Raw genomic sequence first — 72,089 nt, 5'->3', positions numbered from 1 at the left:
GAAAATGGTATAGATGGATAGATTGGCTTTTTCTAATCATTTTTCATATATAATTTATTTCATTTGGAGTTACGGTTGAATTTCTATGATTTTTAGAAGTTTTAGGTATTTTCGAAAAATAAATTAATCATTTCTGACTTATTTAAAATCCCAGAAGAATATATTGCGTCAGCAAGACGTCGGGGTGACGTCAGCAGGCCAAAGGCGTCGACCAGGTCAAACCTGACCAGTGGGACCCACTGGTCAGTGACCCAGTCAACTAACTAAGTTAGTTAGCCCTAACTAACTGGGCTGGGCCCACTGGTCAGCGACTAACCTAACTAACCTAAATAGGATTAGCCCTAACTAACTTAGTTAGCCGGGCGGGGCCTACATGTTAGTAGCTAAGCTAAATTAGCTAGGTTTAGTTAATCCTAATCTAGGTTAGTTAGCAGGGCGGCCCCACCTATCATTGAGCCAGGGGAGGTCAAACCCCTTGGTCAACTGGGGCTAACGCGCCGGCGTTTAGCCGCCGCCGGTAGCAGACGTGGCGGAGGGCGCGGTATTTGCACTCTGACGACCAGAATGACAGCGGAGGCCATCTACGTGAAGCTGGGGAGCTACCGCATCCAGTGGTGCAAGTTGCTGGACACGGGGACGCCGTAAACGACGCCGGCGAGCTCGACAGCGGTTGTCGGAGTTCGACTATGCACGGGAAAGCGGCTGCAGTGAGCAAACACGCGAACTAAACCGCGGGCAAGGCACTACGTGATGCAGCAGCGTCGTTTGGCACGTTGGCGTGACCAAAAGGGCATCGGAGCGGCGCCGGCGACGAGCCCGAGCGGCGTTGAGCTCGGTCAGCAAGGAGTCGGCGGTTTGAGCTTGAAATAATGGCGGGGAGGAGGGGGATTCGGAGCAGGAGCTCACTAGGGTCATGTAGAGCATCTCAGTGGGCTCGGGGACGGTTGGTGACGGTGTGCGGTCGCCGGCGATCTCAGCGGACCGAGGTTGAAGGAGATGGCGTGGCCGGTGTTTTAGGGCTTCTGGTGCGACACGGCTCGGTGAGGAGAAAGAGGGGGTCGGGGTGGAGCACGGGGACATGGCGGAGAGGCGCGGGGGAGGCGGTGGCTGCGTCTACGGAGAGCGGCGGCGACGGGCATACTCGGGTGTGTGCGAGAGAGAGAATAGAGGAGGGCGATGAGCTCGAGGGAGTGAGCGAGAGGGGCCAGGGGGTGTGTGGCGACGTCCTGGGCGTCGGGGCAGCGACGGGAAGCAGGACGTGGCCAGGCGCGTGGGCGGGCGCGTCGGGCACATGCCCTCCTACCTACTGGCAGGAGGTTGAAGACAGTGGCGGCTGTGGTGGTGGGCTGGGCTGACTTTGCCCAACTGGGCTGCTACAGTGGTGGGCCGGCCTCTCTGGTGTGCTACACAGGTGAGGCCAGGTCAACTCTCTCTGTCTTTTTATTTCTCTTACTGTTTTCTATTTTTATTCCTCTGTTTTGATTTAGTTTCTAAACCAAATCATTTTTGTAGCTTCTGAAAATTATCATGTGGCCTGATACAACATATTCAAAGCCACTCACAAGTTTTCAAAATTATTGGAGTTATAAAAGTATTTATAGGAATTTATATCTCCAATTCAAATAAGTATTGACTTAATTCAAAGACCCAAAAAAATTATTTCTGTGATTCCAAAAATATTGGTTTGAATTTTACCTCTTGCCAATATTTTCAGAAATGAACAGGAACATTTTCTTGGGTTTATTTGAAGCAATTTTTTAATGTAGATTATTTTTAGAAATGATTTCTGAGGCTTTCCACTTTCCCCAATTCAACTTTCATAATTTTAAACATGATGCAAGAAGATTGATGCAAGGACAAGTAGTGACTAGCTAGGGATGTGACATCTTTATAATTCGCAGATCTTGTGGGCACTTGGCAGATTACAACCTTGAGCAAATCAAACTTGGTATCATGTTGGCTACTGTAAGATTCTGAGTATTCTGTGCCGCGGTGCCAAAGCAGTGAGTGTTAATCGAAGGAAGGGGGATCAATCGCCGAGTGTAGACCTCCACGACCATCCAGCTGCCGCGACCGTCGACGAGCACCATCCAAGACGTGTTCATGCCGACCCAGTACATACCGTTAATGTAGTTGAGGCTGACGGGGATCAGATCGCAATCAAGGGGGTTGATGCTCGCCACCCTACGATCGTTATGTTGCGTGACATGCCGTTTCTGAAGATCAGGCGACATCAGCAAGCAAGGAGCTGGCTTAAAAAGCTCCGGCCTGAGGGTTTTGTTTAAACGGTACAACCCCGACGAGCACGCGGCGAGCGGCATGGTACTGAGATTGTCCACACGCGAAACAATGAGCTTGATTACCTCTGTGGGGAGCGAATTCCAGCCACTCTTTCGGAGGACGCTGCTCGGTTCTGCCATTGTTAGTGCTTGGGTTTCGGACGAGGGGGGAGGCGCCTTAGCTGGGATGGAAGATTGGACGAGATTATGTGCGGACAAAGATGGAGAAGCGAATATGTGCTGCGGGAAGTGGACAGGTGATGATGACTACAGCAGGCCGCTTGACTTACAAGACACATACCAGCAGCGTAGGGTCATGTCGATGCCAGGCAACTTGCTTGAGTGATCACGGTACTGGTACGCCCTACAATGCTATGCCCTAACTTGCTTGAGTAGAGTAGTAGAGTAGGACTCTGCTCTACTACTAGCACCGGAGGAGTAGTATATTCTAATCTAAAATAGTTGCAAACTTCAAAGCCCGAGCGTGGAACGACTATGAACCGTGCTCGAAGACCGTGTCTACGTGGTGTTTGGACATGGGCGACAACCTCAACGCCAACGGTGCAGCTCCCGTTGCACCGTATGTGTTTCTGTCCTTCCTATTCGAAATCATGGTAAAATTCATGTTTCTACTCTGTATCCTACTACTATGCTAGTCCACATGATTAGATGCGAACGACGACTTCTTCCCCGACCTCGGCAACCTCATCCTCGACGACATGGGCGACAGCGTCAACGCCGGCAACCAGTGAGATACATGGTGTAGGAAGCGGTTTGGGAATTTGCATGCCTTTCCAACCAGTGAGATACTCCGTACAAAGTACGACAGAGAAATAACCACAGAGAAGGAAGCTAAAAGTAAACAATCAAACGAGCATTTTTGCTTTTCTTTTGCATTGAATCGTTTCACAAGCTTGACTAGTGCTGTTTTTCTACTTTTACAAAAACCGCATCGTAATGTTAAAACGTGCATTTGCACGTACATAAGTAATAGTAGTACTCCCTCTGTCTAGGTGTATAAGTCTTCCCTCCTTCTTGGTCACGGTGCACAACCAAAGATGACTTATTGACCTGGACGGAGGGAGTAGCACAGTCTGCAAGGATATATCGAGAGAGACGTGTAGTGCGATAGTGGAAAAAAATTACTCGTATATGAGACCAGATCTCACGGTTAGCAGGTGAGACCCGTCCTGATGGATGACAAGTGGCTTTTAAGTGGGGGTGGGGGATGCTTTGTGATTTGTGAATGCCACGTGTCATCCATCAGGATCGGTCTCACGTGAGACCTGGTCTCATAGAATTCTTTTCCTGCGATAGTATATAGTAAAGTTTGTGCTATATGCACGCACTTGCAAAATGCGTATGAATACACAAGGTTTCCAAACTTTCCCTTTTACATACTTAATTAAGGACGCTAAAAATTCCTGAATGTTCGGGATTTATCATTTGAGTACCAAAACTAATGAGATCGCCTTACGAAACAAAAATTATACTCCTCCTAAAAGCCACGACGCTCGCAGGAGCGCTTGCGGCGCGCCACGAGTGCCCTGGTGCGCGGGAGCCGACGCGTCCTCCGGTGCGCGTGCTGGCGAGATTGGGAACGCCGACGCGTCCACCTCGACGCGTCATGGCGAGGAGCGGAACACCGATGCGTCCTCCTCGACTAGTGGCGGCGAGGAACAGAACGGCGACGCGTCGCATAGCGGCGAGGAGCGGAACACCGACGCGTCCTCCTCGACTAGTGGCGGCGAGGAACGGAACGGTGACGCGTGACCGTCCGCGCGGTGCAACAAGGGGCTCCTAGGGCTTGGGAGGGGCGATGCCATGGTGGTCGACGTGAGAGGGAGGGGGAGGAGATAGCGATGAACGTGAACGTGAGGGGGAGGATATAGCGATGTCGTGGGAGGCGCAGTATTTATAGAGAGAAATGGCACACCTACGTAAGATATGGACTGAGCTGCACTGACTTAACTGCCGCTCCAGTTGCATCACTGACATGAGGGCCAGACCCCTGTTGGGCCCATATGTCAGTGACCGAATGCACCTGCAGTTAAGTAACAACTATGTGGGCATATTTGTTTGAGTAAATTACAGGGGAGCGAAGGGGTGGAAATATTGCTAGTCACAACGGATTGGACGAGCGTGGGGGAGGAGAGTCATGCATTCAGATTTTTTAACATGGGGTGGAGTGGTGGGACCGCCGGAGGGAGAAGGAGAGTTTGGCAGGCATATTGTTTCACACATGGAGAGGAAAAAAATTGGAGACGAACGGGCTTCCTGCAGGTATGGGGAACGATGCATAATAAGTCATCTTGCATGTCAGGTGTAACACCCTCGATGCGACTATAGCTCCCACGTGTCGAGGCACGACTTAGAGACATAATAGCATTGAAGACATATGTCGCAAGTTAGGCAATCTTCACAACATCCCATGTAATATGATAATGAAAGGGAGAAAACATAGTTGGCTTACACTCGCCACGTCAATCAAGTACATAAATAACATTACATCATACAAACACTCATGGCCCGTCTAGGGCGCCAAAATAAAAGAGAACCCAACATGCGACACGGTCCCAATCACCCCCAACTGGGCACCACTACTGATCATCGGGAAAGGAAACATAGTATCATTGAGAGTCTTCGTCGAACTCCCACTTGAGCTCATACGCGTCTCCTAGAGCGGAATCATCAGGCCCTGCATCTGGTGTAATAGTAATCTGTGAGCCATAGGGACTCAGCAATCTCGCACCCTCGCGATCAAGACTATTTAAGCTTATAGGAATGGCAAGGTTAATATATGAGTGGAGCTGCAGCAAGCGACTAGCAAGTATGGTGGCTAACTTATTCGCAAAAGAGAGCGAGAAAAGGAGGCAAATCATGAGCGAGAAGCTAGAGAACAACCTGCGCAAACATTACTCCAGCACCGTGTCCACTTCCCGGACTCCGCCGAGAAGAGGCCATCACGGTAACACACACAGTTGATTCATTTTAATTAAGTTAAGGTTCAATTTATCTACAACCGGACATTAAAAAATTCCCATCTGCCCATAACCGTGAGCACGGCTTTCGAGAGTTCAAATCCCTGCAGGGGTGTCCCAACTTAGCCCATCACAAGCTCTCACGGTCAACAAAGGAATAGACCTCCTCCCGAGACATTCCGATCAGACTCGGTAGCCCGGTACTACAAGACATCCTCGACAATGGTAAAACACGTCCAGCAAGACCACCCGCTGTGCCGACAAATCCCGATAGGAGCTGCACATATCTCGTTCTCAGGGCACACCGGATAAGCTAAGCGTATAGGAGCCGACGTAACCCAAGTTGCCAAGGGATGGCCCTGCACGGTGCTCTGGGTTGGACCAACACTCAGAGGAGCACTGGCCCGAGGGTTTAAAATAAAGATGACCCTTGGGCTGGCCTAACCCAAGGGAAAAAGAGGCTAGGTGGAAAATGGTAAAACCAATGTTGGGCCTTGCTGGAGGAGTTTTATTCAAAGCGAACTGTCAAGGGGTTCCCATTATAACCCAACCGCGTAACGAACGCAAAATCCGGGAACATAACAGCGATATGACGGAAACTAGGACGGCAAGAGTGGAACAAAACACCAGGCATAAGGCCGAGCCTTCCACCCTTTACCAAGTATATAGATGCATTAAGATAACATGGCAATATAATGATATCCCAGCAAGTAAATAAATGTTCCAACTAGGAACGGCCTCCAATCTTCACCTGCAACTAGCAACGCTATAAGAGGGGCTGAGCAAAGCGGTAACATAGCCAATCAACGGTTTGCTAGGACAATGGTGGGTTAGAGGTTTGACATGGCAATTTGGGAGGCTTGCAAGCAAGTGGTAGGCATCATAGCAATGGCATAGCAAGAGAGCAAGCAAACTAGCATAGCAAAGATAGTAGTGATTTCGAGGGTATGATCATCTTGCCTGAGATCCCGCAAGGAAGAAGAACGAGTCCATGAAGAAGACAAACGGACATAGACGAACGGATCCTCACAAACGCGACGTTACCGAAACCAACCCGAAGAAGCAAACACCGGAAAAGAAGCACACAACATAGTAAACAAACCAACACATAAGCATGGCATGATGCACAAACATGTATGGTGCATGTCCGGTTTAATGAGGCATGGCATGGCAAAGTGCAACAAACAATACTACAAGTTAAGTGGAGCTCAATATGCAACTCCGTTGCATATTGACGAAACACCACGTGACTTATTTAGTTCGATCTTGTTTATGTACCCAACAATATTAAATGTTGTTAAACATGGCAAGAAGTGAAGCAAAGCAAAACTACCTATCTAGTCAAGTTTAAATGAGGCCGGAACAACAAAACAACAAGTCCGGAAAATCCTCATGTCCATATTTTAGATTTGGTACTTTTCTGTCCTAAAGCATATTTTAGAGTTGTTAAACATGCAAATTAAAACCACCATGTTAAACTAGGCATTTTCTACCCCATTTACATATAAAGTTTATTAAATTCCGAGTTACGGTTATTTAGTTGTGAATTAAATCATTGTAACATGGCATTGGAGCAAATTTAATCAAACAACATTTTAAACATTTTAAACATGGTTGAAAATGACATATTTTGAAACTATATGAAATTCTAAGCATTTTACATATTTAAAGTTTTTACATATGATGCACGGATTGAGAGTTACGATATGCATGGACTAGAGGGACTAAACTGAAAATCTGTTTTACTGGATTAATTAGCAAATTCCCATGCGCTAAAAAAACATACGCGGGCCGAAACAGGAACTGGCCCAACAGCAGGAAAGGAAAAGTGGGGCGCTGCGGGTGTGGCTTCACCTAGTGGGCCTTGGCCCAGTTCGGTGGGAGGAGGGCCCCAGGCAGGTGGGGATGGGCCCTAGAGGTCCACGCGCTGGTGGGCTCATCCCGCTCCTCGATCTCGCCTGGATCGAGCAAGGCAGGGGCGGCGCTGCGGCTCCAGCGGGGTAGGACGCCGGCGGACGGCGGGGACGAGGCGGATCCGGCAGGTGGGCGATGGGGCAACCGGATCCGGGGACGGCCGGCCCGTTTCCAGCGACGGCGAGGCCGGCCGGCGATGGGGAGGCGAGGTTGAGGAAGCTCCAAGTGACGGCGTCTCCCTGCTACGGCAAGTCACAGAGAGAGGTGTAAGGGGAAGAGAGAGAAAAGGCCGGAGAGAAGAGAGGTAGGGTGCGGGGACGCCTGGTGGTGCTTGCTCCGGCGAGCTCTGTCGCAGAGGCGGCGAGGTCCAGGTGGTTGAGGCTGCCGGCGATGAGCGAAAAGCAACTCTGCTCCAGATCCATCCTGGATCGAGGTACATGACGAGGGGATGGGGCGCTCAGGACTGCTGCTGATGCTCTGCGGCGCGCGAACGCGAGGCGCTGCTGGCGTTGAACGACTCCGGGAGCGTGAAGTCGAGGTGGACAGGGACTGCTGCTGCCGCGGCTTGCAGTTTGTTCGGCGAGGGGATCGAGGAACGAAGCGCGATGGTTGGTCGGACACGGAAAACAGAGAAGAGGCAGTGTGGTGGCGGCGGCTAGGAAGATCCCTAGGGATTAGGGATTGGTCTATATGTAGTAAGTGGATTTTTGGATAGGGGCATTTGGTCCCTCCGATCTTAATCGGATGGACGAAAAAATAGGCTCACGTGAGATGTTTGGGGATGATCCGGACACAACGGTGGCGACACCTCGGGTCGGGTCCGGGACAACTTTCGGACGGTCACGTGAGGGGTTCGATGCACTGTGCAGAGAGGGTTTCGGACCGTGCGGTCGCATCGGATAACTCCGAAAGCGAAGAGGGGAAGGAGGATGGACTAGGTGGGCTGTGGCGAGACTGCGAGGGGGAGAAGAGAGAGAGAGGGACCGGCATCTGTTTCTGGAGACCGAAAACGTCCGACGTTAGACCGACTATAATGTCGCTATAGTTATCCATTGGGGCATCAAACGTTCTCCGCATGCGATGAAACTTGACAGGCGGTCTATCTACACTATAATAAGACCACACGTCAACTCTCATCCCATTCCGAGAACATTTTCCGGCCACTTATAAAATAATATTTCAGACATGCCGCGGGCGCGTGCAAGTGTGTCTGGACTCAGAACGGACAACAGATGGAACGAGGAGGCCTGGACAGATGCAAGTTTTGAAAACATGATGATGCAATGCACATGATGACATGGCAAGATGCAACACGCAAGAAAAGACAAAGCAACAACAGCGAATAACTGGACGACACCTGGCACATCGGTCTTGGGGCGTTACATCAGGCTAGGTATATTCTCAAGTCATTAAAAACAAACACGCCCCACACATGTTCATATTTCAAGGTGCACTAAATTGTTGCATGCGATGATTAAGGCTGGCCATAATGGTGGTATCTTAGCTGGTATCATGCACACGGGAATAGCAAACATGCTGATGTGGCAAAGAATTAAAGAAGAGAGGGGGGTTAGAGTAACTAGAGTTCATGCATGCATTGGTAAACACATTTTTTGTGGAGAACGACAGCACTAGTTGAGTACTTTTGCAGACTTCAAAAACTATTCCACAATGTGTCAACATTCACAATGTCAAATCAATATTTTTTACACTCATTATAAAACGTAGTTCTTATACTAGTACTAGTTGATTACTCATTATAATCAGTACTCCCTCCGTCTAGGTGAGCAAGTCATCTTAGATTGTGCACTGTGACCAAGGAGGAGGGGAAAACGGGAAATCTTAATGTTTATAATCAGTACTCCCTCCATCTAGGTGAGCAAGTCATCTTAGATTGTGCACTGTGAGCAAGGAAGAGCGGAAAACGAGAGATCTTAATGTTTATTTGCTAATTAATAGCATTGCATGCAATGAACTAACCACTGCATGTCGTGTTTGGTAGTCTCAAGTCATTAAAAGCATGGACACCCACATCTCCTATTGGTTGATATGTCAAGAAACAAGAAACGGGGTAGAAGTTAATGCACCACGCCTAAGACTAGCCACAATGGATAGTAACATACACTAGTAACATATACATATCCCTAGACTATGTTACTACCTTCATAGTGGGTAGTAACTTAAGTGTGGTAACATGCAAAGATTCATTTATTAGGTTATAGACTCATATTGCATTGGGACATGTGATGTTACAGTAACTAGCTAAGTTACTACAATTACCTCTCTCTTCATTAACTCATTGCCACATAAGCAAACCTGCTAAGTTGGACTCGATGTTACAGCTGAAGTTACTCCCACTGTGGCTAGTCTAACTGTTTTGGGAGTATTGTAGATATTGATATTTTTAGTATAAATTTGGTCATGGGATTTCATTGATGCTTGTCAAAGCATTGACAGGTCTGCTATGCGTGACCTGAAGATGAAAGCGTTGAGCATCTCGAAGTAGATCAACAATCTTCAATTGTCAAAGATTAGCCGTTCGGCCAATAAGGTGGCACACTTAATCGCTAAGTATAGCTTTGACAATAGATTAGATGGTATTCTTGTAAATAATGTACCTCCCTGTGTGGTGAATATTGTATCGAATGAGTATGCTGGTGTGGCCGGTTAATTAATATAAGGTGGTGTTCAAAAAAAAGTATAAATTTGGTCAAACACTTTGCAAATGGTTGACAGGAGTAAAAAGGACAAGAGGGAGTATCATGCATGCGGAGTAGGCAAAAAAATTGCTTGTCTAAAAAAGGCAAAAAAATTGCTCATTTATAGCCGGTCGAAGTCTGAAAGGGTGCGACCGCGCGAGGGAGGCGAAGGTCGTGCGAGGCGCGACGTTTGACGGAATTAAGTGAAGTTACATCCATGCGCCGGCATGGCGTGCGAACAAGCAGAAGCTATACTGTCAGGCCTACGATATGTGTCTAGTAGACATGACATCTAGTGGGTCCTGCATAGTTCTCGAGAACTCTTTGGGGGCTTGCAGCCGTTTATCCACGGGCAAGCCAGCAACCCCACGCCATTCTCACGCCCTACTCATCCCCGTCTTCTACCTTACAACAGTTCGCTCCCAGTCGTCCTGTCCTTTCACATTAGTTCGCTCCTAGTTTTTTTTGCGGGGTACAATAGTTCAACTTCTCCTAACCCTCCTCCAAAATCCATGGCCTCCCAAATCTCCATGATCGCCGCTGAGTACCAGGTTAGAGCCATCACCGGCGATCAGTTCATCGTCATCTACACACGTGGATCCGAGATGGTGAAAGCATGGCTTGCTCGCTTCCTACACATGTTCAACAGTTCAACGGATGAGTGGGTCGCTGGGCTAGTTGTTGAGTAAACCACAGTCCTGGGACGAGAGAAGGATCTAAAGGACAAAGAGAGGAAGAAGCCCACCGTGATCCAGGTTTACGTACATAACATTTGCTTGGTCTACCACATATGCCATGCCGACATTGAGTGCCAGGATTTTAAGAACTTCCTCAAGGACAAAAGAGTGAAATTCGTTACTGTAGGCTTTAAGAACGACATTGACATCCTGTGACACTCCAAAATTTTTACTTTGGTTTTCAGCAAAAACTTTGTGGTTTTTGAAAAGAGGCCATTTAAAATTATCCAGAAAACCTTCCTCTTAAGAAACTTTCTTTTCTTTGGCAAGGTTTTTATTCTGGCTTCAAACTTTGGTGTTTGACCTTTTGAAACTTCTTCTCTGTTGGTTCTCTCTCAAAATTATTTTTGGGAGTTTAATCTTTTTCCTTTAAAAAGAAACTCCATGAAATTTGGGATTTTCATATCTTGGAACCACCATGACTTGGCCTTCTTGCCCATGTGGTAAAACCCCTCCAAAACCTCCCCTACAACTTGTGATCAACCTAAATTCTCTGTCCCAACTAATCCAAACTGGTTTTGGATTTTTATTCCAATTATTTTTCCCTCAATTCAATTCTGAAAATTATTTGGAGCCTGAGAGATTTTCAAAGCAAGTGCCCTATTGCATTTGAGTTTTGACCTCAAACCAATTCTCCTGGATTGTCCTTTGAACCCACAACCCAGAACCATCTTGATCCACTCCTCCTCTTTTCAAATTTTTCAAAATTCAGTCTCTGCAAGTTTGGACCAGATTTGCCAAATTTGGTGAAATTCATATCTACACTCCTCCAAAAATTCCACCAAAATTCAGGCAGCCTATTTGAGCAAGGAGAAGCCACTCCACCAAAAATCAGCTCAAGGAAAAATCACCAGAGGCCAATTTCATTCGGTCGAACACCTGGTGGGCACTGTTACTGTTCATAGTTCAGAAAATTCAGTTTTCAGTGTCATCTTCAGTCCGTCAGTTTCAGTCACGCGGCCACAGTGCGCTTGGCACGTTCCTCGCCGCCTCTTCCTCTTGTCCGAAGCTGCACACGCGTGCGTGGAGCCTTCCTGGCGTCGGTAGCGCGCGGGCTCGCCCTCGCCGGCGTCTTCTGCGGTGTCGGGACCTCCCGTGGCGGCCGACAGGAGGCACACCACGGCAGAACGCCGTTCCGCGCCGCCCATCGCTCCCTGGCTCTCCGCGTGGCCTCATGCACGCCAGCGCACGCCCGTAGCACAGCCACCGTGGCCGGCAAGCACGGAACGCGCTCTCCGCCGCCGACGGGCCCGCACCATCACAGTTCCGTCGAGCTCGCCCTTAACACCCAAACCCCGGCCAGTTCAACACCAAAACGGACCCGTTGGACCTCCGTGATGATGCTCGACCCCCTAACCACCCCGACCGAGCACTGTGCCACCGTAATCACTCGCCGGTGATCCTCGTTCACGGCAACCGCCTCGGACCGCCTATATAAAGGGGTCCCGAGCTCACTCTCGTGCACGCAGCACCTCCACTACTCACCAACACCCCGCCAGGCCACTAGGGGGACCTCGAGGAGGTCTCCTCCCCCAGCTCCGGCCGCCTCGCCCCGCCTCGGCCTCCAGCTCGATTCACTTCGGTGAGGCCACCTCCGGCGCCCAAACCTCGTCCGTAGCCCTCTCTTGCACCCAGTAGTCTAACCCCACCTCAATTTAATCTTTGCAGCCCTCTCCGACGAGCTCCATCCACGCCCGAACCACCGTCCGCCGGAGTTGAGACCGCCGTCGACGTGCTGCTCACCGGCGACCAACACCACCACCCACCGTTGCGGAAGGACACGGTGAGCACATTGGTAACCTCTGATCCCCATGCCTCGCCGTGGATCGCTGCCGGCGACCACAGCAGCTCTCGGGCGCCGACGAGCCTCGTCCCTCCCATTTGAAAATTTAAACATGACAAGTGGGACCCGCTGTCAGCCTCCCTGTCCTTTCTAAACGAAGCGTTATCTGAAAACGCCTTCTGCCAAATACGTTTTCTCTTCGGGCTGGCGTAATCGCTACCGAAGCGTTTTCTGCTTTTATAAACTAGCCCCTGGAAATCTTCTGTTTCATTACAGATAAGTCCCTGGACAAAAACCCTTATAACTTTTAATCAGAAAAGTATTTTTGATTGATTCTTTTTCTGTTCTCTTTAAACTTTTGTCTAGTTTTTTATCAGATTTATTTAAATAATATTTGGTTTACCTTCTGTGCTCTCCTTGGTATTTACGTTAGCGCATATATCTTCTTTAAACGTAGATACCGAAGGAGGTGACGGAGCCGCGAACTTCACCGAGCTAGGCTCCGACTACTCTGAACCAGGCAAGCATGTTTGAACTTTTGATATGATGAGTGTCTTGGCATGTTTTGCATTTAGTTAGTTTCATGGCACGCCGGTGAGTATACCGATGAACGTTATTTTATGTGATAATGAGGTAAGTGAGTTCGATGATCCATACGTGGATGAATGTGAATATGAATGGCCATGTGTTGGCATGAGGATGGGTACGACGGCAGTGTTGTAGCATGCCAGTCTTACGCCAGACTATGTGACTTCAGTGTCAAACCATATCGGTCCAGTACCTATCATTTCCTTCCTTGTACTACCACATGTTTTCCGCAAGGAATATGGTTTAGTAAGTTCCAAACCGCTTTCATGGTACACACCAAAGAGGAGAGGCCGTGATGATGGTTCCATGGCCTTGGATTAAAGCCAGTCATCCGGTCAGGGGGCATGGGTGTTTCCGGTTGGGACCGAGAGGGGGGCACCCCTTAGAGCGCGCGTATATAAATTTGATCCCATGCTATTCGAGATTGTGATCTCCCCGTCTCAAAAGTTTTTCTTGGACGATGACTAGGGTGATTCCTAGCATCGAGAGGTAGGATGGGTGTGTACCGGTTAGCTGTGTTTTCTTCTGAAATACCGTAAACGGAACTAGTCCTTCGTGACTACGGAAATCCGTTGACTGTGGGAAAAATTTTGTACAAACTCTGCAGAGTCATATATTCCTCCAAATCATCTCTTCCATGTCAAGTTTCGTTCCTTCTTATCCTAATCAATTGTCAGCTTTGATGACAGAGACTCCGGTGAATCGCATGAGTGCTAAGTCCGGTTAAATGATCACTCCTGTGGATGGACTAACCCGTTTGTTTTCATGAATTGAATGTTTATTATGAGTATTATTTACTTGTGAATAAAAGCCCTTTATGTGATGTCGCTCAGACGTCCGACTGTGGCATTTCTTTTAAAGCCCTTTCTGCGATGTCGCTCAGACGTCCGACTGTGGCATTTCTTTTAAGGCCCTTTATGTGATGTCGCTCAGACGTCCGACTGTGGCATTTCTTTTTAAAGCCCTTTCTGCGATGTCGCTCAGACGTCCGACTGTGGCATTTCTTTTAAAGCCCTTTCTGCGATGTCGCTCAGACGTCCGACTGTGGCATTTCTTTTAAGGCCCTTTATGTGATGTCGCTCAGACGTCGACTGTGGCATTTCTTTTTAAAGCCCTTTCTGCGATGTCGCTCAGACGTCCGACTGTGGCATTTCTTTTAAAGCCCTTTATGTGATGTCGCTCAGACGTCCGACTGTGGCATCATTTTCCTTATTTTTATTTGTTCACCTTTCGAGGCGTCGCTTCAGACACCCGATCGGTCCTTATTTATGTTCTGTGGAATTTCAGGCGGACTACCGCCGTTTTCCCTTTTTACTTACTCGTTATGCCAGTTTTATTTATTGTGCATTAAGGAATTAATCATGTTGCATCCATGCATGCATTTTTTATATCTTACGTCCGAACTGTCTTGCGAGTACTTTCAAAGTACTCACTGGCTTGTTGATTTGGCCAGATGCTGACGAAGGCGATCTCATGGATGAAGAGTTCGATAGCGAGCCCGACACTTAGAGGAGTCCCAGTCAGTCTTGTGCGACCCTGGATTTGGCCACTGTTTTATATCCGCTTCCGCTACCAAATAAATTCATCGAGCCTCTCCTCGACGCTCGATGAGATAACAGACGTAGAGTCTCGTATTTCTCTCCCCGCTGTGTTTTTCCACCACCAGCCTATCCTTGAGTCAGTACTATGTCTCCACACCACTGTGTTCTGTCCGCCATTATGTATGGTTATTGGCATGCTTGTAATAATTTGGTTGAGCAACCGTAGTTTCGACCCTGTAATATATTTTATGCTACTGGCTTATTGTATCAAGAATTTGTCTGCCAGTGTGGAGGATTTATCTCATACTGGACTTAAAAGATTGGCTTTTCAATAAATATTTTTATTGGAAAACCGGTCGTGACACATCCTGCGTCAGATAGGTCTCGTTGTAGGCCAACCCTTCGATCTCTAGAAGGCAAGCCTGGTGTCCTCCTCTCAACCTTCAATGCTGACCCTGGCAGCAGCCATGATTGATCCTTCATACGCTAAACTGAAGAAACCTCATCACGAGTTTCATCATGCATGGGAGTCGAAGACATTAGATGAAGATCACATCCTGTACGTAGCAATGGATGCCTACCTTTGTTTAAATATCTACAAGGGTTGGATGAAGAAGCAGAGCCCAGTGTCCGGTTCAAGCAAAGAAGCGTCGGCGAAGAGGAAGAGGAAGAGGGACGAGGACGAAGTCGAGGACATGGACTCGGACTCCAAGTAGGTGGCAGTGCCGTCGCTCATGCTGGTTCTACTGTAGTGTCAAGCGGACTAGTTGCTTATTAGTTTATTTTCAAGGGTATGTTGTGCTGAGGACCCATCAGAACTATGGGGCTGTTTGGATTGTGACTATCTTTGCCATATGTTGCCACATGATTTTTGTCACATTTGTCACACTTGCCTTACTTGAGTTGCTCAAATTGTTAGCCATACTTTGGCTTGCCTAAGGGAATCTCGCCACACTTTTTGTGTCTATGACATGTGGTGTTCACTGCTCATAAAAAATTCCTTGTCTCAAGTGTGGCTAGAACCAAACACCTACCTAACTTGGTCAAACTTGCCTAAGGTTAGGTGTGGCAAAGTGTGGCAATGTGTGGCTAGGAACCAAACAGCCCCTATGTTTATGTTCTTTCTCGTTATTTGAACTCTTTAGTACGTACAGTAGTACTAGTATTATATCATACTACTGTTCTTCTTGCAGTTGGTACTACTGCTCGTATCTTCGTGTTCCTACTGTACTTAATACGTTCGTACTAGTAGTATAACTTGGGTCAGTCGATTTGTGAAAGAAGTTCGACGGAGCAAAGGAGGAAGACGACAGAAGAGGTGGAAGAAGCCCTTCTATCCATCCATGTTGCATCAAACGGCTCACATGAGTCGACTGACCCAAATTGCTCCTTCAGATTGCAGGATCCACGTGGCATTCAAGGTCTCGAAGGTAGATTCCGCGTCCGCACCCGGTCTGCGGGCTCGACGCGCGCGCGACCGGCTTCCGCCGCGACAGCCACCATGCGCGCCTCCTATGCGCGGGCAGAGACGACAATGACACGCTAGTTCCTCCTCGTCGGCGTGCTGGAGCACGCGCTCATCCTCCTCTTCGTATGCTGCATGCATAGACGTGGCTCCACCAGCTGCTCGCGTGCTTGGCAGCGCGGCGGCATCGCGAGGAGGGACTGTAGACGACGTGAGTGGGCGAGCCTTCGGCTTCATGGCACAGGGATGGCGGCGACACGGCGGTGATGGGTGAGAAATTGTTGGCTGGAGCAGGTGGGCGCCGGCATGCGCAACGGCGGCAGCGACATATTGATGAGTGCGCGCGTGTGATCTTACTTTAGTTTTATATATAAGGTTGGTCAAACTTAAAAGAAAACCGTACTAGTACACGTAAACATTAGACTTAGGCAGCGCTTTTATTAGTTACTAGCTTATGTTCTTGCCCATTGTGACCAGGCTTAGTACCACGGCGACGATACAGAATCCTGTACAAGCGCGTGAACTGCGGCCGCGCGGTTGTTTGAACGGTGCGTCACCGTGTCGCGCTCGAAGGACATCCACCGAACCTTTTTGTGTGTGTGAAAAGAATCCTAGAATATTACTCAACTTTTTTTCCTGTTAAAGTTCTTGACGCTGCAATATTTCCATATATTTGAATTTAGCTCCAGTTCGTGTTTATTTGGATTGGGACATTTTAGGTGCGCCCTAGTTTTTTTTAATACTGATTTTGTGTGTGTGACTATGAGAGAACGTGTGTATGTGTCCATATGTGTGTTGTGGCGGAAGGGAAATGTGGAGACAGTGTGCGTGTGATACAGACATAGAGAGGTGTGAATGTGCAAATGATCGTGCATGAGTGAGACATAGACAGATGCCGATATGTTTGTGTATACATGAGAGAACGGTCTTCTAGTTTACTTGCGTGTGTGTGTGAGAGAGACTGAGAGAGAGAGAGAGGGAGAGAGAGAGAGAGAGACAGAGAGAGGAGCATCCGTAACACAACAACCATCTCTCTCGATTCGTCCGTCCCTCGCACGGTCGCATGAAACACATGCATCAACACGCACATTTTGACACCCTCACCCGGCCCCTGCCCACCTCAAGGCCCGCACAATCTCTTCGTGAATACCCATTTCTCTCCTTAGGTTTGTTTTCTCTCAATATCACACACACACACACACACACACAGAGAGAGAGAGACACGCAGCACAACACACACACACACACACTCCCCCGAGCACACAATTCATCCCCATCCAAGGTTATACGGCGACCACTCTCACTTGTGCTTCTTTGCACCCCAACATGCACAACACCTCAATCTTCAAAGAGGGCAACGAGCAGATCGAAGACGGCGACCACACCGCGCTAGAGAATGTGGGGTCATTTGGAAGCAGGGTGATGTGGCGACGGCTGACTGACTCCTCCCCCCACCCTCTCTATATCTTGCACAAAATTACCAATCCCTCTCTCCCCCGCACAAAATTGTCAATCCCTCAACCCACGAGATCCTTCCCCTCTCGTCCATGTTTTTCCTGCTCTCTCATCAAACATGTTGTCTCTTCTCCTTCCACATATACAGAATCTAGATGCACACACATCTCATGTATATTACATGTATGCATCTTTCTCACAGACCTAACTTCTTCCTCTCTCTTTCTCTCTCTATCTCTCTCTCTCTGTCTCATTAGGTTTGTCTCCTACTCTCTCGTCCACATACATACAATCTTTCCCTCCCTATCTGCTCCATCTTCAAAAGCTCTCTCTGCACATTTCATTCACACATTGGGATATGTCAAAATGTTGCTTCTATAATGGCTGATGTAGAGTTAGGGTTGTTCTTGTTGCATCCTACAAAGTAATAACCATGAAATGCATTTAGATTCTCATTTGACTGGGATTATGTGAGTTTGAGCATGTTGTGAAGTACTATAGACCTTGTATACATCTTGGGATTTGACAATGATTGTAACTATTGAATTGTATAGACCATTACATTCGTAGTCAATAGCCTAATATATTTATTTCGCAATTTCAACAAATGATTAGTTCACTACAAACTAAGAAAACAAATGTGTACTCCCTCCGTTTTTATTTAAGTCCGCGTATTAGCATTGGTCAAAGTCAAGTTTTGTAAACTCTCAGAAAGCTTATAACAAAAAATATTAACATATACAATAACAAATAAATACCATTAGATTCATTATTGAATGTACTTTCACATCATACATATTTGTTATGGTAAATGTTTATATTTTTCTATAAACTTGGTCAAACTTTAGGACGTTTGACTTCGGTCAAACCTAATATGAAGAGTTTACTACTACTACTTGCTAGTTGCTTAGCCAAATCACTCAACACGCCACACGGGGAGTCTAGTGTCACAAAATGTTGAGGTCGGTGGGAAAATCTCCCGCGACCCTGATTCAAGTAGTGGGAAGTTACCATCATAGCCTTCAGAACAGGGCTACGGATGACGCTTGGTAGGGGGCTGTTTTCGTAACTTCAGGTTCACCCTACCCAGCCAACCCCACCCCGGCACCCAGAGTAGTACACATGAATACTCCCCAATTTCTTTCCCCACTGCAAAATAGACTTCTCCATGGCACCGCAGCCTTCGTTCTCCTCCCCTTTACATCGGCGCACTCGTCCACCGCAGCGCATCTCCCTAATCGACGACCTCGTACACCACACTGGAGTCGGTCCACCGTCGTCATCATACACGGAGCCTCTTCCCCGGCATCATCTTCCACGGTCTCGTATCTGCTTCCCAGAAGCCGACGCCAAGCGCAGAAGTACCACCGTCGTGGACAATGAACTGACTCCCGTTGCCAACCATGACTCACAGAGGCCGCCGCGACCATCGTTCTCCTCCTCGATTGGTAATGTGTGTACTGAATCACTTAGCAGTACATGTGTAGTTCCAATTTTGTTCATACCTACCCTTCAGATTTCCTGGGTGCTATTGTTCCCGTAAAAGTAATTGGTTATAGCCTCCATTGTCCAACAGAATATCAGCTTGTAATTGTGCGTCGCTCCTATATCGCGATGTGCTTGGGTAGGTTTTTCATCTGCAACCAGTAGAGTGGCAAATAATGGAAAGGTTTTTAGAACTAGCAAAATGCCCATGCGTTGCACGCATCAAGATGGATTTGTATGAGTAGTTTATCTTGTTGGAGATGCTCTAACATGGCAGACGAGTGCTTTAATGTTGCCCACAAGATGCGCGAGCATTACTAGTAGTATATTTTTCTTGCCATGTTGAGATTTTAAAACCACGAGTGCGAACATGCAGAGGAGCAATGAAGATCAAACACGGGATATTCGGGACATCTTCAAGGAGCGTGGCAAGTTAAAGAGGAGCTGCACCGAACCTATAAAACGAGCTTTGGTAAATAACACCCTTTCAATTACTTCCGTGTAGCCTCGTGTTCTTCGATGTGTATATGTTGTAGTTTCTGTTTCTCTTAAGCATGGTGTTCTTCGATGTGTAATAAGAAGAGTCTTAATCGTCCTAATGCATTCGTTTTTAGCTTGACGTAGGAAGGGGGTGTTCTCACATTGTAGTCTGTTTTTATTTATTTGTTCCTTTTGAATTCACTTCTCCGAGTTCTGTTTATCTGGCTTCTACTAAATGGATCTAGGTTGCTCTGAGTATTGATCTAAAAAAGAAGTAACTTCATGTCAGGATGCAGTTCCTGCGAGGAGGGAAGTATGGTCAACCTCGATATCATGTTTCCAAAATGAGGCTGGATTACACACAAGGTGCCAGTTCCCTAATGATGCTGGATTAGACACAAGGAGCAAATTCCCAGATGATGCTGGATTACACACAAGCCAGGTGGAGTCGTCAGCTGTTCGTGTCCCCGTGGCATTAGTAAAGGCTGAAAGAAAGCGTGCAGTAGCCCTTGAGAATGTAGCTGAGTTCCTGAAGAAGTGAAAAGAGCAATCAGATGCTCTCTTCACCCAAGCCAAAGAAGAGATGGAAGAAGCCAGAAATAAGCTAGCAGAGGCAGAGCAGGCTAGGCGTCTCCTGCTATCTAAAACTGTTGTCAATACAAAATTTCCTTCATAATAGCTAGGTTCAAATGTTTATCTAGTCAGCATGCCTGTTGTGATGTCCGTGCATCTACTGATGTGGCATAAAATGTTTTTTTTCAGGTCATGTAATAACAGCAATTACTTTCCAAACAATAACAGACGAAGCATTGGACATGGTATAGTTCACGCGCAAGCCCGACATTCCAAGTTCAACTTCCACATCAAACTGATGTTCACAGATATCTGCACATTCATACATAATGTCCACAACCATGATTCACTTCAAAGCCAAAAAAATATGAGGAGAGTTATAAATAAAGAAAATCCTCTACTAGTTCCATCTACCAGTGCGAGCACAACAAGTCAAGACCATGCGTAAATTAATTATATTGTAGTCATTTTTATGTTCTAAAATGCCTGCCGGCTCGCGGAAGGACGTGTTGCCGGCACATGCGCGGATTCAATGAAGGCAGGCGGGGCAGTCTTAAGCTAGTTGCACGCAGCGAGGAGGCGTGCTTAGCCGGGCCTGCAACGAGTGCGGCCCTCTTGGCCGGCGCGCCGGTTCAATACCTGCACTATGAGAGGTCGCGTCCGTGTCAGAGCAATCACTCCTTCCAGTCCTTTTTTGTTTGGGTATAACAAAATCTCGTTTTCCATTCACATTTTAGTGGTAGGAGTTGTGCGTCTGTCTGTGAGAGAGAGAGGAGACGGTAGTCGGGGTTGTCTGATCGGGAAACAAATGAATAATGTTAGTCTGGGATGGAGACGAAAAGGAGACCGCAGCAAATGTTGTGTCTATAGGAGAGATAGAGAGAGTAATTTTAGTGGTATGAGTCATATGTAGAGACATATAGGGTGTGTGAGAGAATCCCATAGAGAGAAAGACAAAGTGAAAGACGAGTGGAGACTGTGGTATTGGCGGTGAAAAAGAAAGCTTAGGTACCGAGTGATACCAGAGAACAGTAGAGACGTGAGAGATAATGAAAACCGTGTAATTTTAATGATAGGGGGATTGTGATACTTCTCAAGGGAGACGTCGAGAGACCATGTTTGCAAGGATAGGAGCAACATGAAGTGAGCGTGCGGGTGAGCTGGAGAAAAGAGAGTGATAGCTACCTGAAGGAGCATGCATGCGAGAGAGATGGGCGTGAAAGGAGTGAACAAAAAAGGGATTCAAATATTTGAATTCGACATGATGATACATGTATTCCATACTCGAACCAAAATTGATCTATCAAACATGCATACTCATATGAATTCGCGCACATCTATGTTATTTACTATGTAGATATTACTGATCCATACATTTTAGTAGAACATAATTTGGTTAATTTTTTTTGAATTCAACCTTAAGATTTCGAGATCGTTGTATTTGTAGATCATATTATACATATAAAGGAGCAGAATTATTTGTTGTGCTTTTGAAAGTATATATATAAAAAATGATGTATATAGAATGTAATTCCAATTGAAAATGGATCCCGCCCGAAAAAAATAGAATACAAACGGGATTCGAATTGAGTTGGCACGGTAAACATGCACTCTACAAAATTTGAATGAAGCGGGGAAAGTCGCAGTAACCGCCCGGAACCAAAATCTGCGAGATGGAAATCACTGCTGCCTATCCCTGCCACGCAAAGCCTATATGCTGGATTTCTATAGGTTTTGATAGGGGTAGGTTTGTAATTTCACCCAAACGTGACGTAACCGCCTCTCACCCGGATTCATACACGGTGGGCGCCAAAACACAGTGTGTCCTCGGCCGAAATCGACTCCCTCCCCGATTCATGTTCATACACGATGGGCGCCAAAAACAAACTCTTGTCGGCAAATATTCTGTGTATGCGAGATTACCGTCCTATCCCTGACCGACTAGTGTTGCTGTGATGTAGTAGAAATTTGAAACGGGGGCTAAGTTTGTAAATTTCCTCGCATTTGAGACAAGCGTGCCCTGAATACATGGTTCCCCCACTTCCTCTATACCTCTCTTTTCCCCATTCATACTCCGTGGGCGCCAAAACACCCTCTCCACCCCACCCTCCTCCGTCCACCGCCGTCCGCCACCCCATCCACCGCCGTCCTCCTCCACCATGCCGGAGCTGATACCCCGACGCCGCCGTCCATTACAAGAGATTGACCTCTCTCATCCACGACTTCGGACCGGGATCCTTGCATCCCGTCCTCTCGCTTCATCCCCGCCGTCGTCCACCTTGCCGGCGCCGCTCCTACGACCATCTCGTCCACCGCGCCCCGCCGCCACCTTCTACCCTCCTAGATCAGCTTCCACACCACCGACAGCCATCGCTACCGCAGCATCGTCAAATTCTCAGCAGATTCCTACATGGCGCCGAACCAGAGGCGGTACTCTTTCGTATCTTCTCAACTTATTTATCGCAGCAAGAAAATACATCGCCATTGCTTTACTCTAATTCTTTTCTTGGTTGCGAAGTTGCCCTTGTCCGGTTTGCACCTTCAGATCTGCCATGGCACGCTCAACACCATACTCGCAATTCTTATGGTTTTCCCCTTTTATATTCCACACTAGTTAAATCATAGTAGACTAAATTTCAAAATTGGGTCAGTCGATTTTTCAGAGCTCGCCGGAGTTCACCGGTGCGATCGAAGGGGCTCGGGTGGTTGTGGGGCCTCCTCGAACGAAGAAAGCTTGATGCGGGTGGGGGTTGGGGTGGGGGTGGGGGTGGCGGAGGAACACAGGCGGTGGGGGCCGTTGGTCCGGCCGGCGGCCCGTGCGGTGTTCTGTATGGGAAGAATCAGAGACGAGGAAGAAGAAGGGTTAGGAGACGTAGGATCTTCATCCAACCGCCTGCAATGGTAGAGAGAAAGCTAGGAGTTGCATTCTTAATGCGCTCTAGTTCATCATGTGTGAGCAACATTTTATTATCCAAAATCTGCTTGCTCTTCTTTACCATGTTCCTCTTCCGTTCTTCTTTAATACGTACTCTCTCCATTCCTAAATACAAGTCTTTGTATAGATTCCACCATGGACTACATATGGAGCAAAATGAGTGAATCTACACTCTAAAATGTACCTGGATACATCTGTATGTGATCCATAGTGGAAATCTCTACCAAGACTTATATTTTGGAACAGAGGGAGTATGATAGTAGTACAGTATGTTCCTTGTACTGAAGATGAGCAGGGACATTTGCAGTGTAGAGGTCTATACGGTCGGTTGTGATGGACACTTTGAGCCTCTTTGATTCGTAGGATCTTGTAAACATAGGAATAGGATTTGTAGTGGCCTGCCCACTTGAATCCTATAAGAATAGCAAGGAAATGCGGGGAGCTGTGTCGCCTTTGAGAGTTACATTGATATTAACAGTACCGCACCTTCACTTGAAGAGAGCTGGTATCCGAAGCCTTTCTAGCCGTACCGGCAATACTAGCACATATATTCCAGCAAGTTCCACTTTGCTGATTTTACTCTGATGCTTAAGGTTTTCCCGTTATATCTACACTATGATCTGTGTAGCTGCTTTGTGTCGCACTAGCAGCAGTCCACTCTTGAAGCTAAACACTGCAATGACTTACAAAATTGGCACCAAGGCATTGAGTGCCATTCTGGATGCAATGAAACTCATACGCTCCCCACCTGTTGATTCTTGTTCAGAATATCATCCTAATGACTATTCTAACCTCGAGGAGTCAAAGGCAGATGGCCTGTCCTATTCACCCATCAAGGTGCCTGTTCTAATTTGGCAATGTTTTATTGATTGCGGGTATCTTGCATATGTTGTCTTGCATTTCTTCTACTTTGTTGCACCGCCATCTGCTTAGTTTACTCATCATATATGTCGAGATGCCATGCCCATCCATTATCAATACATATTCCATCTGTCATCATACCATGTTTTTCCACTCAAATGTTGTTCTTGTGCATCAGACATCAAAAAGGAAGAGGGTGATTGCCGAACCTGAAGGAGCACCAGCAAAGTCCTTGAAAAACGTGGTGGTGCCGGAGAAATCAGACAGCACCCCACTTATATTGGTTGTACAACTAGTGACACAAAACGTAGGACCGACTCCAGCAGACTGTACCCATACTTCACTGGCCACACCACTAGCCCCACCACACAGGACCTGCACTCCAGCAAAAGGTATACCGATTTCATTTGCCATAGCACCAGCTGTACCACAGAAAAATCCCACTCCAGCAAAAAGTACAGCAAGTCCACCGGCCGAAGACCTATCCCAACTGCAGAGACGGCCAATTCCTGCAGATTGGAACCCCATTCCATTTATTCCCAGTTTAAAAGACAATGCTTTCAATGTTGTTAGGGACTACGTGCATATATTCCCATCATGGGAAGATTATTGTGAAGACAAACACCATTTTCACATCTTCCTGTCCAACTTACGTGTAAGTGCTATTATTCATGGCTATTATTTTCCTGTTTTCTGCTGATTGAACACATCAATGATTTACATTACATTGTTGTAACTAGGCGAGGGTCAATCTGGATAGTCATGACGAGCAAAGCTTGCTTGTGCTTTTCAAGGAAGCATTGCAGCAGTATCGGTGTTACCTGAGGAAATCACACTTTGATGGCAAGTCTATAAACGAATTCCTGGTGAAGTCTCCTGTGCTAAATTTAGAAGACATTGAATGGAAAAACCTTGTTATGCACTGGTCTCGTTCCCAGGATGAGGTACTGTCTATGAAATCACATGACAATTTGAACTTCTACTTTTCCGCATGTGCCTTACGGATCTTTTTTGCAGGAAATCTGCTCGAAGAAGAATTCCGGTTTGACAAGAACGACAGGATATCTCAAATATGCTGCCCGCTGCTTTGCTCTTGTTAGTACCTGTTGTCCTGTATCACTGTACTTGCATACATACCTGGTTCATTATGTGACAGCAGTATGCATGATAGCTTGCTTATCAATTGTTCGCTCCAAATTATCTGATCTGTATGAATGGTTACATTAGTGTAGAATATATCCAATGCCAATGTTTTTTAGCTCTGCATTGTTCTTGTAAGTACATGCTGTCCTTTATCAGTGTACTTATAATGACAGGTAGTTGTTCATGTACCATCACTCTGCAGCTTATTTTCCTTTGCCCTCCATTTTCTACACATCAGATCTATATTTACTCTTACCATAAGGTTGGTACTGAAGAAGTTTAGCTGTGCATTGCTCTTGGCTGTACCTTTTGCCTGTATCGCTGCACTTACATTTATAGCTACTTGGTTATGTAGCATCACTCTTCATCTTATCTTAAATATTCTCCATTTTTTCGTATATTATCACATCTATATTTACTCTTAACAAAATGTAGAATAAAGGCAATGCTTTTGAAGAAGATTCTGTGGTAAACTTCTTGAATTGCCCCCCCCCCATCAGCATGGACAAGGCCTTTATAGAGCCTGTCTTCACCAATAATGTAAGTTTGTCCATCTCAAGCCTTCAAACTTTGTTGTATATATTTGGTTAGGCATGACTGCAACAGCTGTTTATTTTTGGTGTTTGCATCAAATTGCTTGTTTAAAGTTTATTATATGTAGTTCATAAACAAAAGTTCGTCCTTTCTCAATTTAAGTTTTCAGTTGTACAACCAAGTTCCTTCTTCATACCATGTAAATTAAACTATACAGAGCAAGTGATCTTCTTTTGCACTGCATGTATGCTTCTGTTCTTCATCTGTAATCCAGTGGTGTGGTGAACCTACCCACTACAGCACAATGTCATATTCTGCAATGTCTTAACTATGAAAAATGTCATATCATTCTACTATTATTTAAACCGTCTCTTTATTTGCCAATCTGAAATGGTATAAATTGACAGCACACTAACCATTGATACTTATGAGTTCTTGATCTGTAATCCAGTGGTGTCGTGAAGCTGCCAACTCCTTCACAATGTCATTTCCTGCCATGTCTTGACCTGAACAATACCATATTGTGTTAATGCAAATTTAAACTGTGTCACTTTATTCGTCAGTAAGAAATGTGATGAATTGTCAGCACTGATACTTTTATGTGCAAAACCTGTCATCTGTCTGCTTGTTTATCTTTCAGAGTGAGGAAGATATAAGTGTTGAACAAGCGCAGTCTCATCATCTTGCTCAGCTGCTTGCGCTGCAGCTCCCCAGCAGGGCTAACCTTTCTTGAACTCTATTGAAGTGTTGTCGGTTTTGTATATTATTTTGTCGGCGTGTTTATTTGCACTGGTGGCGATCTTTGATGCCCAGTGTATGTAATCTGCTGTCTGCTTGTGCTTTATTATCATAGTGGCGAACTTTGATGCCCAGTGGATGTAATATGCCGTAATTTCTTTATTGTATAGTATAGGTTTTTTCTTATTCACGATGCTGCAGTTATTTTACTGTATATATATCCTGTCTTCGCAGTAAACCGGCCAAACCGTAAAATTACGGTACATAATCGGGCCGTCATGCAATCACGATGTAGGTTGGGCCTGAAACGTGCCGATCAGCTCACGGGCCGGCAGCAGCCCGAAATGAACCCCGGCCCATGATTGTGAATCAAATCACGGGCTTTTAACAGGCCGAAAAATTGTCTCGGTCCTTGTTTGGCCCAATCAGATATCGGCTGCGAGCAGGCCGGATGCAATCCAGGCCGTAGTTAGGCCCAACTATATGATAGGCTTTTAACAGGCTAAAATTAATATAGGGCCGAAATGTTAAACGGGACCTTAACAGGCCAAAACTAATATCAGGCCGAATTACTAAGTGGGCCTTTTGCAAGTGGGCCCAAAAGCATAGTGTCCAGTTGACGGGCCGAATCTGATATGGGCCATAATTAGGCCCAAAACCTCTTAAAGGGCGGACCTGATCTGGGCCGTAATTTGGCCCAGAACGTGGTAGGCTTTTAACGGGCCGGATCTCATATGGGCCACTATTAGGCCCGAAGCGTGGCAGGCCATTAATAGACCGTATCAAATATGGGCCAACATTTGGCCCAAAACATGGCAGCCAATTAACGGGTCGGCCTACTAGGGTCCTCAAAATCTTGTGGGCCTACAGCTGGGCCGGCCCATTAATGTCGGCGAAATCTCATGGGCCTTTAGCTGGGCCGGCCCATTATGATCCGCAAGAATTTTGTGGGCCTTTACCTGGGCCGGCCTATTATGGCACAGAAAAATCCTGTGGGCCTGTACCTGGGCCGGCCCATTATGGCCCGCGAAATCTTGTGGGCCTTTAGCTGGGCCCGCCCATTATGGTCCGCAAAATCTTGTGGGCCTTTAGCTAGGCCGGCCCATTATGGTCCGCAAAATCTTGTGGGCCTTTAGTTGGTCCGGCCCATTTAAACTTGTTGGGCCGTGCAACGTGTCGACGTATCATAGGCGTCTTCTGTCAAGTGAGTGGATGACATCTGTCCCGATGATGAGCCGACACATGTTTCCTCTAGCCAATGATGATTTTACACGTGGAAAATCCCCATTGGTCGGGGCTGTTAACGGGTTATCGGATCCAAAACCCGACCCGATAGCTTAAGGTGTTCCGTTACGGTGGATGCCACGTGTCGGTCACCCTTGACAAAAGCACTTCTGTGACGCGCGATTTATCATCATGGAAGTGGACACTTCCGTGATGATAATTTTGGTAATGTCATGGAACACTTCTAAGATAGCACATGTATGACTATCTTGATTCTGTCATAAATTTGTCATGGATGTACATGCATGACAAAAAAAGCGACCTACTGTGACAAACACGTATCATCACGGAAGTGTATTTTTTTTGTAATATGAAAATATAAAAACGGCAAGGTAAGGAATGATAAAAGTGAGCGTAAACGGTATTGCAATGTGTTGAAACAAGGCCTAGGGTTCATACTATCACTAGTCCAAGTCCTCTCAACAATAATAACATAATTGGATCATATAACTATCCCTCAACATGCAATAAAGAGTCACTCCAAAGTCACTAAGAGCGAAGAACAAACGAAGAGATTATGGTAGGGTACGAAACCACCTCAAAGTTATTCTTTCCAATCAATCCGTTGGGCTATTCCTATAAGTGTCACAAACAGCCCTAGAGTTTGTACTAGAATAACACCTTAAGACACAAATCAACCAAAACCCTAATGTCACCTAGATACTCCAATGTCACCTCAAGTATCCGTGGGTATGATTATACGATATGCATCACACAGTCTCAGATTCATCTATTCAACCAACACATAGAACTTCAAAGAGTGCCCCAACATTCTTACTGGAGAGTCAAGACGAAAATGTGTGCCAACCCCTATGCATAGGTTCATGGGTGGAACCCGCAAGTTGATCACCAAAACATACATCAAGTGGATCAATAGAATACCTTGTTTTCACCACGAGTATCCCACGCAAGACATACATCAAGTGTTCTCAAATCCTTAAAGACTCAATCCAATAAGATAACTGCAGAGGGAAAACTCAATCCATTACAAGAGAGAAACATCATAAGGATCCAACTATAATAGAAAAGCTCGCGATACATCAAGATCGCATCACGTCAAGAACACGAGGGAGAGAGATCAAACACATAGCTACTGGTACATACCCTCAGCTCCAAGTGAGAACTACTACCTCCTCGTCATGGAGAGCACCGGGATGATGAAGATGGCCACCGGAGAAGGATTCACCCTCCGGCAGGGTGCCGGAATGGGTCTAGATTGGTTTTCGGTGGCTACACAGGCTTCTGGCGGTGGAACTCCCGATCTATTGTGCTCCCCGATAGTTTTAGGGTATATGGACATATATAGGCGGAAGAAATACATCAGGGGATCCACGAGGGGCCCACGAGGGTGGAGGGCGCGCCCAGGGGGTGGGCGCGCCCCCTGCCTGGTGGCTTCCTCGTTGATCCCCTGACGTGCACTCCAAGTCTCCTGTATTGCTTTCTTTCCAAAAATAACTTTTCCGACCGTTTCATTCCGTTTGGACTCCATTTGATATTCCTTTTCTTGGAAACCCTAAAACAAGGAAAAAACAGAAAACTGGCACTGGGCTCTAGGTTAATAGGTTAGTCCCAAAAATCATATGTAATAGCATATAAATGCATATAAAACATCCAAGGTTGATAATATAATAGCATGGAACAATCAATAATTATAGATATGTTGGAGACGTATCACCGGACAATGAGGCGGGCCTCATTGTGATCCTCAGATAGTTCCTTCCTATTAAGGTAGGCCAAGAAGGGTTCGGTCCATGGGGCAATGACTGCCATAATGAGATGGGTCGATGGTGTTATTTCGGTGGCTGAGCCTCCGATGATATCGGTGTCTTCAGAATATCGGGTTGTGTTTGGATCCGGATTAGTGTTGCCACTCTCCCCCTGCCACACCACGGATGGCTCAAAAAGCCTTTCCAGAAAGATATTGGGTGGGACGGGGTCGCTCTTGGTGTCGATACTTTCTCAGGCCACATGATGGAACTCGAGCCCCTCGAACCGAGCCGACATTTTTAGGACGGCATTATGATAAGCTACCATCTTTGGATATTTGGCATCAAAGTCTCCATGTATTTGAGATATTGCAATCTTTGAGTCCCCCGCACTTCCAGGCGCTGTATGCCCATGGAGACAGCCATCCGGAGACCATGCAATAAGGCCTCATATTCGACTGCGTTTTTGGAGTCTGTTTATAGTATTTGGAGTACGTACTGAATGACGTCTCCAGTGGGCGATGTTAAGACGACGCCCGCTCCTAGCCCTGCCAGCATTTTGGAGCCATCGAAATACATAACCCAATTGGCATATATACCGTACTCTTTAGGGAGTTTGGCCTCTGTCCATTCAGCGACAAAGTCAACCAGTACTTGGGATTTAATAGCTTGATGTGGTTTGTATGTAATATCAAATGGAAGGAGCTCGATGGTCCATTCGGCAATCCGACCCATGGCATAGCGGTTTTTTATTATGTCGTTGAGTGGTACTTCGGAAGCCACCATGATTGAACACTCCTGGAAGTAGTGTCATAGCTTTTGAGATGCCATGAAGACCATGTATGATATTTTTTGATAATGGTGGTACCGGGTTTTGCATGGTGTAAGGACAGTGGATACGTACTATACTGGCTTCTGAAGCAGGAATTTGTGTCCGTCCTGTTCTCGTTCAACGATGAGTCCCCACTTGATGTGTTGCCAATATGTATAGAAACATGGGTTCGCCGATGTTTGGCACGGCCAGGATTGGGTTGCTCACTAGAAGGGTTTTTATTTCTTCCAGTCCGGTTGTTGTCGCGTCCATCCACTCGAAGTGATTGGTTCACCGTAGAAGGCGATAGAGTGGCAGTGCCTTTTCTCCCAATCTGGAGATAAAGCGGTTAAAGCTGCCACGCAACCCGCAAGTTTTGGGACTTGCTTAATGTCTGTTGGCGTACCCAATTGTGACAGAGCTCGGATTTTGGCTAGATTTGTTTCAATTCCTCTATTGGAAATGATGAAGCCCAGCAGCTTTCCTGCGGGGACGCTGAAAACACACTTTTCCGGATTGAGCATAATGTCGTATGTACGGAGGTTGTCAAATGTGAGACCCAGGTCGTCTATTAGTGTTTCGACGTGCCTTGTCTTGATTACGACGTCGTCCACATAGGATTCGACTATCCTTCCGGTCTGTTTATCTAGGCATGTTTGGATCATGCGTTGGTAGGTGGCGTCGGTGTTCTTGAGCCCGAAGGGCATGGTGTTGAAGCAGAATGGCCCGTATGGGGTGATGAATGATGTTGCAGCTTGATCGGACTCCTTCATTTTAATTTGATGGTATCCGGAATATGCATCGAGGAAACACAGTGAGTCGTGTCCTACGGTAGCATCAATGATTCGATCGATGCGGGTGAGGGGGAAGGGATCCTTAGAGCAAGCCTTATTGAGGTCTTTAAAATCGACGCACGGGTGCCAGTATTTATCCTTCTTTGGTACCATGACCAGGTTTGCCAGCCAGTCCGGATGTTTTATTTCTCTAATGAATCCGGCCTCGATTAGCTTGGCTAGCTCCTCTCCCATGGCTTGGTGTTTGGGTCCCTTTAATATGTTTGTTTGACTGGTTTGTATCCCTTTAATATGTTAAGGTTGTATTCGGCCAGCTCGCGTGGGATTCTTGGCATGTCAGAGGTGTGCCAGGCGAATATATCCCAATTTTCGCGAAGAAAATCCGGTAGCGCGGCGTCGACCATTGGGTCTAGCTGCGCCCCAATAGATGTTGTCTTCTTGGTGTCCCTTGGATGGACTAGGAATTTGACTATTTCTTTCGCTGGCTTGAAGGAGGTGGATTTGGGCCGTTTGTCTAAGATTACATCATCTTTGTCCACCATGGAGAGCAGTGCGGTTAATTCTTCGGCCGCGAGGCCTTCAGATAATGCCTCGAGGCCTTCAGATAATGCCTCGAGGGCCAGGGATGCGGTTTTATTTTCGACGCGGAGTGCTATATCCCGATCACTGGCTAGAGTGATTATGCCATTGGGCCTGGGCATCTTAAGCTTCATGTACCCATAATGAGGTACAACTTGGAAGCATGTAAATGCCTCTCGCCCCAAGAGGGCGTGATATCCGTTGTTGAAGGCGGCCACTTGGAAGGTTATATCTTCTGACGGGTAATTCTTCGGCGTGCCGAATACCACGTCGAGTGTTATTTTTCCCACACACCATGCCTCCCGACTGGGAATGATTCCTCGGAATGTCATGCTGCTTTGCTCGATGCGGCACCTGTCTATTTCCATTTTGTGGAGTGTATCTTTGTAGATGAGGTTTAGTCCGCTGCCGCCGTCCATGAGAACCTTGATGAGCTGAAAGTCGTCCATGATTGGACTGAGGACCAAGGTGATACGTGTCCAACGTATCTATAATTTTTGATTGCTCCATGCTATATTATCTACTATTTTGAAAATTATTGGGCTTTACTATCCACTTTTATATTATTTTTGGGAATAACCTATTAACCGGAGCCCAGCCCAGAATTGCTGTTTTTTGCCTGTTTTAGGGTTTCGAAGAAAAGGAATATCAAACGGAGTCCAAACGGAATGAAACCTTTGGAAACATGATTTTCTCATCAGATAAGATCCAGGAGACTTGGACCCTCCGTCAAGAAAGCCATGAGGCGGTCACGAGGGTGGAGGGCGCCCCCCCCATAGGGCGCGCCCCATGCCTCGTGGGCCCCTCGAAGCTCCACCGACGTACTTCTTCCTCCTATATATATCCACGTACCCCCAAACGATCAGATATGGAGCCAAAAATCTAATTCCACCGCCGCAACTTTCTGTATCCATGAGATCCCATCTTGGGGCCTGTTCCAAAGCTCCGCCGGAGGGGCCATCGATCACGGAGGGCTTCTACATCATCATCCAAGCCCCTCCAATGAAGTGTGAGTACTTTACTTCAGACCTATGGGTCCATAGTTAGTAGCTAGATGGCTTCTTCTCTCTTTTTGGATCTCAATACAATGTTCTCCCCCTCTCTCATGGAGATCTATTCGATGTAATCTTCTTTTTGTGGTGTGTTTGTTGAGACCGATGAATTGTGGGTTTATGATCAAGTCTATCTATGAATAATATTTGAATCTTCTCTGAATTCTTTTATGTATTATTGGTTATCTTTGCAAGTCTATTCGAATTATCAGTTTGGTTTGGCCTACTAGATTGATTGTTCTTGCCATGGGAGAAGTGCTTAGCTTTGGGTTCGATCTTGCGGTGTCCTTTCCCAGTGACCAAAGGGGCAGCAAGGCACGTATTGTACCGTTTCCATCGAGGATAACAAGATGGGGTTTTTATCATATTGCATGAAACTATCCCTCTACATCATGTCATCTTGCTTAAGGCGTTACTCTGTTTTTAACTTAATACTCTAGATGCATGCTGGATAGCAGTCGATGAGTGGAGTAATAGTAGTAGATGTAGGCAAGAGTCGGTCTACTTGTCTCGAACGTGATGCCTATATATGATCATACCTAGATATTCTCATAACTATGCTCAATTCTGTCAATTGCTCAACAGTAATTTGTTGACCCACCGTAGAATACTTATGCTCTTGGGAGAAGCCACTTGTGAACCTATGGCCCCCGGGTCTCTTTCTCATCATATCAATCTCCATCAGTTTATTATTGCTTTGCTTATTACTTTGCCTTGTACTTTTTACTTTGCATCTTTATACCAAAAATACAAAAAATATTATTTATCATCTCTATCAGATCTCACTGTCGTAAGTGACTGTGAAGGGATTGACAACCCCTAAGCGCGTTGGTTGCGTTGAGCTATTGTTTTTGTGTAGGTACAAGGGACTCGAGCGTAGCCTCCTACTGGATTGATACCTTGGTTCCCAAAAATTGAGGGAAATACTTATGCTACTTTGCTGCATCATCCTCTCCTCTTCGGGGAAATCCAACGCAGTGCTCAAGAGGTAGCAAGAAGAATTTCTGGCGCCGTTGCCGGGGAGTCTGCGCAAAAGTCAACATACCAAGTACCTATCACAATCCCTATCTCCCGCATTACATTATTTGTCATTTGCCTCTCGTTTTCCTCTCCCCCCAATTCACCCTTGCCGTTTTATTCGCCCTCTCTCTCTATCCTCCCTCTCTATTTGCCTCTTTTGCCCGTTTGCTTTTTGTTTGCTTGTGTGTTAGTTTACTTGTTTGTCGCGATGGCTCAAGATAATACTAAATTGTGTGACTTCACCAATACCAACAACAATGATTTCCTTAGCACTCCGATTGCTCCTCTTACCGATGCTGAATCTTGTGAAATCAATACTGCTCTGTTGAATCTTGTCATGAAAGATCCGTTCTCCGGCCTTCCTAGTGAAGATGCCGCTACCCATCTTAATAGCTTCGTTGATTTGTGTGACATGCAAAAGAAGAAAGATGTCGATAATGATATTGTTAAATTGAAGATATTTCCTTTTTCGCTTAGAGATCGTGCTAAAGCTTGGTTTTCATCTTTGCCTAAAAATAGTATTGATTCATGGAACAAGTGCAAAGATTCTTTTATCTCTAATTATTTTCCTCCCGCTAAGATCATCTCTCTTAGAAACGATATTATGAATTTTAAGCAACTTGATCATGAACATGTTGCACAAGCTTGGGAGAGAATGATATTAATGATACGTAATTGCCCTACTCATGGTTTAAATTTGTGGATGATTATACAAAAAATTTATGCCGGATTGAATTTTGCTTCTAGAAATCTTTTAGATTCGGTCGTGGGAGGCACTTTTAAGGAAATCACTTTAGGAGAAGCTACTAAACTCCTAGATAATATTATGGTTAATTATTCTCAATGGCATACTGAAAGATCTACTAATAAAAAGGTGCATGCGATAGAAGAAATTAATGTTTTGAGTGGAAAGATGGATGAACTTATGAAATTATTTGCTAATAAGAGTGTTTTTTCAGATCCTAATTATGTGCCCTTGTCTACTTTGATTGAGAATAATAATGAATCTATGGATGTGAATTTTGTTGGTAGGAACAATTTTGGTAACAACACATATAGAGGAAATTTCAACCCTAGGCCTTATCCTAGTAATCCCTCTAATAATTATGGTAATTCCTACAACAATCATTTTGGAAATTATAATAAGATGCCCTCTGATTTTGAATCTAATATTAAAGAATTTATTTCTTCGCAAAAGAATTTTAATGCTATGATTGAAGAAAAATTGCTTAAGATTGATGATTTGGCTAGGAACTTTGATAGAATTGCTCTTGATGTCGATTCTTTGAAACTTAGATCTATTCCACCTAAGCATGATATCAATGAGTCTCTCAAAGCCATGAGAATTTCCATTGACGAGTGCAAAGAAAGAACCGCTAGGATGCGTGCTAACAAAGATGCCTTTATAAAAGCGTGTTCTTCTAGTTCCTATGAAAATAATGATGAAGATCTAAAAGGTATTGATGTGTCCCCTATTAAATCTTTATTTTGCAACATGAATCTTCATAATGATGGGACTGAATATGATCCACCTTTACCTAGAAGGCGTTCTAAGAATTCGGAATTTGTTGATCTTGATGCCAAATCTGATAAAAGTGGGATTGAAGAAATTAAAACCCTAGATGTTGCTAAACCCACTATTATGGATTTCAAGGAATTTAACTATGAAAATTTCTCTTTGATTGATTGTATTTCCTTGTTGCAATCTGTGCTAAATTCTCCTCAAGCTTATAGTCAAAATAAAGTGTTTACTAAACATATCATTGATGCCTTGATGCAATCTTCTGAAGAAAAACTTGAATTGGAAGTTTCTATCCCTAGAAAACTTTATGATGAGTGGGAACCAACTATTAAAATTAAAATTAAAGGTCATGAGTTTTATGCTTTGTGTGATTTGGGTGCTAGTGTCTCTACTATTCCCAAAAACTTTGTGTGATTTGCTAAATTTCCGTGATTTTGATGATTGCTCTCTAAACTTGCATCTTGCGGATTCCACTATTAAGAAACCTATGGGAAGAATTAATGATGTTCTTATTATTGAAAATAGGAATTATGTGCCCGTAGATTTTATCGTTCTGGATATAGATTGCCATCCTTCTTGCCCTATTATTCTCGGTAGACCTTTCCTTAGAACGGTTGGTGCAATTATTGATATGAAGGAAGGGAATATTAGATTCCAATTTCCATTAAAAAAGGGCATGGAACACTTCCCTAGAAAGAAAATAAAATTACCATATGAATCTATCATGAGAGCCACTTATGGATTGCCTACCAAAGATGGCAATACCTAGATCTATTCTTGCTTGTTATGCCTAGCTAGGGGCGTTAAACGATAGTGCTTGTTGGGAGGAAACCCAATTTAATTTTTATTCCTTGCTTTTTGCTCCTGTTTAGTAATAAATAAATTATCTACCCTATGTTTTGGTTGTGTTTTTTGTGTTTAATTAGTGTTTGTGACAAGTAGAACCGTTGGGAAGACTTGGGGAAAGTCTTGTTGAACTTGCTGTAAAAAACAGAAACTTTAGCGCTCACAAGAACTGCTGTCATTTTTATCCTGGGAGTGCTATTTAGTTAATTATTTTTGCATATGATTAATAGATAAATTCCTCACGTCCAGGAATTTATTTTAGAATATTTGGGGTTCCAGATCTTGCGCTATCTACAGATTACTACAGACTATTCTGTTTTTGACAAATTCTGTTTTTCGTGTGTTGTTTGCTTATTTTGATGAATCTATGGATAGTAAAATAGTTTATAATCCATAGAGAAGTTGGAATACAGTAGGTATAACACCCATATAAATAAAGAATGAGTTCATTACAGTACCTTGAAGTGGTCTTTTGTTTTTCTTTCGCTAACGGAGATCATGAGATTTTCTACTTTAAGTTTTGTGTTGTGAAGTTTTCATGTTTTGGGTAAAGATTTGATGGATTATGGAACAAGGAGTGGAAAGAGCCTAAGCTTGGGGATGCCCATGGAACCCCCAAGATAATCTAAGGACACCTAAAATCCAAAGCTTGGGGATGCCCTGGAAGGCATCCCCTCTTTCGTCTACTTCTATCGGTAAATTTACTTGGAGCTATATTTTTATTCACCACATGATATGTGTTTGATTGGAGCGTCTTTTATGATTTGAGTCTTTGCTTATTAGTTTACCACAATCATCCTTGCTGTACACACCTTTTGAGAGAGCCATACATAATTTGGAATTTGATAGAATACTCTATGTGCTTCACTTATATCTTTTGAGTTATATAATTTTGCTCTAGTGCTTCACTTATATCTTTTAGAGCACGATGGTGGATTTGTTTTATAGAAACTATTGATCTCTCATGCTTCACTTAGATTATTTTGAGAGTCTTAATAGCATGGTAATTTGCTTAATAATAAATATGCTTGGCATTAAAGATTTGTAAAACTTTCTTTTGAGTGCGTTGAATACTAAGAAAAAATTGATGCTTGATATTTGTTTTGAGATATTAGGATGGTGATATTAGAGTCATGATAGTTGAGTAGTTGTGAATTTGAGAAATGCTTGTGTTAAAGTTTGTGATTCCCGTAGCATGCACGTATGGTGAACCGTTATGTGATGAAGTCAGAGCATAATTTTATTTATTGATTGTCTTCCTTATGAGTGGCGGTCGGGGACGAGCGATGGTCTTTTCCAACCAATCTATCCCCCTAGGAGCTTGTGCGTAATAGTTTTCTTTGATAACTTCTAGATTTTTGCAATAAGTATATGAGTTCTTTATGACTAATGTTGAGTCCATGGATTATACGCACTTTCCTTCCTTCCACCATTGCTAGCCTCTCTAATACCTCGCACTTTTCGCCGGTATCATGCACCCACCAAATACCTTCCTCAAAACAGCCACCATATCTACCTATCATGGAATTTCCATAGCCATTCCGAGATATATTTCCATGCATCTTTCCACCGTTCCATTCATTATGACACGCTTCATCATTGTCATATTGCTAGCATGATCATGTAGTTGACATCGTATTTGTGGCAAAGCCACCGTTCATAATTCTTTCATTCAAGTCACTCTTGATTCATTGCATATACGGATCACCGCCGGAGGCATTCATATAGAGTCATATTTTGTTCTAAGTATTGAGTTGTAAGTGTTGAGTTGTAAGAAAAATAAAAAGTGTGATGATCATCATTTTTAGAGCATTGTCCCAAGTGAGGAAAGGATGATTGAGACTATGATTCCCCCACAAGTCGGGATGAGACTCTGGACAAAAAAAGGCCATAAAAAAGAGAAGGCCCAAAAATATGAGAGAAAAAGAGAGAAGAGACAATGCTACTATCCTTTTACCACACTTGTGCTTCAAAGTAGCACCATGATCTTCATGATAGAGAGTCTGTCATTCTATCACTTTCATATACTAGTGGGAATTTTTCATTATAGAACTTGGCTGGTATATTACAGTGATGGGCTTCTTCAAAATGCCCTAGGTCTTCGTGAGCAAGCGAGTTGGATGCACATCCACTTAGTTTCTTTTGTTGAGCTTTCATACACTTATAGCTCTAGTGCATCCATTGCATGGCAATCCCTACTCACTCACATTGATATCTATTGATGGGCATCTCCATAGCCCGTTGATACGCCTAGTTGATGTGAGACTATCTTCCCCTCTTTTTGTCTTCTCCACAACCACCATTCTATTCCACATATAGTGCTATATCCACGGCTCACGCTCATGTATTGCGTGAAGATCGAAAAAGTTTTGAAAATGTCAAAAGTATGAAACAATTGCTTGGCTTGTCATCGGGGTTGTGCATGATTTAAATACTTTGTGTGGTGAAGATAGAGCATAGCCAGACTATATGATTTTGTAAGGATAGCTTTCTTTGGTCATGTTATTTTGAGAAGACATAATTGCTTTGTTAGTATGCTTGAATTATTATTATTTTTATGTCAACATGAACATTTGTCTTGAATCTTTTGAATCTGAATATTCATACCACAATTAAGAAGATTTACATTGAAATTATGCCAAGTAGCACTCCGCATCAAAAATTCTGTTTTTATCATTTACCTACTCGAGGACGAGCAGGAATTAAGCTTGGGGATGCTTGATACGTCTCCAACGTATCTATAATTTTTGATTGCTCCATGCTATATTATCTATTGTTTTGAACATTATTGGGCTTTATTATCCACTTTTATATTATTTTTGGCACTAACTTATTAACCGGAGGCCCAGCCCAGAATTGTTGTTTTTTTGCCTGTTTTAGGGTTTCGAAGAAAAGTAATACCAAACGGAGTCCAAACGGAATGAAACCTTCGGAAACGTGATTTTCTCATCAGATAAGATCCAGGAGACTTAGACCCTCCGTCAACAAAGCCACGAGGCGGTCACGAGGGTGGAGGGAGCCCCCCTAGGAAACGCCCCCTGCCTCGTGGGCCCCTCGAAGCTCCACCGACGTACTTCTTCCTCCTATATATATATCCACATACCCCCAAACGATCAGATACGGAGCCAAAAACCTAATTCCACCGCCGCAACTTTCTGTATGCACGAGATCCCATCTTGGGGCCTGTTTCGGAGCTCCGCCGGAGGGGGCATCGATCATGGAGGGCTTCTACATCATCATCCAAGCCCCTCCAATGAAGTGTGAGTAGTTTACTTCAGACCTATGGGTCCATAGTTAGTAGCTAGATGGCTTCTCCTCTTTTTTTGGATCTCAATACAATGTTCTCCCCCTCTCTCATGGAGATCTATTCGATGTAATCTTCTTTTTGCGGTGTGTTTGTTGAGACCAATGAATTGTGGGTTTATGATCAAGTCTATCTATGAATAATATTTGAATCTTCTCTTAATTCTTTTATGTATGATTGGTTATCTTTGCAAGTCTCTTCGAATTATCAATTTGGTTTGGCCTACTAGATTGATTGTTCTTGCCATGGGAGAAGTGCTTAGCTTTGGGTTCGATCTTGCGGTGTCCTTTCCCAGTGACAGAAGGGGCATCAAGATACGTATTGTATCATTGCCATCGAGGATAACAAGATGGTTTTTTTATCATATTGCATGAAACTATCCCTCTACATCATGTCATCTTGCTTAAGGCGTTACTTTGTTTTTAACTTAATACTCTAGATGCATGCTGGATAGCGGTCGATGAGTGGAGTAATAGTAGTAGATGCATGCAGGAGTCGGTATACTTGTCTCGGACGTGATGCCTATATACATGATCATACCTAGATATTCTCATAACTATGCTCAATTCTGTCAATTGCTCAACAGTAATTTGTTCACCCACCATAGAATACTTATGCTCTTGAGAGAAGCCACTAGTGAAACCTATGGCCCCCGGGTCTCTTTCTCATCGTATCAATCTCCATCACTTTATTATTGCTTTGCTTATTACTTTGCCTTTTACTTTTTACTTTGCATCTTTATACCAAAAATACCAAAAATATTATTTATCATCTCTATCAGATCTCACTTTCGTAAGTGACAGTGAAGGGATTGACAACCCCTTAGCGCGCTGGTTGCGTTGAGCTATTGTTTTTGTGTAGGTACAAGGGACTCGAGCGTAGCCTCCTACTGGATTGATACCTTGGTTCTCAAAAACTGAGGGAAATACTTACGCTACTTTGCTGCATCATCCTCTCCTCTTCGGGGAAATCCAACGTAGTGCTCAAGAGGTAGCACAAGGTGGCTGGTGCTCGGAGTGTCCTGTATTTTGGTTCGTCACTGGCATTTAAAGTTATAGCCGTGTCGTTCCAAGGGTTTATTGCTGCTATTTGATAGACTTCGGTGACTTTCAGTACTTTGGGGCCATCGTCTTCTGGGGGGTGTTGTTCTGGGGTATTCTTGCTGAGGATATCCTCGTCACTCTTGGCCACTTGCCGGAGTATCCAACATGCTCTAAGGCTATGTGTTGGTATGTTATCCGGTGTTGCGTGTATTTTGCATGGCCCATCGAGCCATCCTTCCAGAACGGTTCCGCGCCTCATACTAGACTTATATTTCTTTACTATTGGACCGGGCGTTTTACAACGGCGCGCCCTTTTTGCCTGAATGAGAGATTGAGTGGGGACCAATGGTTCCCAACGGGCTGCCTGAGTTTTCCAGGCGCTTTAAATTGCGCTGTACTTCTGTATGATAGTTGCCAAGTCAGCGAACTGTAGTATGTGACGGTAGTATGTGACCGGGCGTTGAGGATTCCTTCGTCCATGCAATTGTTGCGGAACGCTGAGATCGCTTCCTCGTCACGGCAATCTTTAATCTTGTCTTTGACAAGAAGGAATCTGGCCCAGAAGTGGTGGACCGTTTCCTGAGATTGCTATTGTATGCTCATGAGAGCGCTTATATTTGGGTGGGTGAGTGCTTTTAAATCTGAACCCTGACCCAATTTTGGATCTGTAGTATGAAGGACTTCCGGACTTAACAGATCAGGCTCCGGGATATCATGATTTCTTAGGCCCATCATCCGATTCTATGTTCGGAGGGCAAGATGCATCTCCTCGCGGGTGGGTGTCCGGCTCTTCGAAGCCGGAGATCCGGACATAGTCCATTCTTAGTATGGATGGAGAGTTGTTGTCTCGCTCCTCAACTATCGCTATCTGGTGGGTGATCGGTGGAGATTTGATTTCTCTCAGACCGGGTCTAAGCCCAATTCAATCATAGTATGTCACGTCCCCTAGGGCGGCGATGCGATCTAGGAGCTCGTTGAAAGACGAAAGCTCCGCTGGATCCATCTTCTTGGAGTGTTCGGAGTCGATACGAAGGGGATTTTTGATGACCTGAGAGGTCATTGTCAGCTCAACAACCGAACGGGCGGTCACGGTAAAGCCGCCCAGCCAGAGGGTTTGGCCCGAGGCCAGTTCTCCTCCGGTGGTGATATTGTCCTTGAGAACAAGGCGAGCCATCGATCCTGTCATCGACGTCACAGTGGAACTCTCAATGAAAGCACCAATCTCGGTGTCAAAACCGGCGGATCTCGGGTAGGGGGTCCCGAACAGTGCGTCTAGGATCGGTGGTAACAAGAGACGGGGGACACAATGTTTTACCCAGGTTTGGGCCCTCTCTATGGAGGTAATACCCTATGTCCTGCTTGATTGATCTTGATGAATATGAGTATTACAAGAGTTGATCTACCACAAGATCGTAATGACTAAACCCGAAATGTCTAGTCTGGCTATGATTATTCGGGGGTATGTACGGACGTAGCCCTCCGGTTTATATAAGCACAGGAGGGATCTAGGGTTACACAAGGCCGGTTGCAGAGAAAGGAATATTCATATTTGGTCACCAAGCTTGCCTCGCACGCCAAGGAGAGTCCCATCCGGACACGGGTAGAGTCTTCGGTCATCATATCTTCACAACCCATCAGTCCGGCCCATATCCAATAGGTCAGACGCCCGAGGATGCCCTTAGTCCTGGACTCCCTCAATGGGCAAGCGAGCTGCATAATTTCTTTTGTTTGACGTAAATTTTTTCAGATGAGTTTTTGTTGTCTTCTTTTTAACTTTTTTCATTAACGAGAGTGGATCGCAGAGGCGAGGGTAGGAGAACCATGAGATATATCAAAATGAACCGCATTAATTTTTTGTTGTTATCTCCGAAAAAGTCAACCGCAGAGAACTACAACATTTTTTATATTGTATTGCATTTGTTTTGCAAAACATTTTAAGTATTCATGCTTTAGGTTAGTGAACTGCACTATGTATTTTTCTTCTCATTTATTTTAATGAATGTGCACTAACTGCTTAGAAGAGGCAAGTGTGCTGCATCAATTTTTTTAGAGTGAACCTTAAACATTTTTTCTATAAATGGGATGCACTTTTTCTTTAGCAAATACGGGACGCTAACAGAACACCATGGAAAAAACATAGTGCACCGCACAGATCCACGTGTCCGACCAATGAACCACGGGTGGATTGTGGTCATCGCCAGAGCGGACAACAGTGACTAAAAACTAAGTGCAAAATTACAACCACACAACATACACATTTTTAAAAAAGCAATGAACTGCGCCGAAGAAGCCGTGAATTGAAAACGATCCAAAACACTTCTGAACAGAATTGGAGGAGATGTGGGCCTCGATCGAACTGCAACTAAGGGACAAGCGAATAGCACTGTAGCGGCAGGTGACCCTCATTGTCGTCAAAGGGAGCGGCAACACACACCTCGCCCCAACTGGATGTCAGCGCCGCGGATGGACCCCCTTGCACCCCTCCCTCCTGTAGAATTAAAAGCTCCGCACCGCACGAAGCGCACCAACGCGAACTAAATGAGTATCTCACTGCCGATGCAAGACGAAGGAGACGGGGAGGAGAGCATAAACTCCGGCTAGGAGATGGCAGAGTGGTGACGGCACCGCTGCATGGAGAGGAAGCCAAAGGGGTGGGGCGGCTGGAGGCGTCGGTGTCGAATAGCTTCCTGGATCCAGTGGTTGGAAGATGCGGGATCCATGAGGGCGAGGAGAGGTGATGCAGTGTGGCTCATGTGGTGACACAGTGCGGATCGCGTGGTGATGCAGTGCGGGAAGGGACGAGCATGCTTGATGGAAGAAGCCATGAAGATGGAGGGGGAGTAGAAGAAGGTCGAGCAGGAGTGATGGTGTGTGTGCCTGAATTGGAGATTGTTCGGAGATGGAGGATGCCGGAGGCCGGTGGCAGCAACCACATAGCTCGGGATCCATTGGATACAGCGACGGGTGTGATCTGCACTGCATTGGGCGGGGTGGCTCGATGAATCATATGCGGCCGGCGAACCGCGCGTTACGGACGGGCGTACTGCACAACATGTCAGGGGTAGAGCTCCACTGTAAAACGACGCACGCCGGCGACAATTCAGGCCGTAGTCGGAGGAGATGCCCCCGGGCTGGGTGCACCTTGATCCCATGCAGGGCTGCTTCTCCATGGCTCAAGAGCATGGGGAAGGATAGCTCACTGGCAGACGCGTGTGGGAGCCCAGATCGAGGGAATGAAGTGCTCCGAGAAGGAGCAGGCGGGACCAGCCATGGATCTACGAGATCCCCGTTGGGGAGGCTCGGGAGAGGCACCCCCATCGGCCGGTGATGGGCCGACGACAGTAAGAGAGGAAACAGGTGCCTGTGCGCTGGCCAGATCTAGAAGGAGAAGGTGAGGTGGTGGGGCGGCGGTGCAGCGTCAGCGTCGGCACGAATCTGGGATGGCGGGGAGGCAGCGGGACTAGGCTCCAGCGGAGCGTGCCAAGGCAAGACAAAGGTAGGTCTAGGCATCTCGTGGTGGTGGCCGCGGCGGGTGGCGTGAGATCGTGGCCCGGTTGAGGCGCCGCGGGGGGTGGGTGGGGTGGGGCGCTGGGGGTAGGTGGGGGTGGTACTGGGGAAGAAAGGTGGGCAACGAGGGGTGGGTTCCTGCGGGGAAGAAGGTGGGGTGTAGGGGTTGGGCTTGAGCTACTGCAGTTTTGTTGGGTTGCTGTGCAGTTCAGGTCTGGTGGATCGAGCAATGTATATGTGTTAGCAGAATAAGAGTTTTTGTTGTTAGAATAAGGTCTTAAGGGGTGTTGTTGGAATATACCCACACTATATATGTATATTATATATATATATATATATATATAAACATTTGAAGATATATATAGACAAGCATATCCAACAAGTTTCCAACACTACATATCCAATAAGAAGTTTCCTCTAACAAAGTGATCGTACAAAATCAAAACAAAAAGAGTTGACTCCATGAAAGCAAGCTCCTCATCTAAAGCAAATCTGCAAATTGGGAAAGAAGGAAGTTAGAAGAAGAAGAAGGCTAGCTAGAAAAATAATAAGAAGAAGAATTTATCTACTCTTTCTTAGTCTCCTCTCCTCTTCTTATCTTCTTCTAACTAAGATAGGAAAAATGCGATTTTTTAGCTAAGCTAGGTAAAAATGCTAACTGTGTAGGTCATTTTAGAGCTAAGCTAGGTAAATAGGTTATTTTGGGGCTAACCTTGGTAAAATGGATCATATTGGAGCTAACCTAGGTAAACTTGGTCATTTTAGAGTTAACCTAGCTTATTATGCCATTTTTTAGTTAACTAAGCATATTATGCCAATTTTGACATAAGTAAGCTAATTATAGGTCTTTATGGAGCTAACCCAGGTAACTAAGCATATTAGAGCAAATTTAGCATTTTAGAGCTAACTTTGGTCATTTTGGAGCTAACTTAGGTAAAATTGATCATTTTGGAGCTAATTAGGCTTATTATGTCATTTTCGAGGAAAATAAGCTAACTATGCCATTTCTTAAAATCTAAGTAAGCTAATTATGCCATTTTTTACATATGTAAGCTAAGTGTATGTCATTATTAAGCAAACCTAGGTAAGTAAGCATATTAGAGATAACATAACATATTAGAGCTAACTTAGGTCATTTCGGAGGAAACAAAGCTAAGTATAGATCATTTAGGAGGTAAGTCTAGGTCTTTATGCATTTGGTAAGCAAAACACTCGAGAAAACTTACTGGCATCACGGAGGTGAAGGACCGGTCGGGTTTGCGCCAGTGCCAGACGGAGAAGGATCGGTCGGGGTCGGGTTTGCGCCAGTGCCAGACGGAGAAGGATCAGTCGATGCTTGCCGGGAGGCATGCTGCACCAAAGATCATTTGCAATGTCTTATTAGCATGATGAAACTGAAATGTGAATACTAGTAACTAATGACCATTCAAATGAAACTCACCGTGTCCGCTATAGCAATCTAGGGCATCGGCGGAGGGGTCTGATCGTTTTTCTCGCACACGGACTCCACAATTTGTATTCATGAGTCAGACATATTACTTAGTAATGAAACAAACATTACGTGCATGATTTGGCTAATATGCAGGAGAAACTTACCACGAGGAGCTTGTATAGGGCCCGGTGAGACGAGTCGTTCCGGTTCCTCTCCGCCTCCAACAGACTAGTCATCCTCTCCTCCAGCTCGTTCTCCCTCTGCTTAGCCTGCCTGTTTGCATCTGCCAGAAGCTCCTGGGCCCTAGCCTCGATGGCGAGCTCCATTGGCCGTGGTCGAGGTAGTATCTCAGGAAGAGACCTCGCATGGCGCTTCTTCATCTCTGGGAGACTTCTAGTAGTACGTATCAGTCCATCCCCAGTGGCTACCGAGCCATGTTTCCTCCCCTCACCAGATAGCATCATGAGCTCTGGATCAAAAGGACTCTGGCTCGGGTTGAAGTCATCCCCTTTCGTCGCTTTCCCAAAGTCTTTATACCTCACGAGCTTGTTGTGGGAGGAGATGTTTGTGAAGCTCTCTGGATGATCCAGTTCATCCTCAGAGAATGCCTTGGCCTTCTTGAACGGGGCAGTATGGGCCATGGCATAGAGGTCGTACAGCGGTGGCACGTCCTTCTTGTTGTGTTTTGCCTAAAAGAGAGGAACAACATATTAGTTAAGGGCTCAAGCTAGCATGGAGAATGAAATTGCATGAATCGTTAAGGGCTCAAACCACATACCAAGTGATCCCCTTACTCAAACAAGTTGGAGATCCCTTGATGGTGTGGCACACCTCGCATTTGGGCACACATATCCCTGGCCTTGTTGTGTTCGCCTAGCCATTGGGGAGAACACCACTCATCCACCAACGCCTCCCAATAGTCCATCCTATCCGCACACCATTTTGGGGGAACCTAAGTTTGGCAAAGAGAAATTTCAGTGCTACACCTACGAATGAAATCAAGGAAACTAAGTACAAGGCCTTAAAAATAGGTAATTACCTTCATGTACTTCTCCTTACTCAGATACTTGACATGGCACTTGTTCTTGGCCCTCCTAATGTTAGTCGAGGCTTAGTAGTCTCGAATAGCCTGCACCCTAGCCTAGTATTGTAAGTTCTGAAGTAGGCGCTTGCACTCAGCTTCGAGAACCCTAGCCGCCTCCGCCTCTTGTTCCTCAGAACACCTGTAGAAGTTCTTCAATCAAACAAGACAATACTGATTCATACAATCACTAGGTAATGTTGATTTTTAATTCTGTAAAGGAGAAATTACCCAAAACCGCCACCTCACAACTTCGGCCACCATCTCGCACATGACACCGTCGACCCTCTCCTCCGGTGGGGCTTGGGCAGCCACGTACAGCTCCCAGCTCAGTGCTAGCTGTGGAACCCGACCCTCACCGGGAAACGTGACCCACCCCGGGGTTGTGCCGGCAAAGCACACCAAGGACCTGGTTGGGCCTGCGGACACCATCGGCGTATATCCAACCCCTGCAGTATGACAAGGCCAACACATTAGATATTAATTTGAAGAAACATTAAGGACAAAGGTTAAAAAGAGTAAATGCACTTACTTCTCCCCGTTAGGCTCAACCAATAACCTCTGATCGTGGGTCGCCGCCACGGCCGGGAGCTTCGTACCACCACGCTGGTAGACCTTCTTGCCCTGCTCAACCAGGTCGCCCTTGCTAAAACTATCGTCAGACCAGGTCTCCTCGCCATCAGCATGTCCACTAGTCTCCGGAGTCACGCGGGACAAAGACTCCGGGACCGGAGCCTCATGGGACGAAGACTCTGGCGCCCGAGTCTACTAGGACAAAGACTCTAGGGCCCAAGGCTCATCAGCCCGAGGCTCGTGGACCGGAGTCTGAAACGGGTCCAAGTTTGAAAGGTCCACCTAATATGGAGCACTCCGGTGGTCAGGAGAAATAGCGAGGGGTGGCGGCGAGGAAGGCGCAACAGGATTCCTACCTCTCCCGCCGCCACATCAACCTCTAGCTCCACCCCTCTTCGTCTTCCCCCGACCTCTCCCAGTCGAAGAAGAAGCACCCGTCGGGGTCGTCATGCTGTCTACGAGCGCTCTCCGAAGCTGCTGGGGTGCATTATAGCTACCCCTCCCAACACGCGCCGAGGAAGGAGGCCCGGAGCGCTCTCGACCCGCGCCCACCATCTGTCAACACCTGCAAGGACAAAGAGTAAATGAAATTAGTACAACATAAACATAATAAAAAAAGTGGTGGGTGAAAAAACGCCTAAAAAATTAACTAACTAATTAACTAGCTAACTAAGTATTTAACCTAAAAATAACTAACTAACTAATTAAAAGATTTTTATTAAGGCTAGAAATGGTCTTTAATAGGTTAAAATTATTTTAGTGTTTCAAAAATATTTGAGAAAATTTAGCGAAGCTCATTGGACATATATTGCCCATATATAAGAGTTTCAACAAATGGTCATGTTGAAAATATTGGTCAAATCCATCAAAAACTCTTTATGCAAAATTCCACCTTTCCTAGTTGCTACGTGTCCATGCCCATAGTCAAATAATTCAAGAAACCATTAGCCAACTAATTGACAATGGATGAATAAACCCGCCTTTTCTTTTCTTTTCTGATTTTCAAGAAACAAAAGAAATGGGATGCATATGCATCATTATCCTAATCATTTATATGGTTGTTTTCTAGGATTAGTAATTAGTAAAACTAAAACTAGAACTAGTTAACAGAACTAACCTAACTAACCTACAAACTAACCTTACTAACCTTCGAACTAATTAACCTAACTAACCTAGAAACTAACCTAACTAACCTAGTCTAAAGATCAAAGAAAAAGTGTCTAGATAACAACACAGATCTACTTCTACTCTCTTCATAGAGAATGTTTTTAAACCAAAAATTAACAATAGAGATCAAAGCAAATAAACAATGTATGAACATTTGTGTCTAGGTAACAGAAATACCACCAAAAAAACACAAACATAAAAAAAGTTGGATATTTTGTCGGATAGATCACTCAGAGTGATAATATAGATCTCATCAATGTATGAATCAGGCCACTACTTTTTGACATCACAAGTCATTACCGGGATCCATAGACAACAATCTCCAATTAGGAATGAAAAATCAACCAGAAACATTACACAGATTCCTGAGTTCAATTAAGAATACTTGAAGAGTTTCATAACAAATGGTTGAGCCGTCAGACAATGCTTTATAAGAAAATAGAATTATGCTTATGATCAAACAAGTAGCAGTAAGCAACTCAAGATCCACCAAAAGGATAGCCCGTTTGAAAAATTCTAGCCCAGTTAACATTTCGCCATAAAATTCAGTCTCCAAAATTACGACATAGCCAATGTGGACATCAGAATTGCAGATTATCACAGCATAAGTTTAGAAGTACTCAGAAAAATTACGCTAAGATGTTCAATTTGTCCCCAGAATTGTAGAATGACAGCATGGCCGTACAGCGACCAACCAGTCGCTAAAGATGGTATGATTAACACGTTTTTCATCACCGGACAAACAGAAACACAAACTCAAACAAACAAGTCAACAAAACAGAACTTAAATTACTACAGAAAACAAAATCTGACAAAAGAAGACATGAGAGGAATGACACTAACCCAATCTAAAGAAAACTAACCTAGAAAATCAAACTAACCTAGAAAATCAAACTAACCTAACTAATAGTACTAACTAACCTAATTAGTAGCAGTAGAAAAAAGAAACTAACAGTAAACCTATTACTCACAGTAGAAAAACATAAAAAACAAGGGGAGCTTACCGGAGTGGGTCGACGGAGCACCGGGGCGGCGGGGTGTCGGGCAGTGAGGGCGTCGGGGTGGCGCGGGCGGTGAGGGCGTTGGGGCGGAGGGGCGGCAGGGTGTCGGGCGGTGAGGGCGTCAGGACGGCGGGGGCATTGGGGTGGCACGGGCGGCGAGGGCGTTGGGATGGCGCGGGCGTTGGGGCGACGGGGGGTAGGGGGCGGCGGAGGCGCTGGCCGGTGGGGGTCGGGGGCATCGGCGTAGCGCCAGTGAGGTGAGGGAGAGAGAGAGGTGAGAGAGAGGGGCCGAACGTTTTTTAGTTAGGTTTAATTTCGTTGTTGTCTTCTAGCAGACGACAAAGAGCGTAGCTAGTGGGGTGGGGCCGGGGGGAAACAACCGTTAGGTTGCCACTTTCTTTGTCATCCTCTCGCAGATGGCAAAGAAGCTTTGCCATCAGCTAGCAGATGGCAAAGAAAGTGGCCGTTAGGTGGTTCTCACTAGTGGGCTACCCTCCCTCTTTAACGTCTGCTAGACGACGACAAAGCTTCTATGTCATCCGCTAGCTGACGGCAAAATGCTAGCAGACGGCAAACAAGCTCTTTGTCGTCCGCTCTTTCTTTGTTGTCAGCTTTCGGTATGCTCATGGCAAAGAGACTGACGACAAAGAGCTGGCTGATGGCAAAGATCATGATTCCAGTAGTGCAGGGTTGAAGTGGAGGCCCATCTCCTTCCTCTTCTTGGTAGTAGGCTCCTTTGCAAACTGGAAGTTACGCTTGAAGAGATTGTTGTCACGACACTATAGAAGAGATGATGGGTCGACATTCTCTGGCTGAGGTCCTCGGACCATGCAAGGATAGAAGCCTTAGGCAATAGCTTCAGGCTACGACTTGGGTTGCAGATTCTTGTAAAGAATATGGCCCCACGGGCACTGGATGGCATTCTTCTCATCATATTCAGCAGTGACGAAGTTGTACTTGAACACTATTCAGCCCAATATCTTCGGATCCATTGGATCCCGGTCTTGCGTTGATTATAGTGCTCCTCAGGATCAGCCTTGTATAGTTCATACATATCCGAAGGCAGATCTAGAGCAGTATTTCCATTGCGCTGCATGCCACCCTTCCTTGCAGATATCTCAGAAGCCATAATTTTTAGACTGATATGCTTCAAGACAGTGAAAGGCTTCCGTCTACTTGTCAAGGAAGAGCTGGCTTTAGGGGAGTCAATATGATGCTGTAAGAATTTTGCACATGAATGCAGACTATGAGTACCTAGGGATCCTCCCACGGACATGTACCTGTGATAGCATTAGAGATGCGAGGGAAGGGGAAGAAGTCATATGCATTATAAGAAGATTTTGAAGATAAATCAGTTTGAAGACATTGACCTCATAGTGCGAAGACATTCACTTATTTGAAGTGAGTTGGTTCTAGATTTGTATGAATCCATGAATAAGTACAAGTGAGGAATCTAACTAGTTATGAAGCATAAGTGAACATACTTTGCAATATATGAGATTTAGAAAGAGACAGATCCAGATTTGGAAGTGCAGAAACCACTTTTGGTTGAAGTGGACGAATTTGACAAATCAAAGAGGCTGTAAAAGTGAGATTTCTTTACCACAGACGAACTGCTAGACGAGGCAGAAGGGAGGCCAAGCAGTCCAATCTCCCATGCCCTAACTTGGCGACGGAAGACACCTACGGCAGCAGCGGAGAAGACTAGGTCCGCGACCGGCGTGAGGACGGCATCGAAGAGGTTGCGGCAGCTAAGCGCTTTGTCTCCAACCTAGACATGAGCTAGTAGTGGCACTAGGGTTTGTGCGAGTTGGCGAGGTGGAAGAGGAGATAATGACCACGCTAGGGTATGTATTTATAAGGTAAAGGGCTGCGCAGCGTAATTACGCAGGTGCCCCTGCGGTTCACATCTGATGGACACGTGGCATGAATGCAACTCATTGAGAGTTGTTCCATGTTCCCACACATGCCTAGTTTCTCGGGTGGTCGTTCCTGCTTCTCTGGTATTCAGGAAAAAGAGATATAGCATTGAGAGCAGTTTTAAATGTGTATCTCTGTATCTTCAGCTGACAAGGACGCAGTGAAGACATTTGCCACGTTTGAATAGAATGCATATGACTAGATAGGCAGATTTTGAGGAAGAAGCACAAAAGGGGTTAGGGTCTGATCACATTCACTTAATTCAGAAAATGGCAAGTTTGAAGACATAGCTATAAGGGAATGCTATAGAGGACAGAACACATGTATATATATACATATATACATGTATTCTAACAACACCCCTTAAGACCTTATTCTACAAACACCGGCCTTATTCTGCACATCCACCACCAGATCACCGTCGCCCCTCCCCTCCCGGCCATCTTCCGTGACAGTGGCCTGGGAGCGTCGCCGCCCCTCCCCTCTCGGCCTTCTTCAGCGACAACGGCTGGGAGCGCCGTCGCCCCTCCCCTCCCTGCCTTCTTTCGCGACAGCGGCCTAGGAGCAATGCCGCCCCTCCCCTTCCCGCTTTCTGCCGCGGCGGCGGCCAGGGAGCGCCACTGCCCCTCCCCTCCCGGCCTTCTTCAGCGGCGGCGGCCGGCAGCGACGCCGCCCCTCTGCTCCAGGCCTTCTTCCGGGGATGCGGCCAAGCAGCGACACCGCCCCTCGCCTCTCGGCTTTCTTCCGCGTCAGCAACCGAGCAACAGCTCCCCAATCTCGCATATCGCCCTTCTTCCATGGCAGCAGCTCGGTAGCGCCGCCGTCGAACTCCTCCGGGCCTTCAATTACCTGTACTTCATCAGATATGGATTGGTGCTACCTCAACATCAAACCAATTCGAGCAAGGAGGACTATGCACAAGGTTCCTTCATCCACGACAGCTTCTTGGATTTAGGCTGCAACCACCTTCAGAGCAAAACTTTCGTCATCACTCACCTTGAGCAACGTCCAGACCGCTCATGAACTACTGAAGGGCAAGTGGACTGCACGGGTGAAAGCAAAAGTTCTACAAATGGATGAGAAGTGAACTTCTTCCTACAAACGGAAGAAAGCACTGCAACACGAGGTAAGAAGAACACTCCCTCTACTATCTCAGGTTACTTATTCCAGACAAAGCAGTACACGCAGTCTAGTATGCCTCCAAAAACTAAGCAGTGCGGTTACTTTAGTTCACAATAGGAAAAAAATGCAGTGCACTTGCTCGGTTATGCAGCACGCTTGCTCGGTTATCCAGTACGGTTGTATACATTCAATACGGACAATGATGTAGTGCGGTTACTTCAGTTCACCTTGCGGGATGATGCAATCGGCGTGCATTAGTTCACAGTACCATTTGAAACACATTGTAGTTTGTATCATTCTGTTCATTTTTCCTGACAATGCAGCTCGCCATTTTGTGCAGGAAATGACGTTCAACATATACAAAATGCTGTGCATAATTGATAACCCAAGGAACAACAAATTTCAGAAGAGTAAAGCTTCTTCTGAAAGAGACACTGGCTGGGTTACCCCTGAGATTCCTCGAGTATTCTTCACGACAACAAACAGGGTGCAATACTCTCTAGAAGAAGTTTTTTTCCAGGGAGAAGAGGTAGTCAAGGATGATGACGATGTCACGTTCATCTGGGAAGGCACACACCGACAGGATCATGAAGATGACGACGATGAAGATGAGCCAATAACAATTCTCAACCCAGAGTACAAGCACGAGTTCAGTACATTTGGACAACATGTCCGAACAGACAATGATGATGCAGTTGAACATGATGTTGCAGCAGATGATGATTATGATGATGTGCCACCTCTCCAAAAATTTCAAACCAATCAAGTGAGAATTGCCACAATACTGGATTACCACCACGTGCACCTGCTGCACCATAAAAATGAGCTCATCATCCACCTGCCGCACCGGAAAATAGAGCTCCAAGTGGACCTGCTGCATCAACTTCGACACTGCGACCACCAAGGGTGCCTCGGTCAGATGTCGACGGCAGGTACAAATCCTCCTCACTATTGCTGCTATGAGATCCACAACTACACAGGTCTGCTATAACTCCGCCATGTCCAATACAACTCTGTGAGCTGCAAACTCTATTAGGTGAGTGACTCTACACACATGTAAGTTTATGTCCTGAAAAAATAATATTTGCAGTCCATTTAGAACATTGCAATGCACACTGATATTTCTTGTGAGGTTTGACCTAACATCTAATACAGTCGATTCTTCTGAAAACTTAGGAACATTGCAATGCTTTATTAAACTCGTATGCACTCCTCATATTTAAAACAGAACAGAACAATTTATCTCATAGAGCATTGCAGGATAAAAACATGCCGCCGAACCTCATACCTGCTGCTGGAATGAAATTCACCATGTACGACTAGGCATTGGACTTTTACAACAATTATGCAAGATATGCAGGGTTTGGCATACGCAAGAGGTCAAAACACAAGACAAATGCCTACATTGTCTGCTCAAGAGAAGGGACGCACAAGCAAACTATGTTAGATTATGACCGGAAACGTGAGAAGACATCAAAAAGGATTGACTACAAGGCAAAAATTAGAGTCAAAAAGTGGAAGGATGGCAAATTTGTGATAGAAATGGTTGACCTCAACCACAATCACAAGATGCTAGAAAGCCCCGGGATGCTTTTGCACATGCGATTGCACAAAAAAGACGATCCTTTGATTGACCAGTTAGTGAAAGACATGCAGCTGGACAACCACACACACACACACACTCAAATGATGTCAACGATGTCTCGTATGTCCGGTGGTCTGCAGTACATGGGACATACTAGCCGCGACTGGGTAAACAAGTAAGCACATCATAGAGCATAACACTTGAGCATCATGTCAGTAATTATTTCTTCTTTGATGAGATGAGTTTGCATTGCATTTAAAATGCAGGAAATAGAAGTTTCCCAGAGAAGAGTCCCAAGATGACGTCAAGAAACTTCTGGATTTCTTCGAGAAGATGTAGAATATAAACCCAGAGTTCTTCTATGATTATGACGTTGATGCCAATAACCATGTAAGAAACGTCTTTTGGGCCAACACAAGTTGCAAAGGATCCTATGGAGATTTTGGAGACTACGTTACATTTGACATGACATATAAAACTAACAAATTCCACATGCCGTTGGGAGTCTTCGTGGGAGTGAACCATCATCTATAGAGAACCATATTTGTTGTTTCCCTCGTGCGAGACGAAACAATACCGTCGTTCGAGTGGGTTTTCAAAACATTTCTGAGGTGTATGAACAACAAGCCACCAATCTGAATGCTCATAGGTACAAAAAATCAACACCTATATACTTATGTTTGTTTGGTACACTTATATTTCTCATGTCTATCTTACACACAAACAACATAATAAAAAACACTATTTGTGCATTCTCGGACCAGTGTTCTTTGATGAGGGCAGTATTAAAAACTATCCTCCTAGATACAATACATAAGTTGTGTTGGTGGCATATCATGAAGAAGTACAAAGACCACCTCACCTTGCTTTATAACACGCACGAGAAACTCAAGGATGACCTCCATGTGGTGCTAAACCACCCACTAATTCCATCAGAATTTGAATGGGCATGGAAGGACCTCATTCAGAAATACAACTTGCAAAATGACGAAGTGATGAATTCGATGTGGGATGACAAGCACGTGTGGATCTGCGCTTACTACAAGGAATTTTTCTGTGCTCAGATGACTTATGTGCAGAGAAGCGAGAGCATGAACCGCATATTGAAGAAAAACTTTGTTAAAGAGAAGCATGATCTCCATATGTTTGCTCAGCAGGTGGAAAAGCGCATTCAAATGAGGAAGGCCGTCGAGCACACAAAGATAGTAGCAAATGAGGTAAACAAAATGTCCATAAAAAATAGCTAAGTATAACTACAAAAATGAACAAAATTTTCATTTCTCCAGTTCGTAACACTTCATTTATGATCATGCAGTCAGAGGTAAAGACAATAACCAAGTTTGGGTTCGAAGTTCAGTTATCAAAAGTGTATACAAGGGCAGTTTTTGCAGATTTCAAAGAAACACTCTACTGTAGCACTGCATTCAGAGTAGAACGGTGCCCTAAGAACCCGACAAAGTATCTTTTACACCACTACAACAAATCAGATGCATTTGACTGGGCAAGGCATACTTTCCAAGTGTTCGCCGATGAAGAGAAAGGTGTCTACGAGTGTGAGCGCAAACTCTGGACACATAGGTGCGACTCGCTAGCAAAAAAAATCTTAATTTCTGATAGTCATGCACGAAAGCTCACTTACTAAACTTTAAAAGTCCACATGCATGAGTAATTCACAAAACCAAGTGAAGTTCACTTCCTTAAACTGAACAAATAATGAAAACAATATGTGTTTATTAATTTCATGCAGTTCACTTACAAAACAAAGAAATCGCGGTCTGCAGGGCTCTTTTGCGTCCATGTGTTATGCATGCTTTATCATTTGAGAGTACTCAAGATTCCTGAGGTGTACATCATGAAAGGATACACCCGGAACGCAAAGATCAAGTGCAACGTTTGACAAAAGAGACTACGAACAAACAACACCAGATGGAAGCTCACTTTTTTGCTATAGAAAATTGCTGACTGAAACAGCAATGGACCTTGCAAACAGAGTGACAAGGTCGGAAACTTGGTGCCACAGAGCGTTGTCTGGTATGAGGGCACTAATCGAGGAAGTTGATGTGCTCAACAAAGAAGAAGAAGAAGCAGATAAATCCCAGCATGACAATAATGCCGAGAAAGTAGAAAATACCGAACACAATGCAACTGGTGCTATCAAAAAAGAAACAATTCTTCCACCGCATGTTTCAAACACAAGAGGAAGGAAGAAAGGGGGTGATGCAAACCAGAAAAAGGTTGCATGCAAGGAGAAAAATGATGACAAAAATAGTAAGCCACGGCCTGAGCTGGACAGTGATGGTCACCCACTAGGAATAAGAAGGTGCAAGACATGTAGTGAAATCAGCGGCCACAATTCCAGGACATGTACAAAAAGATATCAACAAGAAAAGCGAGGACATGGCGATGCACAACCAAACAGAAATTCCACACACAACACTAAGAAATGGACGAAACCGAGACGTTGCAACATCTGCAAAAAGAGGAAGAGACACGATTCAAGAACCTACCCCAAAAGAACAAGATCAGAAAACGAGGAAGACGAAGAAGATGAAATCATAGAAGAAGATGGTGACACAACTGAAAAAGAAATGGCTTATGAAGAAGCAGATGAAGAAGAGGAGGAGGAAGAAGAAGAGAGCGAAGAGGACGAAGAACATGAAGAAACTGATGAAAGAGAGGCTTATGAAGAAGCAAATGAACAAGAGAAGGAAGAGGAAGAAGAGAGTGAAGAGGACGAAGAACACGATGAAACAATGCCCACAAGACCACCAAACAAAAGACAGAAAATACAAGGGAATGCTGGTGTACAGAAACAACTGAGAACGACACCGCATACAAAAAAATAGGTAGGAGCATGAAAGGATGCAGTTCACAGCGTTGGAAAACAAAAGCCACCATCAACCAGCACGCGAGGAGCAAAGAAGGATGCAGTCCACAGTGCTGGAAAAAAGCCGCCATCAACCAGCACGCGAGGAGCTACAAAGACAACGGTGCAAAGACAAGAACCAGCAACACCGCCACGGAAAACAAAAGAAAGTGCGACATTAGACACGCTCCAGTCAACGTGAAGAAGCAGCAGGTTAACGACCAAATAGATGAAGTTCAATAAATTAATCCTATACATAGCAGTTTGCTTATCTGTACGACTAATGTATCAATTTAAATTTTGTGTAAACACAAACTTCCCACTGACTATGATTTCTTCAACTAAACCATATCAATGGAAATGATGTATAGAGTATACCATATATATAGCAGTCTAGAGTAAACATTGACACATTTTGATCCACAACACATGAAAAATGCAGTTAGCTCACGGGCATCACGAAGTTCTGACTTATAATTCAAGTGGTTCAGATCACAAAAATACTTATTACAAAACACATCAAAAGACAAAGCGTTCGGTATGCAAAAGTACTTATTACAAATCAAACTCATAACCTTAACCAATACGTCAAACGTGATTCTAACCATACGATCCTCGAGTTCAAAGAAGTTGAGGACAACAACTTGCTCAGACTTTAGGCCACTATCATTGGCAATTTCCTTCCAGCCTTTCTGCAGACACAACTGCCCGTCAACGCCTACATGGTACTTGGCTGGTTTCAGGTGTCCATTGCTAAGAACAACTTGGAGAATTCCCTTATTCTTGAGCCGTAGATACCTAACAGCTGGTTGGGGGATTTTTTGCAAAAAATAATAGAACTGTTTGGTGACGATACTAGTAGTACAATTATCATACTTTGCATAGAGCAGTAAAAACCTACACACAGTACATACATGAGCTAGATGAAGTGCACAATAGTTGAACAAATAGTACAAATAAAATGCAATCTCATATGTAGTATGGAACTTGCGAACATGTAGTACGCCTCTAACTATCATGCATTTCTTGAGACAAGCTGCATGTAGTACACACCGTATAAAGCGGGGAAAATTGTGGGAACTAGTAGTGCCCATGTAATATCTAAGCAGTTCACATATTGTAACGATGCAAACTAAAACACACACTCCATGCACACAAGAAACAAAATAAAAACAAGATATAAGTACACAATGCAGTACACTTCGATAAAACAAAATAAGTGCGTTCCTAAAATACTAGAAGTTCATACTAGTATGGAATTATACAAAAAAATAGAAAACACAAAGGAAAAAATTAGATCAAGCAAAAAATACCATCTTGTAGTGAGTCTCCACGTCTGTTGACGTAAGCTGATGGACAAAAGGACTTGTGCGGCCAAGGCCACGGTGAAGCAGGGCGGAATAGAACACAACAACGTTGATGTGTCCCACAACCAATCCTTCAGTGAATACTATGCCATATGCAAGCTACTCCGCTCACCCAGCTCGACACAAGACCTTGCCCCCATGAAGAGCACGACGGGCCTACGAGAAAGTTGAGCCATCACAGTGCGTCGGCACACCACAACCATGGCCACAGCAGGAGAGATTCACGCAGGGGCCTGGAGCCATCGCAACAAAAAACCTAGAAAATGAAAATAAATAAAGAGAGGGTGGAGAAAGGAGAGAAGTTGCGTCTAGAGGAGAAATGAACTGCAAAGGAAGGGTAGAAGTTGGCCTACATTTATAGAAGAGGAATGCAAAAAGGTCAAAAGTGAAAATTAAACGAGAGTTAATGAAAGTTATGTTACCAAGAATGTAGGACAATGAATACATATAGTGGAGTTCAAATATACTAAAAAATGCAGTGCTGCATACACTAACTTCATGTTTGTTCCCAACAAAATGCCGGACTAGATACAGCAAGGCAACACCAACTTGTACAACATCAAGTAAGCCACATACACAAAATAAACAAAGCATTCACATACTAGAAGGAGGGGCCACACTTATGGAAAAAATTTCAATTGGCGAATTCACTTGATGTCCTCCCTCACCACCATGATCCTCACCACCAGGACAACAAGAGCCAATTAGTGTATCATTATGACCACTGCAATCACCTACTGGATTAAAAAAACCAGCAATAGAAATTACAAAACATCACATGACAAATAATGCAAAGGAACACTGACAAGTAACACAACATAAACAAATATGCAGGATGAATTAGGAAACTAGATAAAGATCAAACAAAATAAACAAAGCCAAAAATAAGCACTCCACATACCCTGAACTCCTCCTCCCACTCTGCTCGGCGAAGACATGGCATTTACATGCAGCACAAGGATGAAGTGACAGATATAAGCAAAAAATTTTGTGAAATCTGATGAAACCCTATATGCACCTTGCTCTGCCTATAGAGCACACACGAGTATCGACTTCAAATCGAGATAAAATCGCCTGCTTACCGAACAAATACATAAGAAAAAAACACAACAGCAACTACGAGTATCACAAAACTACACGAGGGAACGATCAAGACTGAGGCCAAGGGGGAACGTGCCAAAAAAGGGGATGAACGGTGGCGGTGGGAGGCAGCGACGGGAATGGACGGGAAAGGGATGCTGGAGCATAGCAGGAAGTGCTGGCGGAGCGGACGGCGACATGGGATGCAAGAATAAGGACCTCGTGAGGGTGGCGGTTCCGCGGGCGAGGACAGTTGCTGCAGCCGATGGCGGTTTTGCTCGAGGGAGAGATGCTTCGGGAGACTCTTCAAGAGAGAAGAGGGGATTCTTCTCCGTCTCTCTCCCTATGAGCGGATCGATTGGATTGCCTGGGAGGGCCACATACGAGGCCCGCGTGGAAAAGGGTTACATAAAACGGGCCGACCCAAAACAGCCCAGCTAAATAAGATGGACTATATCGAAACACACATGATGCAGTTCTCTATGAAGAATAATGAAGTACGGACAGTAAAACAAAATAAAATTAATGCAGTTTGTAAAAAAAAAGTTAAATTCAAAAACAACGCGCGTGTTAAGATAACGCATCCAAAAAAAAGTCTACCTTCAAATAAGTACCACAACAAAAGAACAGCCCCCCAACCCCCCTCCCGTGCGAAGTACTGCAACAAGTAAATGCAAAAACAAATGTAGTATGCAGTGTCGTGGTTCTAAGCCTGACAGTAGAGTGGGGGGTAGGTATGAAGAGGCAAGGTCCTAGCTATGGAGAAGTTGTAAACACAGGAGATGTACGAGTTCAGGCCCTTCTCGGAAGAAGTAATAGCCCTACGTCTCGGAGCCCGGAGGCGGTCGAGTGGATTATGAGTATATGAGTTACAAGGTGCCGAACCCCTCTACCTGTGGAGGGGGGTGGCTTATATAGAGTGCGCCAGGACCCCAGCCAGCCCACGTAGGAGAGGGTTTAAGGTGAGTTAAGTCTGGGGCGTTACTGGTAACGCCCCACATAAAGTGTCTTTACTATCATAAAGTCTACTTAATTACAGGCCGTTGCAGTGCAGAGTGCCTCTTGACCTTCTGGTGGTCGAGTGAGTCTTCATGGTCGAGTCCTTCAAGTCAGTCGAGTGAGTCCCTCGTTGGTCGACTGGAAGGCGACCTCTTCTAAGGGTGTCCTTGGGCAAGGTACTTAGATCAGGTCCATGACCCTACCCTAGGTACATGACCCCATCATTAGCCCCCGAATGGATTGAGGCTTCGAGTGAGGAAGGAGTTGATGTTGTTTCCGATTAACCTTTGCACACTGGTCGTGCGTTGTTCTGGACCAAAGAATCTCTTCGTCGATAGTGAGCAACTTGTCTTCAGTCGACTCGATCCATTCTCTTCTTTCGTCGAGTGATCTTTCGGGCTTCGACGATCTCCGAGCGACGGATCGCGGGAAACCCCGCGTCTGACAGACCGATCTGCCGTTCGCGGATTCCGCGGGATGCGAAATTTGGGGACGCGCGCGAAGCGGAGCGGACCGCGGCGTTCGGATGGGACGGGACATAGACGCCTCGATCTCCGCGCCGCTTTCTTCGCCACGTATCCCGTCTGCATAACTGTTCCTGGATATGATTAGATCGACCGGGCCCACCTGTCATCCACTCGGAAGGGACCTTATAAATGCGCCCGGCGAGGATTTTTGTACTGTGCCTCAGCATTCTCTCTCTCTCTGCTCCCTTCGTCCCCGTCCAGCGCGCTCGCTCTCGCCCCCGCACAACTTCCCCTCGCGCATCTCGCCGGCAACCATGGCCAAGGAGAAGACGGCGGCGCTGGAACGCGCGAAGAAGGCGTCGGCGTCGGAGAAGGCGAAGGGGAGATCTACCAGCCGCGGCGGGTCTTCGTCCAGATCCCGCCTGCCGAAGGGCTGGGTCCAAGGAGACTGGATCCAGTCGACCATCACAGAAAAAGATCTCCTCGACATGGCCAACGAGGGCTTGATCCCTCATGGAGCTGCGAGGCTTCCGGGGAAGGAGTGGCAGCCCCAGCCAGAAGAGGGTGAGTGCGTGCTCTTGGCCACCCATGTTGATCGTGGATTTTCTTTGCCGCCGAGTATTTTCTTCCGTGGCTTCTTGAACTTCTTTGGAGCGCAGCTCCACCACTTTACCCCAAATTCTATCGCCTATATTGCCGCGTTCGTGTCCATGTGTGAGGGTTTCCTGGGCTGTCGACCGCACTGGGGTTTGTTCAAGCATATATTCACGTGTCGCTCTCAGACCGTGAAGAAGGCGAGCCCAGGCGATGAAAGAACCCGAGTCGTCCAAATGTGTGGGGGTCTGGGGATCCAGGTGAGGAATAAGAGCACCTTCCCGCCCATGACCTTTCCCGAGTCAGTCAGAGGCTGGCAGTCGACCTGGTTCTACTGCCAGGACCAGTCGACGCCGGGGCAGTCGAGTGGACTCCCTCAGTTTACCATGGACCGAGTGAACAAGCCCTCCTCTCTGAAGTTGATTCCGGAGGAGAAAGCTGACGTGAAGATGTTGATGGAGCGCGTGGTGCAGTTGGTTCGGGAGGGAGTGACGGGCATGGATCTCCTGGAGGTCTTCCTTAGGCGTCGCATCCAGCCCCTTCAGTTCCGGAGCCACTGCATGTGGTTGTACTGTGGGACTGAAGACGAGACTCGAGTCCATCCAGAAGCAGTCGACGATGTCACTCTGGAAAGATGGATGGCAGCCGTTACCGGAAACAAGGATAACCCACGCGGAGCCAGAAGGATTCCTCCACTCGACCACAACAGCGATCCAAACAAGGTATGCCTGCTCTGCTCTCCACTGTGTTCTTGTCACATTCATTTCTGTTTATCCTGCCGACTGGTCGATTGATCCTTGTCTTGATATCTACCAGGCCCTCACCGAGCTGTACTCGATGCCCAATGGGGCACAAGCTCCGACTGAGGAGGGTGAGGCGAGTGGGGGCGAGAGCCAGGAGGAGGAGGAATGGGACTCGGACGTTGCTGAGGATGATGATGACGATGATGATGATGACGGTGATGAAGATGACGTTGAAGACGAGGAAGAAGAGGAGGAGGAGGTCGTACCACCGCGCTCAGAAAGGCGGTCGAAGCTTGTCCACGACCCTTCGACTGAACGTGGCAAGGGGGTTGCGACCGTTGCTCAGTCGACCAAGCGCCCTCGGACCACCTCTCCGGTGCCGACTGAAAAGGCGCCGAAGCAGCCCAGGGCGGCCCCGTCGAAGCCGATCAAGCTCCTGCCGAAGATGAAGGTGTCCATCCCCACCATATCAGGGTAATCGTGCTGCTTAAGTCTTCTTATTTTGTGTGAACTTTGTCTCTGGTTGACGCTGAAGTTAGTCGACTGATTCTTTGGAGTTGCAGTGCTGCTACTTCTGAGACCTCAGCCCGGGCTGATGACCATGAGATGGAGGACGCAGCAACTTCAAAACCAGGTACTATATTCTTAACGCCGTTTTTAGTCGACTGACTCGCGATCTCTGATCCTGATTCTTCTCCGTAGCTCCACCCAATGCTGTTATCAATCTCCCTGATGATGATGAGGATGAGGAACCGCTGAAGCGCAGAAGGAGTAGGAAAGCGTCCGCCAGCAAGGTGCCCCAGGATGTGACGGCGCCTGAGATTCTGATTGCGGAGGAAGAGAACACCACTCGACACACGGTGTCCTTCGCAGATCCACTGACGAGTGCTCAGCAGCCCTCCCTCTTCACGACGCACCACGTCCCAGAGGACCAAGCTGGCGCGGCGAAGGAGGCGATACGCCAGGCAGGAATCATGATGGAGCAGTTGAAGACCATCCGGGATGCGAGCCAGGCAGCTTATGACGCCAGTTCTGCCCTCCAAAGCAATGTTCAGGTCAGTCGACCACCGTTTGTTCTGTTGGATATGCTACCAAAAACTTTTCCTTTCCAGAATTTATAGTAGTCACCCACTGGGTGTGTCGATTAAACTCCGTGTTAGCGGGGGCACGCTGAGTGCACCCGCTGGGTGTAGTCCCCAAGGCTAAGGTCGACTGCTGGCAGTCGGCCTTAGGCTTTATGATGTCAGTCTTTCTGTCAGTCGACTATGTCGACTGGATTTCACAAACCGGTGGGGGCACGCTGAGTGCACCCACTGGGTGTAGTCCCCGAGACTGTGGTCGACTGCTTGCAGTTGATTACAGTCTTAAAGAATACATCTCTCTTTTTTTTGAGGTCGACTGGTCGACTTTATCTTCAACAGGATTAGTGGGGGCACGCTGAGTGCACCCACTGGGTGTAGTCCCCGAGACTACGGTCGAATGCTTGTATTCGGCTGTAGTCTTAGAAACGTGTGATTTTTCCTTTTTCACTCGGAAGTGAATTATATTTGACATTTAGTCGATTGGTTCTTCGCAGAACTCCTGTGATCTTGTGGCTCGCTACTCTGAGCTGGAAAACAAGCACACTCAACTCGAGCTGAGCTTGAAGCTGGTTCAGGAGAAGCTGACGAAGGCAAAGGAGGAGACCGAAGGTATGTTTGGTGAGACCCTGACGACTGCTTTTCCCCTTGCTTGTTTCAAAATCTGATCTTGCTGTAACTTGCAGGTAAGGTAAGGGAGGCCCAACAGAAGAAAGACCTCGAACTAGCTGAGAAGATCAAGCTTGCTGACGAGAAGTTAGCTTCAGTCACCAAGCTTGAACAAGACAATACCAATCTGAAAGCTGCTCTTGGGATCGCCAACAAGGAGGTCAGTCGACTAAAAACTGATAAAGCTGCCCTGACCGACCAAGTCAGTAAGTTGACTGGGAAGAAAAATGATCTGGAGGCCTTCCTGAGTGGTCTTGCCAAGAAGCTGTTTCTTATGCTTGAAGGTAAACCTCTATGCTCGGCAAACATTTCCAATCGTGGTTTTTCCATTCGACCATCCCCTTGACTCAGTGATCATCCTTGTAGAATTTTGCCAAAACTTTGAAGAAGAAACTAGCCGGCTGGAGCCAAACCTCGACCCCGTCAATTCTCCGGTGAACGACGAAGTTGCCATGGATGTTTTCCGACTGGAGTCTCGTGTTGCAGCTGTCGTGGACTATCTCGCAAGGCTGAAGGCCGCCACATCTCGCATCGACTCGACGCTCTGGCCTGGGGAGACACTTCAGAATGACCTTGAGTCGCTGATGGCTCGCTTGAACACGATCCCTGGTCGAGTGCAGGAATGGAAGAAGTCCTCGGCTCGGTGTGGTGCAGATGTTGCTCTGTGTCTGGCCCGAGTCCACTGTAAAGATGCGCGAGAAGAGAAGCTGGCGGCCCTTCGGGTGGCCAACACCAAGAAACACGACTTCAGGTCCTTTATGGAAACTTTCCTTGCGGCTGCCACTCGGATCGCCGACGGAATTGACCTTGATGAGTTTGTTGCACCTTCCAGCCCTCCACAGGAGGGGTAAAAAACTTCTTCTAGCTCGACGCTTTAAATTTGCCTCGGTATGCCGAGTGGAATTGTAACCGATAAACCTTAACAGGCTTAACGCCTGAGCACTTTCGGTTCCTTTAGATATCGATTCAAACTTGAATTTGGTGCTTGAATACGATTGCTTTTGGCTCGAAATGTCTTTTGCAGGTTCAAAGCAGGGAGCCTTTACTGCAATCGACTTATTCCTTAGTCCACTTAGGCGAGCACTGGGCTGCGGCTAAGCCTCCGAGTGGAAGTCCGGCTTACCACTCGGTAGGATTTTTATAACTTAGGCGAGTACTTGGACTGCAGCTAAGCCTCCGAGTGAGAGGTTTGCTCTTCACTCGGTAGGATTTTGATAACTTAGGCGAGTACTTGGACTGCAGCTAAGCCTCCGAGTGGAAGTCCGGCTTACCACTCGGTAGGATTTTTATATCTTAGGCGAGCACTGGGCTGCAGCTAAACCCCCGAGTGAGAGGTTTGCTCTTCACTCGATAGGATTTCGATAACTTAGGCGAGTACTTGGACTGCAGTTAAGCCTCCGAGTGGAAGTCCGGCTTACCACTCGGTAGGATTTTTGCAAACTTAGGCGAGCACAGGGCTGCAGCTAAGCCCCCGAGTGAGAGGTTTGCTCTTCACTCGGTAGGATTTTTATAACTTAGGTGAGTGCTTGGACTGCAGCTAAGCCCCCGAGTGAGAGGTTTGCTCTTCACTCGGTAGGATTTTTTACAAACTTAGGCGAGCACAGGGCTGCAGCTAAGCCTCCGAGTGAGAGGTTTGCTCTTCACTCGGTAGGATTTTGATAACTTAGGCGAGTGCTTGGACTGCAGCTAAGCCCCCGAGTGAGAGGTTTGCTCTTCACTCGGTAGGATTTTTTACAAACTTAGGCGAGCACAGGGCTGCAGCTAAGCCTCCGAGTGAGAGGTTTTCTCTTCACTCGGTAGGATTTTGATAACTTAGGCTAGCACTGGGCTGCAGCTAAGCCTCCGAGTGAGAGGTTTGCTCTTCACTCGGTAGGATTTTTATAACTTAGGCGAGTGCTTGGACTGCAGCTAAGCCCCCGAGTGAGAGGTTTGCTCTTCACTCGGTAGGATTTTTTACAAACTTAGGCGAGCACAGGGCTGCAGCTAAGCCCCCGAGTGGAAGTCTGGCTTACAACTCGGTAGGATTTCGATAACTTAGGCGAAACGGATTCGCAGCTAAGCCTCCGAGTGGGAGTCTGGCTCACCACTCGGTAGGATTTTTACAAACTTAGGCGAAACGGATTCGCGGCTAAGTCACCCACTGAGGGGGAATTTTATTGGACAAAAATAAAAAGTGACAAAAATTATGGAGGAACTATGACACTATTATTTTGAGGTCCATGAACTACAGAAGTACTTTATTGCAACTCATCCGAGTGATAAAACTTAAGTATAAAATGGGCGGAGTAGTTCCGCGTTCCAAGCTCGGGGCTCGTCGATATTATGCTCGACGTTGTAAAGACGGTACGCCCCGTTGTGGAGAACCTTGGTGACGATGAAGGGACCTTCCCAAGAAGGAGCAAGCTTGTGTGGTTTGTGCTGATCCACTCGGAGAACTAAATCTCCTTCCTGGAAGGCTCGACCTCTCACATTTCTGGCGTGGAAACGACGCAAATCTTGTTGGTAGATGGTCGACCGGATCAGAGCCATCTCCCTTTCTTCCTCTAAAAGGTCGACTGCGTCCTGCCGCGCTTGTTCAGCCTCTGCTTCGTTGTAGATTTCAACTCGAGGAGCATTGTGGAGAAGATCACTCGGCAAGACTGCTTCAGCTCCGTAGACCAAGAAGAATGGAGTTCTTCCGGTCGACCGATTAGGTGTGGTCCGCAGCCCCCAAAGCACTGAGGGAAGTTCGTCGACCCAAGCTCCAGCTGCATGCTTGAGATCACGCATCAGTCGGGGTTTCAATCCCTTGAGAATCAGGCCATTAGCTCGCTCTGCTTGTCCATTCGACTGCGGATGGGCGACTGAAGCGTAGTCGACCCGTGTGCCTTGGGAGTTACAGAAATCTCTGAATTCCTCCGAGTCAAAGTTCGACCCATTATCCGTAATGATGCTGTGCGGGACTCCATATCTGAATATTAGTTCCCTGATGAAGCTAACAGCAGTACCGGTGTCAAGGTTCTTGATTGGTTTAGCCTCGATCCACTTGGTGAACTTGTCGACTGCCACCAGTACATGCGTGAAGCCGCTTCGTCCTGTTCTCAAAGGACCGACCATGTCCAACCCCCATACTGCGAAAGGCCAGACGAGTGGGATGGTCTTCAGAGCCGATGCAGGCTTGTGCGACATATTCGAGTAGAACTGACATCCCTCGCACTTATCCACTATCTCCTTTGCCATCTCATTCGCCTTTGGCCAGTAAAATCCGGCTCGGTATGCTTTGGCCACGATGGTCCGAGAGGACGCATGATGACCACAGGTCCCCGAGTGGATATCATTGAGGATGAGTCGACCTTCTTCTGGTGTTATGCACTTCTGACCAACTCCAGTCGCGCTTTCTCTGTATAATTGTCCTTTGATTACGGTAAAGGCCTTAGATCGACGGACGATCTGTCGAGCCTCTTCCTCATCCTCCGGAAGCTCTTTTCTCAGGATATACGCGATATATGGAACTGTCCAGTCGGGAATGACCACCAAGACCTCCATGATCAAGTCGACCACCGCTGGGACTTCAACCTCAGTCGGATCTGTGGCACTCTTGGGCTGTGGAGCTTCTTCGGTGAAAGGATCTTCTTTGACTGACGGAGTGTGTATATGCTCCAAGAACACACCACTCGGAATGGCTTCTCTCTTGGAACCTATCTTTGCTAGATCATCAGCTGCTTGATTTTTCAGTCGGGGTATATGATGGAGCTCCAACCCCTCGAACTTCTTTTCCAGCTTCCTCACTGCACTGCAGTATCCAGTCATGGCTGGGCTTCTCACGTCCCACTCCTTCATCACTTGGTTGACCACTAAATCCGAGTCGCCATAGACCATCAGGCGACGGACGCCGAGTGAAATGGCCATGCGCAACCCATATAAGAGGGCCTCATATTCTGCCTCATTGTTGGAGGAATCAAAGTGAATCTGGAGCACATATCTGAGCTTATCTCCTCTGGGGGAAACCAGGACAACCCCAGCACCGGAACCATTCAACATCTTAGAGCCATCAAAGAACATGGTCCAATGCTCCGAGTGAACTTCAGTCGGCTGCTGCTGTTCAATCCACTCGGCGAGGAAATCTGCTATTGCCTGGGACTTAATGGCTTTCTTTGCCTCAAACTTGATATCAAGGGGAAGAAGTTCAATCGCCCATTTGGCCACTCGACCAGTTGCATCTCTGTTGTGCAAAATCTCTGATAGTGGAGCGTCGCTGACGACTGTGATGGAATGATCAGAGAAATAATGAGCAACCTTCTTTGTGGTCATGTATATTCCATACACAAGCTTCTGATAATGAGGATATCTCTGCTTGGATGGAGTCAAGACTTCAGACAAATAATACACTGGGCGCTGAACTTTGAGAGCTTTTCCTTCTTCTTCCCGCTCGACCGTAAGCACAGTACTGACGACTTGTCCTGTGGCTGCGATATAGAGCAACAGAGGCTCTTTGCTGATTGGAGCAGCAAGCACCGGCTGGGTGGAGAGCAGAGCTTTTAGCTCGGCAAACGCTGCATCAGCTTCTGGAGTCCACTCGAACTTGTCTGCCTTCTTCATCAGTCGGTAAAGAGGCAATGCCTTTTCACCGAGTCGTGAGATGAATCGACTTAATGCGGCCAAGCATCCAGTAAGCTTCTGGACATCGTGCACTCGCACAGGGCGTTTCATTCGGAGAATAGTGCCAATCTTCTCTGGATTAGCGTCGATTCCCCGTTCGGAAACGAGAAAACCGAGTAACTTGCCACCAGGAACTCCAAATGTGCACTTTGATGGATTGAGCTTGATATCATACCTTCTGAGGTTGGCAAATGTTTCGGCGAGATCAGCGAGCAGGTCGGAACCTTTTCGTGACTTGACAACGATATCATCCATATATGCTTCCACATTCCGACTGATTTGAGTGAGTAGACACTTCTGAATCATTCGCATAAATGTGGCTCCGGCATTCTTGAGGCCGAACGGCATGGTGATATAGCAGAAGCACCCGAATGGAGTGATGAAAGCTGTTTTTACCTCGTCGGGTCCGTACAGACGGATCTGGTGGTACCCGGAATAGGCATCTAGAAAAGATAATCTCTCGCATCCCGCGGTCGAGTCAACAATTTGATCTATGCGAGGGAGAGGAAAATGATCTTTCGGGCAGGCCCGGTTGATGTGCTTGAAATCAATGCACATTCGGAGTGATTTGTCCTTCTTAGGAACCATGACGACATTAGTGAGCCACTCGGAGTGGTATATCTCTCAGATAAATCCTGCCGCCAACAGTCGAGCCACTTCCTCACCAATGGCTTTTCTCTTCTGGACGGCGGACCGCCGAAGATGCTCTTTGACTGGTTTTGCAGATGAGTCGACTCTTAGGCGATGCTCAGCCAGTCCCCTGGGAACACCTGGCATGTCAGCGGGCTTCCATGCAAAAATGTCCCAGTTCTCACGGAGGAACTGGATGAGCGCTTCTTCCTATTTTGGGTCGAGTGTTGTGGAGATGCGGGTCGGAGCTGCATCGGGGTCGGTCGGGTGAATGTGAACAGGCTTCGTCTCACCGGACGACTGAAATGCAGACTCTGTGGCGGGTTTCTTGGATCGCAGCAAGTCACTCGGATCTGCGTTTTGCTTGTATTCCTCGAACTCGACCGCTGTCACCTGGGAATCGGCAATCTTTGAGCCCTTCTGAAAGCACTCTTCTGCCTTTTTCCGATCACCGGTGACAGTGATCACTCCTTTGGGGCCGGGCATCTTCAATTTGAGGTACACGTAACATGGTCGAGCCATGAACCGTGCGTAAGCTGGTCTCCCCAAAATGGCATGATATGCACTCTGAAAATCCACGACCTCAAACGTCAACTTTTCTTTGCGAAAATGTTTCGAATCACCAAACACCACGTCCAAAGCTATTTGGCCGAGTGACTCGGCTTTCTTCCCTGGTATAACTCCATGAAAGCTCATGTTACTAGTGTTCAGTCGGGACATCGGAATGCCCATTCCTTTCAGTGTGTCTGCATACAACAAATTCAGCCCGCTTCCACCGTCCATCAGCACTTTTGTCAGTCGAGTGCCTTCGACGACTGGATCGACCACCAAAGCTTGCCTCCCAGGGGTGGCAATATGAGTCGGGTGATCAGATTGGTCGAATGTGATGGGTATTTGGGACCATTTCAGATAATTTGCTTTTGCTGGGGCAACCATGTTCACTTCTCGGTTAATGACTTTCAATCGACTCTTGCTTTCCACATCTGCAAAGATCATCAGAGTGGAGTTGATATGCGGATATCCTCCCTCACTGTCCTCCTTGTCTTCGGCCTTGTCCGACTCCTTCTCCTTGTCCTTAGACTGTTTTCCCTGAAACTGCTAGATCAGGAGTCGACATTGGTGAGTGGTGTGCTTCGGGTAGATGATATTCCCCTCTTCGTCTTTCTTCGTGTGGATGTGACATGGCATATCCATTACGTCGTTCCCTTCTTTATCCTTCACCTTCTTAGGGTTCCAGGATCCTTTTGGTTTCCCTTTAAACTTTCCTTGAGTCAAGGCTAGAGCCTCTCCAGGAGCTGCCGGTTCAGCCTTCCGCTTCTGTTTCCGACTGGTGTTTCCTTTTTCCGACTGACTCGGCTTGTGCTTGCCGCTTCGGAGTCGGTCTTCTTCTTCGCCGTTGGCGTACTTGGTAGCAATCTCCATCATCCGACTCAAGGTCATGTCACCAGTTCGACCAAACTTCAAACTCAATTCTCTGTTCTTGACGCCATCTTTAAAGGCGCAGACTGCCTGATGATCAGACACATTCTCCACAGTGTGGTGCAAAGTGATCCATCTCTGAATATACTCTCTGAGAGTCTCATTGCTCTTCTGCACGCAGACTTGCAACTCTGTCAGTCCAGCTGGTCGCTTGCAAGTTCCTTCAAACGTTCTGATGAACACTCGGGACAGATCTTCCCAAGTGTAAATGCTGCTAGGATGTAATTGAGTCAACCATGCCCTGGCAGAACCTTCCAGCATGAGAGGCAAATGCTTCATGGCCACCTCGTCGTTTCCACCACCAATCTGAACTGCCACTCGGTAGTCCTCGAGCCAAGTTTCAGGCTTAGACTCACCAGTGAACTTGCTGACTCCTGTTGCCAACCTGAAATTGGGAGGGATAACTGCGACTCTGATAGCTCTGTTGAAACATTCAGGACCAGAAACATGCACTCGACTGCTTGTGGGCGCATCTCTGTCGAGTCCACCTCGATGGGCTCTGTTCCGGTCGACCAAACCTTGCACGATAATGGATCGCGCGTCGAAGCCTGGTTCTCTGGGGTCGACTGGAACTCTTCGCCCCGCACTGAGCTGACGCATGTCATCTTGCTGCCGAGGAGTGTAAGACCCACCCCTTGGAGGGGAATTGGGCACTCGACGCCTATCATCTCGGTCGAGTCGGTCACCATATTGGTCTCGCCGATTCTCGCGCCCTTCACGCCGCGGAGGCGATCTGGGGCTGTGAGCCGACTGAACCGTATTCACAGCGACGGATCGACTGTGAATTCTGTTGCGCGACTGCGACACGGCCGAATTCTGATCTCCTGCTGCCCGGAGCAGATCCCTGATCTGCATCAAGCCTCTGCCAGCTTCCGACTGAGAAGGATGGATAGACTCTGCTATACGGGTCGGAGCTGCTAAATTCTGGATTGGGGTTCGATATACCTGAGTCGGCGGGAAGAGTTGACGTCGACTGTTGTCGGGAACTCGTTACCGCGCGCGCTCGTCGAGTGCTCGCTGAAGATTCTCCAGTCGAGTGCGTTCGGCCAAATTGGCCAAACGTGCCTCCTCCAAGGCGCGAGCCTCAGGGGTTTCTCCTGCGATGGGAGTACGCAGGGCATCCACGTTCCTGCGGTGAAGTTCCTCTCTTTGCAGAGAGTCGAGTGGCTCGGGCTGGTACTCTTCATGGTCTCGTGCGGGGTCGCCTCCGTCGACTACTCCACCATCACGGGCGAAGCCAGGGGGACTGCGGGGCTCGTCGACCATCAGGATTTCCGCCGCTGGATCACTGCTATTGCACCCGGATGCGGTCTCTACGGAGCCAGTCGACAGATCGAACAAGCCGTAGAGAGATTCGTCGGGCTCGATTGCCGCAACTTGGGTGGTGGCCGACTGGCGAGCCACCGCGTGCCTCACCCACCGCTGAAGCCTCGACTGGCCCGAGCGCTTGCGTTGGCGGAAGACCGGGAGGGTGGCCGATGGGGGAGTCGACCGATACGGGGTCGACGGTTGCCGCAGCAGGACGCCGCGGACACATGCGCGAAAATGCGTCGCACCGCGGACGGGGAGCGCATCAACGTCGAGTGGAGCCTCCTAGAGCCAGGCGGAGTCGTCGGCGATGAAGGTGAGAGCGCCGAGACGGATCTCTCGACCCCCGACCAAAACTCCAGCAGCCACCATGATGAAAGTACTCGGAAGAATCGCAACTTCTCCACAAAATCGCTAAAACACCTGCCCCACGGTGGGCGCCAACTGTCGTGGTTCTAAGCCTGACAGTAGAGTGGGGGGTAGGTATGAAGAGGCAAGGTCCTAGCTATGGAGAAGTTGTAAACACAGGAGATGTACGAGTTCAGGCCCTTCTCGGAAGAAGTAAAAGCCCTACGTCTCGGAGCCCAGAGGCGGTCGAGTGGATTATATGTATATGAGTTACAGGGTGCC

The 72,089-nt window shown here is 46.4% G+C and overlaps 1 non-coding gene across 1 annotated transcript; it reads right to left on the bottom strand.

Moving 5' to 3' along the window:
• Window positions 1-48,561: 48,561 nt before the first annotated feature.
• LOC123088874 (small nucleolar RNA SNORD96 family) lies at window positions 48,562-48,653 on the bottom strand. The gene has a single exon (XR_006442137.1). It is a non-coding gene; the product is annotated as a small nucleolar RNA SNORD96 family (small nucleolar RNA).
• Between the last annotated feature and the right edge of the window lie 23,436 nt (window positions 48,654-72,089).

Source organism: Triticum aestivum, chromosome 4A (assembly GCF_018294505.1).
Source record: "Triticum aestivum cultivar Chinese Spring chromosome 4A, IWGSC CS RefSeq v2.1, whole genome shotgun sequence".
NCBI lineage: Eukaryota > Viridiplantae > Streptophyta > Magnoliopsida > Poales > Poaceae > Triticum > Triticum aestivum.
The sequence above is the reverse complement of the archived record's forward strand: the minus strand, read 5'-3'. Positions and strand labels throughout refer to the sequence as shown.